This window comes from Salvia splendens, chromosome 4 (genome assembly GCF_004379255.2).
Source record: "Salvia splendens isolate huo1 chromosome 4, SspV2, whole genome shotgun sequence".
Lineage (NCBI taxonomy): Eukaryota > Viridiplantae > Streptophyta > Magnoliopsida > Lamiales > Lamiaceae > Salvia > Salvia splendens.
Window position 1 is genome coordinate 17,370,936 of NC_056035.1, and position 72,089 is coordinate 17,443,024.

The 72,089-nt window shown below is 36.5% G+C and overlaps 1 protein-coding gene, 1 non-coding gene and 1 pseudogene across 3 annotated transcripts; 1 reads left to right on the forward strand and 2 right to left on the reverse strand.

Moving 5' to 3' along the window:
* The first annotated feature begins 2,264 nt into the window (after positions 1 to 2,264).
* LOC121799239 lies at positions 2,265 to 37,730 on the forward strand (annotated as a pseudogene).
* Positions 37,731 to 38,948: 1,218 nt separating this feature from the next.
* On the reverse strand, positions 38,949 to 42,894 carry LOC121799035 (glycine-rich domain-containing protein 1-like). 2 transcript variants are annotated; one of them, XM_042198353.1, is made up of 8 exons: positions 42,570 to 42,894; positions 42,246 to 42,360; positions 41,766 to 42,155; positions 40,943 to 41,203; positions 40,238 to 40,758; positions 40,029 to 40,159; positions 39,740 to 39,900; positions 38,949 to 39,661 (listed from the first exon to the last, which is right to left on the reverse strand). In XM_042198353.1, the coding sequence occupies exons 1-8, from the start codon at positions 42,746 to 42,748 to the stop codon at positions 39,113 to 39,115; spliced, it is 2,307 nt and encodes a 768-aa protein (XP_042054287.1). In that variant the 5' UTR covers positions 42,749 to 42,894; the 3' UTR covers positions 38,949 to 39,112. The 2 variants fall into 2 exon arrangements, with proteins under 2 accessions (XP_042054287.1, XP_042054288.1); XM_042198354.1 differs by having other exon boundaries at positions 41,766 to 42,144; positions 42,570 to 42,695.
* Positions 42,895 to 51,997: 9,103 nt separating this feature from the next.
* Positions 51,998 to 52,102, reverse strand: LOC121801661. The gene has a single exon (XR_006050606.1). It is a non-coding gene; the product is annotated as a small nucleolar RNA snoR69Y (small nucleolar RNA).
* Between the last annotated feature and the right edge of the window lie 19,987 nt (positions 52,103 to 72,089).

Genomic DNA, 72,089 nt, shown 5'->3' on the forward strand with positions numbered 1-72,089 from the left:
TCTGCCAAATCCAGGAGGGAAGCCATGGAGTAAAAAGCATTTCTCAACTGGATGATTAGTTCTACCACAGTGACTGCATAGAAATTTGTTTAAAGCCCTGCCATAGGAAGATGTAATATTAGCAAAGGGAAGCTCACTGAAGACTGGAGCACGAGCAGGAGCATCAATTGATCTCTGTCTCTCTTCCTGGATAACTAAGGAGAAAACCTTAGATAGAGAAGGAAGAGGAATCATAGAGAGGATGTGAGATCTGAGTTGAGAGAAAGAGGAATTTAAACCGATTAGAAATTGCATAGTGCAATTGTTTCCTGATGCTGATTCCACTTCCAAGCGCTATCACAAGTGCATCTAGCACAAGTACACCATGATATAGGCTGAGAGTTCTTGTATTCATCCCAAATGATGCGGAGGTTGGTGAAATATGTGTTGACATCAGATGAACCTTGAGTTAGAGTCATGAGCTGCTGGCGAAGCTGGTAGATTCGAGCTGAATCACTCGTGGAGAATCTCTCCTTCAGATCGAACCAGATAGCATAAGCATCATCAATGTACATGATGCTCGAGCCAATTTGTGGAGATACCGAGTTGCGTAGCCACGAAACAACCATGCTATTGCAACGAATCCATGGTTGATAGAGTAGATCATCACGAGCTGGACGAAGGATCGATCCATCAACAAACACAAGTTTGTTCTTGGCGAGAAGAGCGGTGCTGAAGGATCTGCTCCAAGCGACATAATTTGAACCAGTAAGTTGTTGTTGAACGAGCATAATTCCTGGATTATCGCTCGGATGAAGGAAATATGGACTGGAGGTATCCTCTGCAGGCAACAAAGGAGCACGATTGTGATTCGCCATCGTGAGAGAGAGGATGAACTGGAGGAGAAGCTGGAGAGAGATCTGGAGATAACTAGGATTGGAGGAGTAAGGTTGAGTAGATCAGAGAAGAAAAGGATCGGAAATTTGAAGATGTGAAGATATGAAGGTTTGAAGATTTGAAGATATGAAGAAAAGGAGGCGGAAGCATTTTTGTCACTGATACCATAATAGATTTGTGGAGATGAACTCCATGAACACGAAGAAGATCGAAGAGAAGGGAGGAGATATTTTGGGAAAAAATATCAGTTTATTCATTGATTGGAAACCGAGTACAAAGGCAGCTTATATAGCTGAAACACAATTAACCACCTCACTTAACTAACTAACTAACACCAGCTGTCATTTAACTAACTCTAAACTAACAAAGCAACGAACTCTTCATCTTGTTCCACGGCTGTGTTCACGTGTGGATGAGGTGCATGGACGCTTACATGAAGCTGCATGGTTGAGATAACTGTGATATCGTTGATATCTCTCATCATATCAATTCTCTAGTATTGCAAACTAAGTGTAAAACAATATTATTACTTTATGTAACTTTTGAGTTTTTGTTATTTTTTATTTCATTTCATTATGTTTTATTTAATAAATTATCCAGGTAATAATTTGTAAAAAAATAATATTGGAATTTATAATAAAATACTGATTTGCGAGCACAAAAGTGCTAGCAAACGAGTCGAAATTCCAAGCCGCAAATTTGCTAGCACAATGGCGGCACTCGCAAATTTGCGAGTACAATATAGCTAGGCCGGACTTTGCCTTATTTCTAGCACAAACGTGCTCGAAAATGAACTTTTCCTCGCAAATGTCCTCACGAGTTTGCTACGAACTTTTGCTAGCAAATGACCGCATTTTTTGTAGTGATATTCCGCTTTAACAACGATAATAATGTCAAGATTGTGCCAAACATTGATTATTTTTCACTCTTTCTCGATAAAATTTTACCTCACTATTCAATTATATTTATTGAATATTAGCATGAATGCATGATCGACAAAGCCATGCATCAATCAAATGTACGTAAACTTACACAATTATAATTGTTTGGTATAAATGAAATTTTTCTTGAAATTCATGAACTATTAAGCCTAAAAATAAATAAAGTAACTAGGAAATGCTGCTCCCGATGGTGTAACGGAAAACTCCATAAATAAAACCAATGGATACTTTGTCCGAACTCAAAATCAAGATTCCCATCCGACGATGGTATCATTTTACACAATACATAAGTACTATCATTAATTATATATACAATGTTGGCAATATATTAATCACCGAAAACAAATCTATCCAATCAAAAGCTCCACCACACAAGTCTAACTAATGAGTTATATATGAGTTTGGATCCAACATTATCCAAAGCAAACACCACTATTGCTATGAAGATAATAACTAATCTCACCTTCTCCGATAAAATCTTCAACAGCAGAGTTGTATTGTATGCAATCCCCTTCTTGACAGTGATCTGGTACTCATGCCTCCTCTCACGAAAACGAAAACACCCTCTACCCCCGACCTGCACTCTCACTTCACCCATCTGACCGCATCCTACGGCCCCATCTTCTCCCTGAAACTCGGCAGAACTCTGAGCGTGGTGATCACTTCCCGCCCGCGAGGTGCTGAACCAGCACGACGTCGCTTTCGCCAACCACCCCGTCCCTGCTGTGGTGATGTCGACCGAGTACGGCGGCCGCCACATAGTCTTCACGCCGCACGGCCCCGAGTGGAGGATGCTGAGGAAGGCCTGCGTGCGCGACATGCTCGGAAAGGCCACGCTGGACGCGTTCTACAGCTACCGGAGGCACGAGGTCAGGAGCATCGTCAGCCGCTTGCACGTTCTCAAGGGTGCTCCGGTGAACGTTGGCGAGATGATGTTTTCGGGGGTGCTTAAAGTGATTATGAGAATGTTGTGGGGAAGGACGGTAAAGGGGGAGTTTAGGGAGGTTGTGGGGGAGATCACGGAGCTTCTTGGGAAGCCTAATGTGTCTGATTTCTTCCCTGGCCTTGCTTGGATGGATTTGCAGGGTTTGAGCAAGCAATATAAGAAGGTGAGTATGAAGCTTGAGGTTTTGTTTGACAAGATTATTCAAGAGGAAATTATGGCAAGGAGGGCTGATATAATTAATGGAGGTGATCTTGGTAAAGCAACCAACTTTTTGCAAGTGCTGCTGCGCCTGAAAGAAGGTGGTGATACTGAGATTCCTCTCACCATGGTGCATATCAAAGCATTGCTTCTTGTAAGTTTGATTAATTTGTTTTTTAAAGCTATATCTTCAATGAATATATATATATAGGATAGTGATCAAGATATAACTAATCTTAAGTGTATAACTAGAGAACAAATCTCAGCCACACATCTTAATGGAACAAATATTATTTATTTTAATAATACAAAATAGGCCAAGGGTATTTTTGGAAGGTACATTATCAAATTTAAATCAGCGATCAAATTACGTGATTTGATCCCAACAGAGAGGAGTGGGGATTCCGGCGGTCAGCTCTGCCCCAGCGGTCACAGATTAGAGCAGAGGTGGTGGAGCGAGACGGCGTTAGCGGAGTGGACGTAGCTGTCGCAATTGAGGCACAGGGCGGCGCCGTCGGACTTGCAGTAAACCATCGCCATGAGTCGTGGCTGAAGGAGAGTATTTCGAATCTGGAGAAGGCGTTGGCTGAGGAGAGGGCTGCTAGCATGGATGCGCAACTGAAGTCGCTGGCAGATATGGCAAAGGCAGAGCATGAGTTGAACGAATTGAGGGAGCGACTGAGCCAAGCTTCTCATCGCAGCTGGGAGCTTCAAGAACAGATCAATCGCAAGCCTAATTGTGTTATATTGTAATGTGATCTTCGTTCAATCAACACTGGAGGATGGACCTTAAATGAATTGAATTATTGTTGTTCAATTCAATGTAACATGTAAAATCGAGAAACATTGAAAGATTGGTTGTTGAGAATATATCAGTAGTTGGGTACTTGGGTTTATTGACATATTAGGTTAAACACAACATTTTGATGATAGTAATTGATAAGTATAAACCTTTCCAATGTGTTTTTGGATTATTTTGTTTTCTAGGATCAGAAATATAAATCCAATTATGGATTTTTGCTCTGCCACATGAATGAGTATAAAAATTTGTACTTCACTCTTGTTTACAAAACACATCACTCTTATTGTGATTTTACTTCACTCTTGTTTACAAAACACATCACTCTTATTGTGATTTTGTTAACAAAACACATCACTCTTATTCTGATTTTACTTCACTCTTGTTAACAAAACACATCACTCTTATTCTGATTTTACTTCACTCTTGTTTACAAAATACATCACTCTTATTCTGATTTTACTTCACTCTTGTTAACAAAACACATCACTCTTATTCTGATTTTACTTCACTCTTGTTTACAAAACACATCACTCTTAGCATGATTTTACTTCACTTTTGTTTACAAAACACATCACTATTTGAATGATTTTACTTCACTCTTGTTTACAAAACACATCACTCTTATTGTGATTTACTTCACTCTTATTAACAAAACGCATCACTCTTATTCTGATTTTACTTCACTCTTGTTAACAAAACACATCACTCTTATTCTGATTTTACTTCACTCTTGTTTACAAAACACATCACTCTTATTCTGATTTTACTTCACTCTTGTTAACAAAACACATCACTCTTATTCTGATTTTACTTCACTCTTGTTCACAAAACACATCACTCTTAGCATGATTTTACTTCACTTTTGTTTACAAAACACATCACTATTCGAATGATTTTACTTCACTCTTGTTTACAAAACACATCACTCTTATTGTGATTTTACTTCACTCTTGTTAACAAAACACATCACTCTTATTCTGATTTTACTTCACTCTTGTTAACAAAACACATCACTCTTATTCTGATTTTACTTCACTTTTGTTTACAAAACACATCACTCTTATTGTGATTTTACTTCACTCTTGTTTACAAAACACATCACTCTTATTGTGATTTTGTTAGGGTTTTGTATACTAGAAATCACCTTTCGAGTGATTGGATACTGTAAAACTCTAATGGTTATTTTCCAATAAATGCAACAGATTATTTTTGTCATAATGTTGTTATGTTTTACATTTAATGGTTGTTTATTGCATATTTAAATGCATGAGCAAACGTAACAAAGTCTAAGTCTTTGTTTTAGTAGACCGGTTGTGGGCGTCGTCCAATTTAAGGTAACACGGTCAGTTCTAAACAAAGAAAAATAAGAATTTCACAACCTAGATAGGCCTAGACTACCTATCGCGAAAGGTTGCAATGTCAGTCCGATTATTTCTAAACCTTATTGAAATAAGATGACGTTGGTGTGGTATAGCACTGAATGGATCTAACAGCAAGACGAGTCTTTATGCTATCTACTGAAAGACGAGGTCTTGAGAATTAATTTCTTAATCAATGTATGTTAGCATTGAGCATACGATATTGAGTATCCACTACTTTGACTTACCAAAGGTGCGGGTTTTTTGTAACCCAACGATCCAGGTATATTAGGTAGTGGTGATCATTATCTAGAGGTGCTAGGATTGCTATTATGTTGAAACGTGCGCGAGGAGAGTCTCGTTTGATAACATCCACAAGAGGAGCTCGAAACGAGGTTTTATTATTCGGAACCTAGCTAGTTGGAGTTTGATTACTCTATGAATAATAAATAAGAGTTTCTTGCTAAGTCCACTCTTGGAATTCGAAATATGTTAATTAATTAAGTCTATAGCAGACATTAATTAATTAATGGATGTTTCCATCTTAAGCGCGGGAAATAAATCAAATACAATTAAAGGAAACCCGGAATACTTGTAATTTCGGATTTGGAAGGCAGTGCAATATTACTTCTGTAGTGGCTGCTCGTAATATTCCAATATAAGCTTATATTAAATTCTGGGTTCAATTTGATTAGTAAAAAGCTAATTGGGTGAGGCCTGTTCCAGATTCTTCCTTAGATCCCTGACTGAGCCTAATATGTGACTTATATAAATAGGAGAATAAAGGAGACAGAAAACACAACAATTATTTTACAAAATTTTCGTCCCCCCCTCTTGAGAGAGTTTTCAAAAATTGTGCTCCCTCCGTGAGCTGAGTTCTGTCTTCCATTATTCGAGTCCTAGTACGTTGGTGAGATTTGCCTACACAAATATCAGCGTATAGTCCGGGACACCAGTCAGAAGATCCGAGGTCTTGTATTGAAGATCTTCACGTGGAGACGGAGCAAGCCATCATCGATTCTTGATTGAATCAACGAGGTAAATTGGCTAATTCCGTAGTAAGCATGTTTTAGGAATTTTATGTGCTAAAGCATGTTTTAATTCAAGTTATGAGCATGATACATGTGATAATTACGCGAATAGATTTTGTCTAAATAATCTGCTAAATAGATCAAATTCATGTGATTCGTTTTGAACGCACGCTTCCGCTGCCAGCCCCTTCAGGTTTTACTTCACTCTTGTTTACAAAAGTGATTGTTGGAATGAATTTGATATTCCTTCTTCTTCTTGGCAGATTTTCGCTTCTTCGTACCAGGTGTTTTTTTATGTTTTTCATGTTTTTTTATGAATAGCTAAAGTGACTTCAATTACAATATGGTTAAGCGTATCAACAATACTATTACGATATTAATTAAAAACTAATTTGTACACAGCTTTAGCAGAAACCAAAATCAAATGGATCAGCTGAAGCCAAGTCCGCTCAATTCAAGGCCGCTGACGCCGATCAACTTCATCGAGCGAGCCGCCACCGTCTACGCCGACTGCACCTCCATCGTCTACGGCTCCACCACCTACAGCTCGAACCGCCACTCAATCGCGGCGGATCTCGACGGAACGCTCCTGATCTCCCGCTCCTCCTTCCCTTACTTCATGCTCGTGGCGATCGAGGTCAGCAGCCTCCTCCGCAGCCTCATCCTCCTACTCGCCTTCCCTCTCATCGCCGTTTCTCAATGAATTTCTTAATGAATTCAATTTTGCACCTAACATGATTTTGGATTTAATTCGATCTGCAATGACAATAATACCCCTGACTTGTTATTATGGAGTAAATTTGTGATTGAGGGAGCTAATATCTCATTAAATTCAAAAATTAATATTAGCCCTTGATTTTTTTGATCTTGTGGCTATTATTTGTTCTCTAGTTATATGGTTAAGAGGTGTTTGCCATAGATCATGACCCTATATATATATGTATATATATATATATATATATATATAGTTGTATTCAAATCCTTTTCCCCTTACTAATCCTTTCTCCTTCTTAATCTCATGCGTTGATTTATGATGATCCAATGGTTTAAATATTTGGCTGAATTTATCAAATTGAATCAATTTTTTACGTCAAAAGGGCAAAATAGAGAATCACTATTGGAGTTAGTTATGGAATGGTCCATGATTTCCTCCGATTGAGGATCTCTCCAGTTTTTCAACAAATTTTCTTCACATTTCGTTTTATTCTTTCTCCATAAGTCCGCGATTTATCGTCTCCATCAGTACGCGATTTATTTTGCTTCGATCACACGGAGATAAATTCGTTTTTCACAGCTTCATCGTCTCCATCATGTTGCGATTTATTTTGCTTCGATCACACGACGATAAATTCGTTTTTCACAGCTTCATCGTATCTGAATCAAACGCATACTGATTTTGATTTTCCACCATATTTCGATTATCAATGGAAGAAGGTAATTTACGCCCATGTTTGTTGATTTGGATGTTTTCAAGTTTTTTCCACAAATTTTCAATTTTCCATATTTCGACTTCGATTATCAATTTTCCACAAATTTTCTTCAGATTTCGTTCCATTCCTTCTCCATCAGTCCACGTTTTATTTTGTAAATGGTCCATGATTTCCTCCGTTGAGGATCTCTGCGGGTTTTCAACAAATTTTCTTCAGATTTCGTTTCATTCCTTCTCCATCAGTCTACGTTTTATTTTGTAAATTATTTTCAGATCAGTCGCCGATCCGAAACGTTGTTTAGCAGGAAATTCGTCTTGGGTTGCAGCGATTCAGCCACCAGACTCTTGCGCCGAGGAAATCGTCGTGGATCGTCCGATTGTCGTCGAGCGATAAAACAATGTCGTTTGATTTTTGGCCGACGGATAGGTTGGTGAAATCGGAGTCCTCGAGCGACGGGAGGAAGGTGAGGTAGAGCGAAACACAGTGGTAGAAGAGGTTGCGCAGGTGAGTTGAATAGTTCAACTCGGGGACTTTGAAGTGCTGGTGAACGTGAACTCGGTCGTCGATCCACATAATGTACATATTGTATAGTATAATGCGTAGTTTAGTTTCTGTAATGCATTATTTGTGATATGTAATGAACATTTATACTGACGCGTTTAATTTAAGTTGTGTCGTGTTTCGATGTTTGGCGCACGTTTCTTGTTTTCCCTAAGGGTTTAACAAGCCTAGGGGCTAGGGTATAGTATGTTCTAAGTCTAAAAAATGTTTTCCAAATACACGAGCTGCAGTAATTCGTCTGGGGTTGCACATAATGTATATTTTGTATAGTATAATGCGTATTTTAGATTCTATAATGCATTATTTGTGATATGTAATGAACATTTATCCTGACCCGTTTAATTTAAGTTGTGCCGTGTGTCGTTGTTTGGCGAACGTTTCTTGTTTTCCCTAAGGGTTTGACAAGCCTAGAGGCTAGGGTGTAGTATGTTCTAAGTCTAAAAAACGTTGTCCAAATACACGAGCTGGAGTAATTCGTCTGGGGTTGCACATGCATAACGCGCGGGTATATTTTAAAACAGATATACATTATGTACATATTGTGTAGTATAATGCGTAGTTTAGTTTCTGTAATGCATTGTTTGTGGTATGTAATGAACATTTATCCTTACCCGTTTAATTTAGGTTTTGCCGTGGTTCGATGTTTTACGCACGTTTCTTGTTTTCCCTAAGGGTTTAACAAGCCTAGGGGCTAGGGTGTAGTATGTTTTAAGTCTAAAAAACGTTGTCCAAATACACGAGCTGCAGTAATTTGTCTGGGGTTGCACATGCATAACGCGTAGGTATTTTTTAAAACAGATATATTATGTACATATTATGTAGTGTAATGCATAGTTTTAGTTTCTGTAATGCATTATTTGTGATATGTAATGAACATTTATCCTGCCCCGTTTCATTTAAGGTGTGTCGTGTTTCGATGTTTGGCGCACGTTTCTTGTTTTCCCTAAGGGTTTAACAAGCCTAGGGGCTAGGGTCTAGTACGTACAACAGCAACCACGTGATGCATAAAACAAGATAAATAATGCATTCAAATAGCCAAATAATGTACAGAATCACTCAAGTAATGAACATATAAATATTGCATTCATTCTTAGACTCATGTACAACAGCAATCTAATGATGCATAAAACATGATAAATAATGCATAGAAATAGCTAAATAATGTACAAATATTGCATTCATTGTTAGACTCATGTACAAGTTCCGTGCCGGCTTCCTTCTGCCGAGGAGTTAAACTCTTTATACAATTCAGAAACTCGGTAGGGGTTCGTCGAAAATACAGATGGTCGACGTTCCTACCCCTTGGTTTCCTATCCTCCATCTCTTTCAGAGCTGTACTAGTCCCGGCCTCTGATACTCGCTCCCGGAATTTCTGGGCAATTCCTACTGGCAGTATATCATCGACCTCCTCGTCGATGTCCAATCTTAGCTACTTTGATGCTGTATAACATACAGAATAATAACATATAATTAGTTACATAATGTACAAACTGAATAAAATAATGTGGACAATTATACTGCATTCACTTATACACTATTGTACAGAAGCATCAAAATAATGCCTAAAAACTGATACATAATGCATTTTAATAATCAAATAATGTTCAGAATAAATCAACAAATGCACCATGAATATTGCAATCACCCATTGTCTCATGTCCAACAACAGTCACATAAAGCATAAACCATGATAAATAATGCACTAAAATAACTAAATAATATACATATCCGGTCAAGTAATGAACATACAAATATTCCATTCACTCTTTGACCCATGTACAACAGCAGTCACATGATGCATAAAACAGGATAAAAAATGCATTCAAATAGCCAAATAATGAACAGAATCACTCAAGTAATGAACATATAAAAATATTCCATTCACTCTTAGACTCATGTACAACAGCAGTCAAATGATGCATAAAACAAGATAAATAATACATAGAAATAGCTACATAATGTACAGATTCAGGCTAGTTATGAACATAAAAAATATTCCATTCACTCTTTAACTCATGTACAACAGTAGACACTAGATGCATGAAACATGTATATAATGCATAGAAATAGTTAAAAAAATGCACAACATCAACCTAATAATGCATAACATTAACCCAGTAATGTACATTTAGAAAATAAACATTCAGCCTTCGCTCATACTACAATAATGTACCACACCAACCAAATAATGCAACAATACAACAGAAATAATGGACTCAGATTGCAAGAACAAGACCTCAATCATCAAACAGTAGTTATTATACTGCAAATTTTGAAATATGCCAAAACAGGGTCCTGCAATAATCTGGTCAATAATGTCTCACATCAAACAAATAATGCATGCACTCAAACAGGCAAACAATGCACTTTGCAAATCAGGTAATAAACATACAAATAGTCCATTGACTCTTTGACCTTATACAACAACAGCAACATGCATCATGAAACATGAAATATAATGCATACCAACAGCAGTCACTTGATGGTTCTACCAGCGAACATAATGCATTCATATAGGCAAATAATGCAGAGATTATATCAGGTAATGACCAAACAAATATTCCATGTACTCTTTGACAATATAAAACATCAGTGACATGATGCATGATACATGATATATAATGCATAAAAATAGGCAATTAATGAGCAGACTCATTGAATTAATGAGCATAAAACTATTGCATTCACTACTTAACTAATGACCAACGACAGTTGGTTGAAGGTTGTACCAGTGAATATAATGCATTCATATAGGCATATAATGCAGAGATTACAACAAGTAATGCACATACACATATTCCATTAAATCTTCGACAATTATAAACAGCAGTTACATGAAGCATGATACATGATACTGTAATGCATATAAATACTGATATAATGTGCAGATCCATTAGAGTAATGAAGACACTAATATTGCATTCACTCATAGACTAATTTCCAGCAGCAGACACATAATGGCTACTTAAGGGTTATTAATGCACACAATTAGGTAAATAATGTACAAACGCGATTAAAAAATGTGCATATGAAGTTTGATATAACACAATACATCAAGCACAGAATCAGTCCAACAGTCTGTACAAACGCGATTAAAAAATGCGCATATGAAATTTGATATAAACCCAATACATCAAGCACAGAATCAGTCCAACAGTCCATGTATTCAAAATGCAAATGAAATTGTTTGCTCACCCTCCTTCTGCGATTGTTGTGAAATTGACGGACGTCCTCTTTTAGAAATTTTAAATCTGCGAAAGACACCAAATAAACATAACCCTATAAGATTTCATCTACAAAATCCCTCACTACAACTGAATGGTGAAAAACGGTTGAATCGTCGTGTGGGTGGTGTGTTATGATGGGAAAATCAGGGATAACGCTTGATGGAACTCAGAAAGTAAACCAGTAAATTAAAGTTCGAAAAACCCTACCTTCTCGTCGACCCGCAGAAGAAACTTGCACAAAACCGGAAGGGTTGTTGGACAGTAAATCCGACATCGATTGAAGTTAAGAGAAAACGGCGGAACCTTGAGAAAAAGCGGCTAGGGTTTTGAAAGGGGATGGAAATTGGGGGGAAGAAGCGGGTAGAGAGATTGATTCGTTAATACGTTTGGCGTGAATGATGTGTAGAGTATATGGAAGGTCGTGGGTATATCCCGCTTAAATCTCGCACATGCCGTTTTCGGGAGTTTTTGAGTGTATAAATTTACTAATTCACCCCCATGATGCACGAAATGCACCAAATAATGAACCTACGGGATCATATCTAGGCTTATAATCCGGAGCGTCCATCAATCTAATCCAACGCTCTATATTGAGAAGGAACTTAAATCTAAGGGGAGAAAAGGAGATTAACACTACCCTATATATATATATATATGTATATATATATATATGGGTGCTGTTAGGTTGAGATTATTTAGCTAAATTGAGAAATGAGATGCAATCTCAACCACTAATCCACAAGATTAATGAAATGTCAACAACTATCACATTATGTCAACACGGGGGTATAAGTGTCATTTCATTAATCAAATGGTGGAAAAAAATAAAATTAGATTTGAAATCATTTTCTAAAACCCTCTCTAATATATATCGCCACCATCAATCGTCTTCGCCGATCATCAATCAAGCCAGAGACGACGACATCTCCAGACAGCCCTCTCGCTCTCTCGTGGTTTAACGTCGCCGCTGTTCATCGCGCTTCGCCGCTCCTGCTGCACGAAGCTCCGAACAGCCTTCGCTTCTCACATTGTCGCTTCACCGGAAGCTTAATTATTGGTTCGAGTATGGATTTGGAGGTATTAGGATTTGTATTATCAATTGTGTTGGATGTGAACTGATTTTCAGTGAGAGAAATCGCTACCTATGTTTTCGCTGCTGTTTTTCGCATTTGTCGCCAGAGCTCTGTGTAGAATCCAGAAAGTCGAGGAATCAGCTATTTTGAGGTTCAACTTCGCTTCGCTGCTTTTATCAAAATGCTTGAACATTTGGGGAAAAATCTGAAAATACTGATTTCTGTTCATTTCAATGCTGAATTTTGCTTTTATCTCGCGATTTCAGCAGAGATCTCGCATTTTTTAATTTAATTCGATTTATGCTTTTTTTTTTGTTGATTAGCGATGGTAGAATCGGAAGAGATGGAAATGAACAATGCTACTGGAAAAAACGGAAGAAAACAAGCATCTTCTTCCAGTTAAGGATTTGTTTAAATTTTTAAGATTATTGACATTTCATACAATAGCTATTGACATAGTTATGATAATATACTTGTGTTTTCTATAAACTGCATATACTTGTCATTGAGATTATATTGTATACTGTTGACATAGTGTATGCTTGTTTGGATTGTTGTTGACATTATAAACTTTAACAATTGATATAATAGTAATAAGATAATTGTGCTTGCTTTAAACAGGATATACTTGTTATTGACATAGTGTATACTTATTAGAATCGTTGTTGACATAATCAAATTGACATTTAGCCTCTGCTGATAGGGAGGTGCTGGTTTTGGGGCTGGCGCCGTCTTCCGAGTACACATTTTTGGTGTATGCTTCTCCAGTTGGAAACTATTTCAAGGTTGTGTTTACGTTTTCAATTTTAATTCGATTGAATCAAGGGGATATTAAGGAGTTTGTGGATAAGGTTTAATTGTTGTGATTTGTAGGAAGAGACTGTGCCGATCAACTTGTACGTTGAGGATGAGTTCCATCGCGCTGGCCGCGGTGGTTCTGGAGGTGTGAAGAGCGTCACGAATTATGCGCCGGTATGTAAGTGTTGCATCTTTTTGCCAACTGTTTGATGAAAGTTCTAAATGAAGTTGGCTACTGAAAGTTCGTCAAAGTGTTTTTATTTTTTTATTTTTATGATTTTGATATCAATTAATTTCGCCCTGCTTGTAAAAACATGTTTCTTAGTATCAATTATCGGAATAATGTTTTTGATGCACAACTAAATTTAACAAATTTACAAAGTTCATTTGATATTTAATAGTAGTAAATAAATTATAGGTGAGGTCATGAACTGCTAGTAATCATGGAGAGCAAGAACTACCAAGCAAACCACTATGCCACTCAGGGCGATGTGCAGACGTTGCTCCAGCGCCTGCATCAAGAGCTTTACAATCTCAAGTTTCTAATAGTGGATCGCGCACGCTTTGCCCGATAAGGAGAACGACAGTCGGATTCTTCTCACCACTAGGCTTCGGGAGGTCTCTGATAAAATTTCTAAAACATCTAGTTTACTTCATGAGATGCAGCCGCTCGGGCTGGAGCACAGCTGGCAGTTGCTCTGTTATCTTACATTCGGCGATATGCTAAAAAATGATAATGATGATGTTACATTGCCCTGCCCTCCTCACTTGAAGGAAATTGGAAGATCGATCGCCGAGAAATGTAAAGGTCTTCCTCTGTCACTGGTTGTGGTTGGTGGTCTTCTCATTCAGGAGACAGAAAAGATACCGCTGATGCTGCTGCAATGGGGGAGGGTTCCTACTTGGAGATCTTGGCTATAGAGCTACCTTTACTTGCCCGCTAGACTTCAAGGTTGTTTCCTATACCTGGGTGCATTCCCGGAAGATTGTGAGATACGTGCCTCTAAACTCATCGAACCTTGGGTTGGTGAAGGCTTCTTCCTAAAACCTGCACTACCCACACAAACCATGGACAACTATTGTGGTTTCTGACTTTTGAACTTAGCAGTATGTAATATATATGAAATGTCAATCAGTTCAACAACTTGTATTGAAATGTCAACAACACAAAAACAATTCTTATAATTAAAGAAGAACAACTACTTTCTCTTAATTTTTTTTATTTGAAACAAGTTCTGGTATCATGATCATGCAATACATGTCAATAGCTTTCGTATCAAATGTCAACAACTTATATAAAAATATCAACAGCTTGTATATCAAATGTCAACAGCTTGTCAACAACTTGTATATAGCGTCAACAACTCAAAAACAATTCTTGTAATTAAAAAATAACAACTATTTTATCTTAATTTTTTTATTTGACCCAATTTCTGGCATCATGATCATACAACACATGTCAATAGCCTGCATATCAAATGTCAACAACTTATAGCAAAATGTCAACAGCTTGTCAACAACTTGTATATAGTGTCAACAACTCAAAAACAATTCTTGTAATTAAAAAATAACAACTATTTTATCTTAATTTTTTTATTTGACACAAGTTCTGGCATTATGATCATACAACACATGTCAATAGTCTGCCCTGCATACCAAATGTCAACAACTTATAGCAAAATGTCAACAGCTTGTCAACAACTTGTATATATTGTCAACAACTTAAAAACAATTCTTGTAATTAAAAAATAACAACTATTTTATCTTAATTTTTTTATTTGACACAAGTTCTGGCATTATGATCATACAACACATGTCAATAGGCTTTATATCAAATGTAAACAACTTATAATAAAATGTCAACAGCTTGTCTACAACTTGTATATAGTGTCAACAACTCAAAAACAATTCTTGTAATTAAAAAATAACAACTCATTAACTGAAAAATAACACTTATAATTCACATATCAATATCGAGAATATCAATGTCAACAACCGTATTAAAATGTCAACAACTAAAAAATAACACTTATAATTCGCATTTCAATATCGAGAATATCAAATGTCAAGAACTCGTATTAAAATGTCAACAACTAAAAAATAACACTTATAATTCACATATCAATACCGAGAATATCAAATGTCAACAACTCGTATTAAAATGTCAACAACTGAAAAATAACACTTGTAATTCACATATCAATACCGAGAATATCAAATGTCAACAACTCGTATTAAAATGTCAACAACTGAAAAATAACACTTATAATTCACATATCAATACCGAGAATATCAAATGTCAACAGCTCGTATTAAAATGTCAACAACTAAAAAATAACACTTATAATTCACATATCAATACCGAGAATATCAAATGTCAACAACTCGTATTAAAATTTCAACAACTAAAAAAAACACTTATAATTCACATATCAATAGCGAGAATATCAAATGTCAACAGCTCGTATTAAAATGTCAACAACTAAAAAACAACACTTGTAATTCACATATCAATAGCGAGAATATCAAATGTCAACAACTCGTATTAAAATGTCAATAACTAAAAAATAACACATCAAACGCATCTCTCAAATCCTCATCCCTTCCATCCGTTGCTGCGGTGTCTCCGTCGCCGCCACCATCCACATCTGAAATCAATTTCGGCTGGAGATCGACGGAGTTCATGAATGAATCGGTAAAATCGGGGAATGCTAACCTGAAAATTGGAAGAGAAATATTGACGTCAGGCTCCGCGCTCACCACGAATCGCTCCATCTCGTCACCGACATACACCGACAGGTGCCCCTCCTGAATGCCGCCGGAGGAGGAGCGCTTCCGCAGCGACTCCGATCTGAGCAGCCACTACTGCGACGAGTCGCCTACTTTGGATAATCTTCTCATGAGCTTCCTTGGTAGACGGTGGCGGAAACGCCTTCCATTGGCTAATTGGTTGAAAATTTGGTGTAGGCGTTGCTTTAATGGAGGAAATTTGGGAATGAAATTGGAGGAAAATTGGGAATGGAATTGGTGTGCTGGAAACCACGCGTGTTTCATTTGTTTCTAACTTAAATTACCATTATACCCTTTCATAATAAATTAATTTAAAAATATTTTTTGTGTGGCAAAATCTGGACCACTCATTTAATAAAAATGAGTGGCTGAGATTGCATCTCATTTCTCAATTAGCTTAAAAAATCTCAATTGATCATGGACCTATATATATATATATATATATATATATATATATATATATATATATATATATATATATCCGTGATCAACTAAGATTTTTTAGGCTAATTGAGAAATGAGATGCAACATCAGCCACTCATTTTTATTAAATGAGTGGTCCAGATTTTGCCACACAAAAAATATTTTTAGATTAATTTATTATGAAAGGGTATAATGGTCATTTCGTGGTTTAGTTTAGGGTTCTTCAGCCTTCAATCGCGATTTAGGTGAGATTGGCGATTTCTGTGAGATCTCTCTGATTCAATTGATTCGAAAATTAGAACACGGATGATTTCAACGATCTCTGATTCGACGATTCCTCAGTATATCAATTTTTGAAAAAAAAACGACTAATTCGACGGAGTTTGGTTGAATCTGAAGTTTTTAGGTTGATTTTATCGACTTTGATTCTGTTTTTATGCTTTATTTGTTGATGCCCAGTCGAATTTGTTCCTAATCAGTTTTTTTTTGCTTTTTCATCTTTAGCTTCGAGTTCAATTCGTAATCAATACCTAAGGTGTTATCTGATGGATTCTTCATCTTATTCCGAGTCGACGTCGACGAATGGTGAAGGTAATTTGGATTGGTTTTCATTAACTTGACTTTTTTGTACTTTGTTGGTGAATTATACTCTGTTGACATAAATGCACAACTGTTGATATTTGAATTGATGTTCTGTTGACATAAATGCAAATATGTTGGCATGATGTATGTTACCTGTTAAATATTCTATATAGTTATACTCTTTGTTGACATTTTGTTGACATACAAAATTATTGTATGCAAAATGCACTCTCCCCTGGCTGAAGAGCCCCTGCTGTGGTGTTTGTTGGTGAAGGAAGGTGTTATGGGTAGGGTTGACAGTCCATGATAGGATGTCTAAGATGTTGGTGTTGGTGTGTTGCTGCTGCGTATTTTGAGATTTTGATTCTGGTGTGGGTCAGTTAAGATATGCTAGTTGACATTATGTTCTGGTTTGAATTGATGTTCTGTTGACATAAATGCAAATATGTTGACATGATGTATGTTACCTGTTAAATATTCTATGTGGCTATACTCTTTGTTGACATTTTGTTGACATACAAAATAGTTGTATGCAAAATGTACCCTCCCCTGGCTGAAGAACCCCTGCTGTGGTGTTTGTTGGTGGAGGAAGGGGTTATGGGTAGGGTTGAGAATCCATGATAGGATGTCTGATATGTTGGTGCTACTTATTTTGAGATTTTGATTCTGGATTCTGGTGTGGGTCAGTTAAGATATGCTAGTTGACATATTTTCCCATTTTGTTGTAGGATCTGTTATTCCAATTTGCAACGCTGAGTTGAGGCCTTATGAAGGTCAAAAATTTTCTTCACTTGAGGAGGGAATTTCCTTTTATGAAAAGTATGCTCAAGAGGCTTGTTTTGATTATCGAAGATTTGGAAATAGGTCTAGTGGTGGTGTTATTACTTTTCAGTATGTTGTTTGCAACAGACAAGGTTTTCATACAGTTGATCTGTTGGATGTCGATGTAAGTATATATGAGGATGTGAACGTGTCATATGATGATGAAGTAACTTCAAAGAAGAAACGCAGACGTGGCACAAAAAGGTGTGGATGTGGAGCAAGGATCATTTTCAAGTTTTTTTTTTCTGATTGTTGTGTTAAATATTATCTTGTGCATCAATTCATTGAGGAACACAATCATGCTATGGTTGACAAAGATCATAAGCGATTTATGAAAGGAAATCGCAGTATGAATGATGTTCATCACAAGTTTGTTGAAGATTGCACCAAAGCTAACATCGGTCCTACTTCAACTTTCAACTTATTAAAGGAGTTTTTGGGTGGTTATGATGTTGTTGGGTGTACGTTGAATGGTGTTAGGAATTGTTCTCGTGATATTAAAGAGAAACTGAAAGAAGTGGCTGTTCAAATGATCCTAAATCAGATGCAAGAGAAGAAGAGAATTTGTGAAGGCTTTTTTTACAAATATCAATTATCACATGATGATAATAAGTTAGTGAGTTTATTTTGGTCTGATGCTGAGTCTCGGAAACATTACCATATTCGACAAACATGTAGTTTATTTATTATACTTGGTAATTGACATACATACTAGTTAGTTGACTTAGCAGTTGACATAGTAGTCAACATAGGATATATCTGTAGTTGACATTGGTTATTATTAAAAATTTGTTGATGTTTTGTGTTGATCTATTTGTTCAATAGGTATCGTATGGTGTTTGGTCCATTTACCGGGAAAGACAATCACGGGTGTCCTATTGCATTTGGAGCTGGTTTAGTATCCAGTGAGAATTGTGATGCATTCTCATGGCTTTTCACTGTGTTTGTTGAATGCATGAGTGTTGCTCCAAGGATCATAATCACAGACCAAGATTGGGGAATGAGACTTGCAATTGAGAAGGTATTATCTGGTACAAGGCATTGTTTGTGCATGTGGCATATTATGAGCAAGTTGTTTGAGAAAATACCTAAATCTTTTTCTGATAGAGAAAAGTTTAGTAAGGAGTTTAAGGCTTGTGTTTGGTCAGAATTGTTAGATCCAGATGAGTTTGACATATTATGGACTGGTATTGTTGAAAAATATGGTGTGGAAGATCAAAATGGTTTAAGGACATGTTTACTATTAGACATTTGTGGATCTCAGCCTACTTTAGAGATGTTCCTATGGGTTCTTTAATGAGAACAACATCTTTTTCAGAATCTGAAAACAGTTTTTTTAAGAGGTACTCGAAACCGTTGTTTAATTTTGCTGACTTCACTCTTCAGTATAATAATGCCATTGATGCTCAAAGGAATCAAACTGAAAGGCTTGACTATTATGATTCTATAATCTCTCCAAAATATGCCACTGATTTAGCATTTGAGAAGCAATTGGCATCTGTATACACGGATAGGATGTTTAGAGTGGTACAAGAATTGATTTCTGAGGCTGATAAGAGTTGTCGGATGATTAGCATGTCCACTTTGGAGAACATCGAGGTCTTTAAAGTTTCTGATGCTAGAAACAAGACCTTCACAGTTACACATGAGATAGAGACTGAGTCATTTGATTGTGAGTGTAAACTATTTGAAAGGTGTGGTTATCTATGCAGCCACTTTTTCTTCGTCCTTTTCTTCGTCCTCAGAAACAAAGATGTCAACAATATTCCAGAGAAGTATGTTGGTAACCGGTGGCCGAAAATTGAATTATTGAAGGCAGTTCATGGTCTCACGAGTGATGAAAGTGCGTCTGTGTGAACTGTTTCCTATAGATATTTCAGTTTATTTGTCATATGTTGCTCAAACAGGACGACGACATTCTCTGTATCTAACAAAAACACTCATGTTTAGTATATTTCAATTTTGTGTTGACATAAACTATGTAGGCTGTTGACATGTTACAGATTTAGTGTTCACATAACTAAAAAATAACACATCAAACGCATCTCTCAAATCCTCATCCCTTCCATCCGTTGCTGCGGTGTCTCCGTCGCCGCCACCATCCACATCTGAAATCAATTTCGGCTGGAGATCGACGGAGTTCATGAATGAATCGGTAAAATCGGGGAATGCTAACCTGAAAATTGGAAGAGAAATATTGACGTCAGGCTCCGCGCTCACCACGAATCGCTCCATCTCGTCACCGACATACACCGACAGGTGCCCCTCCTGAATGCCGCCGGAGGAGGAGCGCTTCCGCAGCGACTCCGATCTGAGCAGCCACTACTGCGACGAGTCGCCTACTTTGGATAATCTTCTCATGAGCTTCCTTGGTAGACGGTGGCGGAAACGCCTTCCATTGGCTAATTGGTTGAAAATTTGGTGCAGGCGTTGCTTTAATGGAGGAAATTTGGGAATGAAATTGGAGGAAAATTGGGAATGGAATTGGAGTGCTGGAAACCACGCGTGTTTCATTTGTTTCTAACTTAAATTACCATTATACCCTTTCATAATAAATTAATTTAAAAATATTTTTTGTGTGGCAAAATCTGGACCACTCATTTAATAAAAATGAGTGGCTGAGATTGCATCTCATTTCTCAATTAGCTTAAAAAATCTCAATTGATCATGGACCTATATATATATATATATATATATCCGTGATCAACTGAGATTTTTTAGGCTAATTGAGAAATGAGATGCAACATCAGCCACTCATTTTTATTAAATGAGTGGTCCAGATTTTGCCACACAAAAAATATTTTTAGATTAATTTATTATGAAAGGGTTATAATGGTCATTTCGTGGTTTAGTTTAGGGTTCTTCAGCCTTCAATCGCGATTTAGGTGAGATTGGCGATTTCTGTGAGATCTCTCTGATTCAATTGATTCGAAAATTAGAACACGGATGATTTCAACGATCTCTGATTCGACGATTCCTCAGTATATCAATTTTTGAAAAAAAAAACGACTAATTCGACGGAGTTTGGTTGAATCTGAAGTTTTTAGGTTGATTTTATCGACTTTGATTCTGTTTTTATGCTTTATTTGTTGATGCCCAGTCGAATTTGTTCCTAATCAGTTTTTTTTTTGCTTTTTCATCTTTAGCTTCGAGTTCAATTCGTAATCAATACCTAAGGTGTTATCTGATGGATTCTTCATCTTATTCCGAGTCGACGTCGACGAATGGTTAAGGTAATTTGGATTGGTTTTCATTAACATGACTTTTTTATACTTTGTTGGTGAATTATACTCTGTTGACATAAATGCACAACTGTTGATATTTGAATTGATGTTCTGTTGACATAAATGCAAATATGTTGGCATGATGTATGTTACCTGTTAAATATTCTATATAGTTATACTCTTTGTTGACATTTTGTTGACATACAAAATTATTGTATGCAAAATGCACTCTCCCCTGGCTGAAGAGCCCCTGCTGTGGTGTTTGTTGGTGAAGGAAGGTGTTATGAGTAGGGTTGACAGTCCATGATAGGATGTCTAAGATGTTGGTGTTGGTGTGTTGCTGCTGCGTATTTTGAGATTTTGATTCTGGTGTGGGTCAGTTAAGATATGCTAGTTGACATTATGTTCTGGTTTGAATTGATGTTCTGTTGACATAAATGCAAATATGTTGACATGATGTATGTCATTCTAGTTGACATTATGTTCTGGTCAGTTAAGATATGCTAGTTGACATTAAGATATGCTAGTTGACATTATGTTCTGGAAAGTGTCGTAAAGTGACTGATCATAATGCCAGGAGTTGTGGCAGAAAGTAGACATAATTGTTCTTTTTTAATAAACAGAGTTGTTTTTTTAGTTTTAACATATGCTACAAGTTATTGACATTTTCTTATTTGTTGTTGATATTTGATTTTGCACTCTGACTTTTGGCACTGGAATCTCCCATAACGGAACAACATTCTGTTGTCAGTGCAATAAAATTCATGTTAGTCACAATTAAAATTATGTCAAATATATATACTAGCCATGTCAGCAACTAATATAATTATGTCAACTATAGTGCATCTCGTGTCAACAGCACATACAAGTCATGTCAACTACGGTACATATCGTGTCAACTACATGTACAAGCCATGTCAACTATGTTACATACTATGTCAACTACACATTGAACGATGTCAACTACAATTATAAGTCATGTCAACAACAATCATAAGAAAAAATAGTTGTTGACATTTAATTCTAGTTGTTGACATTTAATAAGAAAAAATAGATGTTGACATTTAATTCTAGTTGTTGACATTTGATAAGAAAAAATAGTTGTTGACATTTAATTCTAGTTGTTGACATTTGATATATTACTATAGACTGCATGGTTTAAAAATCAGTTTGAGATAATTGTTTTGCATATCCATCTAAAAAACATGATAAGATCAAATATCCAAACCACTTTTTATTCAAAATCAGAATAAAACTGTTGTTTACTTCTTGCTTCTACAGCTAAACCATTCCTTGAACTTGTTCTGTAACTCAGGCAATCTGTGCTTGTTTGTTGTCATCCAGTCGTCAGCGACGCGTACTATATCCATACACTTCTTGTTGCTCCCTGATGTAAGCATCGCTTCGCAATATCTTCCTCTGAGTATCTGTAGAATCTTTGTGCCACGTGGAAAAAAGCCAATATTTCATTCCCATCCCTTTCTGCCAAAGTAAGTTTCCATGTGTCTCATCCAATATATACCACTGTCTTCTTTATTGGTGCTTGTGGCCCAATCTAAAAGAACAACTCTGTATGGAGACTTCTTTATATTTTATGATAGCTCTTATATGTTCTTCTCTTTGAAGTATGCCTCAAACATATCTTTCTGCAAATATATATAAAAACTAAACTAAACTATTTATACAAAGCATTTCGACAAGATGCATCAATTATGTCAACAAAATGTAAACATAATGTCAATTTTATTGAAAAAAGCATACCAGTATTCCAACATCAAGGTTATACTTTTCCAATGGATCCTTGTCTCTAGGTTGTTTGACACTATCTATTATCTCAATTCTATTGATCTTCATCCAAAATACCACAAGGTAGTAATAGCCACTTGTAAAAACTGGGAAGAAGAACTGTATACCATGAGAGAAAATATTAGAGAAAAGAATTTGACAACACCTGTCCAAATTTATGTTGTTGACATTGTGAGATCTCTGTACAAAAATAAATTTGTTACCAAATCAATTTTTCTCCAATCGAAATCTTGTATTCTACTAGTCTCTTGATCAATTCGTGACAGAAAGTTGTTCTTGGATTGTAATGGATTCCAATGAGGCTCCCGATTTGTTATATTCAAATACTGCATTCAACATTTTTTGTGAGTGAAATATGTCATTCAAATAGTTTTCATATAAATTTAGATTACTCACGCATGGGGATGTTGTTAGAAACAGGCATGGAGGTGACGTTTCTGCCCTTTCTTTTTCTCTGAAGTTCAGGTATGTTGCCCATACATCAATTACACCTATACTGATTTCTGTATGGAGTTTCAGAGATGAAAACACTCATTTGCTTGCCCAAACAAAGCCATTAGTGTAAGCACATGTATCACTGAAATGAAGGCGTGCAGACAACATTTAAACATCATTCATAAATTATGTCAACTGCATAGAAATTTAAAAGTTATTCAAAGAATTAAATTATGCATACTCATTTGTTCCTTCAGTTTCTACTATGTAGTAGTAGATATCTCTTTCATCCGGGTTCAGGGTTGGTTTCATATGCACAACTCGTATTTCAAATGGTGAGCGTAGCACTGGGCTAGGACTCATTTCAGCACGAATCTGTCTCTCTAGCTTCAGCCAGTGGAATCTCAGAGATTGGAACAGGGTTCTGTAGTCAATGTATTTAATGTTACTTACAATTACAAATCATGTCAACTATATTATACTAACCATATCAATAACTAATATAATTATGTCAACTACGATACATATCGTGTCAACTGCACATACAAGTTATGTCAACTACTCTACATGCTTTGTCAACTACACATACAAACCATTTTAACAACTATTACAAGCAATGTCAACAACAATTCAGTCATTTTTTAAAAAATAATAAGGTTAATTTTACTTATTTTACCTGGTAGACAATCATTCTTCTCTCTGTGTTTTCAGAAGTTTTTTCTTTTTCCTCATGCATCTTCTCTTTCCCTTTATATCCTTGTTTTTGCACGTTCCATTCAGAAGGTGTGTCATCCATTGTTTCATCATATACTCAACAATTGAGCATGCAGCTGCATCCTCCCTGTCTTCCTGAAACTCCATATATACAATTTGTATTTACTACTGAAACTCCATGCTATACCATGTCAATTATATAGTTATCTATGTCAACTACGATATCCACAATGTCAATAACTTATATAAAATCTATAAAATTTATATACAAAGCTTCTAGAGTTTAAGATAATCATTATAAATTGTACCTGTTCATTTATGATATCAACAATGGTGTTTGTGGCCTTAATTGTTTCTTCATTGTTGCTGATTTCACAGTCACCATATACTTTTGATAATATGTGCAAGCCATCTTGTGTTCTTAACTCTCTATCAGCTTCAACTTCTTCTTGAATTTCCAACTCACTTCCCTTGTTCTCAGATCCTATTAGTGATGCCAGTGTGTTGTCATGCTCTGAAGCATTGACTTCTTATTGTTGGAGAGATGGGGATGTTGTCCGTGGAGATCCTAGTATGGTTGTCGAGATAGGAGAGTTTGATTCGTTATGGTCATCACAAATCATGTTCTCCTTTCTTTGTTCGTCTTCTTCAACAGACTGTCTGACCACTTCAGGATCACCAACTGGTGAGGTAGGTAAGTTATCTTTGTTTCTTTGTTCTACAGCCTGTTCAAAAATTAGTTCAACAATGTTACTTTCTAAACTGTAGGAATAATCCAATGTCAACTAAGAGAAACATATATCAACAAAATGATGTATTAATATCATTATAGGTTGTTTATGTACTTACTTTATCAGAGAAATCTCCCAATCTGAAAGGTGAAAATTCATTCAAATCTTCAATTTGTTCATTTGCTTTTGCAGCATTCCGTATTGAAACAAACACAGCTTTCCAGTTATCAATAGCAACATCGTTGTCTATATTATATGACTGCGACAAATGGAGAAAAGTGTCACTCACAGAGGCAACTGGAGACTTTTGGCTTCCAATTTCACTTCTAGCAATATCACAAATAAATCCGAATAAATCATTATTCTTGATCTGTGATGAAGCTTCTTTGAGGACTCTCACAAGGTTGGTCCTGCCATCATTTATCTGCTTGATGTATTTTACTAAATTGGCCACCATATGTGATGGGAGTGTTGGGGTTTGGAGCCCCTTGTACAGCGGAAGTCATGCATTCACAAATAAATCAGATCTACGGATCTATTTGACCGATTATGGGATTAATTAACTATATGTTAAACACAGAATTGCATCCAAGAACGCACATAAATCATGTAAAAGGAATTAAAACCTAAAACATGAATTTCCTACGGATTAGAATTACCGATCTGATTCTCCAAAGAATCAACGATTGCTTGCGCCTTCTCCACGTGATGTTCTTCGTACTCAACCACGAACCTTCTAATCTGTATCCCGAACTCAGATAATGATCTTTGGATGGCAAAGCTTGTCAGAATCGAAAAGGGCTTGATTAGAAAGAAGACAGAATATCAGTTTTCTCAAAAACTGATTTTTCGTCCACTCCCACAGGGGAGCACGAAAATTAATGATTAATTCTCTAATAATCTCCTTTATAATCTCCTTTTATATTGAGTTATAATGGGCCAGATTAGGGAACCATGGAGGTTGGACTTGGGTCAAACCTGTTGGACTTTTACTAATTAAATTAAGCCCAATTTAATTTAAATCCAAACAGAATATTATTATCATCCACTATAGTATAATAATATTGACTGCCCGTCCAATCCCAAATTACGAGTAATTCGGGCTTTACCTCTTTAATTTATTATTTCCCGTGTTTAAGATATAAATATCCATTAATTAATTTAAGTCTGCTATTTGACTTTAATTAATTAATATCTTTTTCCAAGAGTTGTCCAGTTCAAAATCTTTATTTATTATTCTGGAATAAATTCCAACCGGTCGGGTTTCTGAATAATAAAACCTTTTTCGAACACCTCTTGAGGATATTATCAAACTGGACTCACCCAGCACACGATTCATTGCAATAACAATACTAGCACCTCTAGACATTAATCACCACTACCCAAGATATCAGGATTCTTGGATTACGAAAAATCCGCACCATTTGATAAATCAAAGTAGTGCATAATCAATATCGTATGCTCAATGTTATATCAACAATGATTAAGAAATAACAATCACCGAGACCTCGTCTTTCAGTAAATAGCAAGAAAGACTTATCTCAACTGTTAGATCCTTCAGTGCTATACCACACCAGTGTCGTTTATTTCCTAAGGTAAGGAAATATGCGGACTGACACTGCAACCTCTCACGATAGGTAGCCAAAGCCTATCTAGGTTGTGAAATTCTATTTCTCTTCTACAAAGGACCGACTGCGTCACCTTCTGTGAACGTCGTTCACGACCAGTCTACTATGCAGAAGAATTAGGCTTATTTGCTTCTTATACATTTAAATGTTTGAGATACATCTTATAAATGCACAAGCAAATATCAATGCGACAAAATTACTTCTTCTCGCCTTGGGATAGTGGATTGTAGAGTTTATTGTATACAAGCAATTCTATCCGTGCAACATGCTCGAAATATGCTTTTCAGTATATCAATTCTAACAATCTCCCACTTATACTCAAAATCATGCTTTCGAGTATACCCACTGCAAAAACTCTCCCACTTATACTCTAAGCAGGTCTCGGGCCATGATACATCGAACTACCGTACTTTTCACCTCATGTGTAAAACATGTTGCCATATAGGCTTTTTGTGAAAAGTTCTACTAGGTTGTTCTCTGATGATATCTTGGAAACCATAACGTGTTGCTGAACACTTAATCCTTAATTAGTTTCATACTTCATCTATATGTGATTGCTTAGCTTTATCAGATCGTGTTTCCCTCGAGTTAGACATATGACTAGAGTAATTATAACAAAATATAATACTCATACACATACTCAGAATCACGGTCAAAGCTATTAGGAAGTTACTGAGATTAACAACTCCTAACGTTAACACATAGTCAGAGGATAACTCGATCATCAATCAATTATAAAATCGAGTCGATGTAACCTAAAGGACATAACATGGATGTCTGGTAAACTAGAGTATACCGTTTAGTCTTCTTCAAGTACTATAGTATATTCTTTACCCAATCCAATGTCCTTGGCCATGGTTAAAATGATATCATGCTTCTATGCCAACGGCAAAGCTAATATCTAACTTAATACACATCATAGCATATATGAGACTTCCAATTACGGAACTTGTCTCATTCTTCTTGATCTCATTCAATGTCGAAAAACACTTGACTAGAGACAAAATAATTCCATCTAGAAAAAGAAAAACCTTTTCTTAGAATTTTCAATGCTAAAGTGTTTAAGTATTGTGTAGATGTAGGATTCTTTAAGAAAACATACATTCTTTTTCTAGCAATCTAATGACACAGATGCTTAGAATGTAACTAGATATCTTAAATCCATCATCCTTAAACTGGGTAGACGACCAGTTTCCTACGCTAGATAACCCTCTTAGTTGTTTATCAACTTTTATAGGTGTTATCATCGTAGAGTACCAAGAATACCAAATATAGTGCACTTTCAACTTTCTTGCCCTGTATTACATAATCATTAAGATGTTCCATGCAGATGATCTCCTCAAGACTTCTACTTAAAGAAAATTATCTTGACAATCATAGTACATACATCCTAATTTATGTAGGCTACAATAGACAATATACAGATCGACTTAGGCAAAAATGGCAGACGAGAATATAATTCTCTCTGGGTATAACCCTTTGCCATTATTCTAGCCTTTTGAGATCCATGCTTACACTTGCAGGTACACTAGCTCCCACTGACTGAAATAGTCTATGGGTAGTATCGTAAGTCTTGCAAACATTCCTGTCTATTTAAGATTGTTATTCATAATCTATCATCTTATCAAGAATGATTATCTGAAAAAGTCATTGCGTCCTTGTAGTTACAGGGATTATGTCCAAGTTGATCTAAGACTGAGTCTTAAGACTCTTTTAGACCCATGAACTTATTATGTTCGCAAAGAACGCTCCCACTACGACACGACTCTCACAATCTTAGGTACAAACGTTGATTTCCTTAGTGCATAAGTATCTAATGGTACGACTTCTTGGTTAAGATGGAAAATAGATATTCTCGTTATCTTGAGAATTATCATGCTTGTTAGGCTTGTAGTTCTTCACATAATCTTCATCAAAGAATCTAGTATTCGTGTAAACAAACACATATCTTGCCGTGAAGATTATAGAACCTGTACCTTTTCTATCGTTTGGGACAACCTTAAAACATACCTCAGTACACAACTCCAATTACTTGGATACCTTTTCCAAAACATGTGTTGGAATAACTCCACGCCTTGAGATGTGTTGGACTAAACTTACCTCTAGTCCACAACTCGTGTGTTGTAGAAGGTACTGATGTTATTGTAGTTTCTTTAAGGTATAACTCGTTGTTTCCAACGTATATCCCATCAATGATAAGATGTTATTGAGTAAAACTGTTCACTTATCGAACTTATCTTCGAGAGACTTCGATATCTTCTTATATGACTATCCCATTCTTTAGAAGAATGCTTGGAGTAGTCAACTAGGATTTAACTCCCACTACTGATCTTAACTCATTTGCTCGTCTCCTATGGTGTAAACCATTGAGACTTACTAGTCTTTCTATGTTGCATAGTATTCTGAATCATTTGAACCACCAAAGGATTCTAACTTATAGTGCATCAACCAGACTTACTTGACCTTCAAGCTATATAACAAACAAGTTGTTAAAATCTCGATAGTCACTTGAGTTAGACAAAATCATTTTGAACAATTACTAAGTACTTTCTTGGCCTTATGATTAAGTACCATAAATACTTTATCATTCATTGTTTAAGAAGTTGAACTGTGGTGTTAAAGTCAATCTTTTTGCAATTATATTGTTTAGATACTATGATGTACTCCCTCCGTCCCGTGCTACTCGCACGTTTGCTTTTCGGCTCGTCACAAAGTCCTTACACTATTTATAATTTAAGTTAGAATTAATGCATTTAATTAATATGTTAGTTTAAGTTAAGAGCTCTTTTATTAAGTGATGTCTCATTACACCTAAAATTCTTTTTTAATTACACAAAAAAATCAATCCCAAATTTACGGCCTAAAATGAAAAGTGCGAGTAGCATGGGACGGAGGGAGTATAATTTATTTTTCTATGGTACTATGATAGATATTCGATCCACATTTCTCAATAATGCAAGCATTATCAAATGACATCGAACATCATTTAATCATTAACACGTTTAGAAACTGAAACTGAATTCTTTCCAAACTAAACTGTACCAATAAAACAAAGTCTTATACATCAAAACAAAACAATAAAGTGAGCATAAAAATAGCTCCCACTGCAACAACTGCCCAACTGGATCTAGATCTCTCTTTTAGAAATTGCATTGTTATCTAAGTCATTGTCCTTCTGTAGAAGAGGTCAATCCGACTCACAATGCGTCTTCTCTTTTGCCTTTTCACCCAATTTTTCGTGCCTTTATAGCTTTCATTGATGACAATTCAGCTCTTCCCTCTTTCCATTGCTAGTCTTCTGTTCGATTGAACTAAGACATAGGAAAGATGCAGCCTTGATGAATTCGTCAGCTATCATGTTATCTTCCTCCAAAAGTAATAGAGTGAATACAATGCTGAAAGTTTCCAACTCTTCAGTAACAACCTTCTTGTACTCACTTCCTATTACATTTGGCGATGAACTGAGTGCAGAAACTATTTGAGTAACTGAATCAGAAGATTCATCAAAACTTTCTATCTCTTTTGGATGTTCCAATAGAATCTGGACAACGTCCTCATTGGATATTCCTTTATCATCGGTATAAACCAAGACTTATCTCACTACTTAAAAGAAAGTAGTTTGACATTCTTCCTCAAAGAACTTATCGAGTACATGCATAAAATGCATTCTCAAACTTTCTTTGTAGAATTTTGTCGAGGAAATGGAGGACATGAATTAGTGAGTACAAACTTTAAGTTTTCAGCAATGAGAATCTTATCCATTTAATATTTCCAGTCTACATAATTTTGGCCTTCGAGTTTGATTTCTTTAAGGTTCGCAGACATTATTAAGAATTTGGCTGAGAAGAAATAAAACTATTTATCACATACTATGCTTAATACATAATCGCAAACAACCACAAAACAATTTATGTATCTCGCAACCGTGAAAACCAAAATAAGTACGCCTCTAGGGAGGTCATACAAATTCGGATTCCAACAATTTCCTGGTCACAATACCGACGGATAGTCCAGAGACCACTAAGGTGGCATGGCCGCCAAATATTGCCTAAGCATTTACCATAAATATTTGCATCTAGGAATTTCATTTCTGTTTTGATACTCCTTCTAGGGAAGGTCGTACGTCACTAACAAAATTCCATAGCTATCTTATAAATATGCTTAAACATACGAACTTGCAATTTCGTAGGATTATGGCTCCCACTAGGGTGGGTCGCGATAATATTAGAAACTTGCTTCCAGTTTAAACAATTTACCATTAAGAAGTCTAATCTTATGAACTTGCTATTTCGTAGGATTATTGCTCCCACTAAGGTGAGTCGCGATAATATTAGAAACTGCTTCATATATAGACCAATTTATGGAGACCATATACAACGCACTGTTGTAATTGTCGCTTAGTCATTTTAAACATGATTTTTGCATAATTATCACATAAGTAGATAAGACAGATAAGCCACTTAAAACATATTAACATCAAATAAGTAGATAAATCCATTTAATTCATGGTGATTAATCACACTGGATAATTATTGAAATTATTTAATAAATCTAGGGAGATTTATTTAAATAATTATTTCCTTATCTAATCCAAAATAGGAATTTCGGATTTGATACGATTTATTTGGATAATGGCTATCCAAATTAATTTAGGATTTATCTAGATAGAATGGAATCTATCTAAATCCTCTTAGGATTATTCTAGATTTTACATGGATAAAATCAAATCCTAATATTCAAGATAAAACTGACATTGGATTATCATTATCTAAATCATACCAGGATATTTCACGATAAAAACAAGTTTCTCCAAATCCATAAGACGAAGATAAAATCCAATCATTCTAAGATTTAAACAATCTTAGATTATTTAGAATATCTATTAGGATTCATACTAGATAAAATTAATTTTATCAAAATCCAATTAGGATTATCTTGTATTATCTTTATCCAAATTTATCTAGGATATTTTCTAAATAGAAATAAATCTATTTATATCCATAAAATTAGGATAAACTAGAATTAATAATAATTAATTCATCTAGGATTTAACTTGATAGAACTAAATCTATCTTAAATCCAAATGATAATTACAATACTGGATTAACAATTATCTAAATCTTCTAAGATATATTCTAGATAGATATAAATCTATCAATATCTATAAGATTGAGATACATTTAATTGTCTAAATCTACTAGGATATTTTCTAAATAGAATTAGTTCTATAAATATCCACAAGATAAAGATAAACATGGATTTTAATTATCCAAATCTACTAAGATATATTCTAGATAGATATAGATTTATCAATATCTACAAGATATGGATAAACTTAATTAATATTTATCTTAGTCAATCAAGGATTCAACAAGATAAAATAAAATCTATCTAAATCCATATGACAGAAATAAATTTAATTATTCATCCAAATTTATATAGGATTTCTCTAGATATAATTAAATATCTCTAAATCCATAAAATAATGACAAAATTAAAATTTAATTGATTATTTATATAGTCTATCTAGGATTTATTCACATAGAATTAAATCTATATAAACCCATAAGACAAAATAAAAGTGATTATAATTATCCTAATTTATCTAGGATTTGTCTAGATAGAATTTAATCTATCTAAATCCATAAAATAAGGATAAAAATTCAATTAATCCATAATATAAATAAAAATAAAAATTTAGATAATCCACTTAAGATATATTCAAATTTTATTCAAAATTAATCTTGAATTTATCCAAAATTAGTTCCTAGGTTTTAGGAAACATAACTAATTTTGAAATTTTCTCCAAATTAGTTTCTAGGATTGGGGAAACCCTAACTAATTTGGAAAGCTGCGCTGCCACACGAGCCCGGAAACGCCACCAACAAGCTCCCACTCGTCTCGCGAGCTTGCCGAGCCTGACGTCTCCGACGCTACTGCATCGACGTCGCTCCAGCCGCTGCTGCCCGGAACTCCGCTGCCATCGCGCTTGCAGATCGCCGCTGCAATCGTGCAGCTGCGTCGCTGCTCTCGCTGCAGCGTTCGGGCTGTCATGACTGCACCTGCTGTGCCACGTCGCGCAAACTGCCCAGCCCGTAGGCTTGGGCTGCCGACGCAGCCTGGCCAGCCTGCCGTCGATCGAACTGCTGCCTTGCTGCTGCAGCGTCACTGCAGTTGCCGCCTGATTACCGCTGCTGCGTCGTCGTCGCTACTGCGACGTCGTCGTCTCTGCAGCCACCGGCGCTGCGCTGCGTGATGCCGTCGCAGCGTCGCCGCACCCGCCGCTGCCCACTCGCCGCCGCTGATGTCCGTGCTGTTTCTCAATTCGCATGAGTACCTAGCCTGATCGTGGTTTAATCCCACGTCGCAAACTCCATGTACGTCGATTTGAAAAACAAAAAACAATCAATTTGATTCTTGATGGAATAACAAGAATTGGGAAATTCTTTTCATTGATGGTTGAAGTCAAAGGTTGCGGCGCAAGAAATTGGTTCCATCAATCAAATTGTTGTCGTGGCGAGAAATTCTTGCCGATATTTGCATTCTTCGTTATCGTTGATATATTTCGCCATCGAATAAAATTAACAACAACTACGCCACGAAGAAAATCATGCATCCAAACAATTCACATGAAATTAATCCACATAATCAGAGCAAAAAAATTGGCTCTGATACCAATTGCTGGGGTTTGGAGCCTCTTGCACAGCGGAAGTCATGCATTCACAAATAAATCAGATCTACGGATCTATTTGACCGATTATGGGATTAATTAACTACATGTTAAACACATAATTGCATCCAAGAACGCACATAAATCATGTAAAAGGAATTAAAACCTAAAACATGAATTTCCTACGGATTAGAATTACTGATCTGATTCTCCAAAGAATCGACGATTGCTTGCGCCTTCTCCACGTGATTTTCTTCGTACTCAACCACGAACCTTCTAATCTGTATCCCGAACTCAGATAATGACCTTTGGGTGGGCAAAGCTTGTCAGAATCGAAAAGGGCTTGATTAGAAAGAAGACAGAATATCAGTTTTCTCAAAAACCGATTTTTCGTCCACTCCCACAGGGGAGCACGAAAATTAATGATTAATTCTCTAATAATCTCCTTTATAATCTCCTTTTATATTGAGTTATAATGGGCCAGATTAGGGATCCATGGAGGTTGGACTTGGGCAAAACCTGTTGGACTTTTACTAATTAAATTGAGCCCCAATTTAATTTAAATCCAAACAGAATATTATTATCATCCACTATAGTATAATAATATTGACTGCCCGTCCAATCCCAAATTACGAGTAATTCGGGCTTTACCTCTTTAATTTATTATTTCCCGTGTTTAAGATATAAATATCCATTAATTAATTTAAGCCTGCTATTTGACTTTAATTAATTAATATCTTTTTCCAAGAGTTGTCTAGTTCAAAATCTTTATTTATTATTCTGGAATAAATTCCAACCGGCCGGGTTTCTGAATAATAAAACATTTTTCGAACACCTCTTGAGGATATTATCAAACTGGACTCACCCAGCACACGATTCATTGCAATAACAATACTAGCACCTCTAGACATTAATCACCACTACCCAAGATATCAGGATTCTTGGATTACGAAAAATCCGCACCATTTGATAAATCAAAGTAGTACATAATCAATATTGTATGCTCAATGTTATAGATTAAGAAATAACAATCACCGAGACCTCGTCTTTCAGTAAATAGCAAGAAAGACTTATCTCAACCGTTAGATCCTTCAGTGCTATACCACACCAGTGTCGTTTATTTCCTAAGGTAAGGAAACATGCGGACTGACACTGCAACCTTTCACGATAGGTAGCCAAAGCCTATCTAGGTTGTGAAATTCTATTTCTCTTCTACAAAGGACCGACTGCGTCACCTTCTGTGAACGTCGTTCACGACCAGTCTACTATGCAGAAGAATTAGGCTTATTTGCTTCTTATACATTTAAATGTTTGAGATACATCTTATAAATGCACAAGCAAACATCAATGCGACAAAATTACTTCTTCTCGCCTTGGGATAAAAGTGGATTGTAGAGTTTATTGTATACAAGCAATTCTATCCGTGCAACATGCTCGAAATATGCTTTTCAGTATACCAATTCTAACAGGGAGTATGTTCTGAGAAGAAGATCCAACTCCACTTTCATTTACATCAAGGCTTTTTTCTTCATTCCCTTGCTGCTGCTCCTCCTATATGAAATCTTTTGGGAGTAGGTTCTGGGAAGACCCAACCGCACAGTCATCAGGAATCTGTTGTTGAGGCATTTGCTCCTCCTCCTCATCCTCCTGCTTCTCCTCCTCCTCCAGAGTACAGACATATCTCTTCTTTATACGTCCTAAACAAAAAAACTCCTTCACTGGTCTCTTTATCTTCTCTAGCCTGAAGATGCTCACTTTTCCATCCTTTCATTAATGGAAATGTGCGAGGAACATGACGCTTGTCTTGTGTAACTCTGTCTAAGTAGCAGAGCTGCATATGTTAAAAAATGCATGTCAATTACTGGTGTGTAGTGTCAACTGAATACACAAGCCACTTAAATAACTAATTCAACTTATGTCAATCATAGTACAAGCTATATCAACTACACATACAAGTCATTTCAATAAGTAATGTAATGCAAAATGTAAAACATACCATGAGGAAGGGAAGTGGTCCTGCAAAGGCGTTCTTCTCCGTCTTCAACCAATTTCCCAGAGCAAACTTGAGTACAGAGATTGTATATGAACACCGGTTGATATTTCTCACGTTATCCAAACCATCAACTATCTCTCCAATCTTAGATTTTATCATTCCACATGTTGAAGGCTCAATCAATGTGGATTCTAATAGGACCAAGAACAATCTCTTGAATTGTGGTCCTCCTTCATGATCTGCTAACATAAGTTGTTCAACAGCTTTATGGTTCACGTTTCCTGGTTTTGTATCACATTGTTCTGCTAACTCCCTCATGAAAGGTGCATTACTTTTCCACTTCTCTCTGCAGTAAGTAATGTCACATCTTGGAAATCCATATACAAGCTCAACATCCTCTTCTGTGATATGAATTTTTTTCCCATTATAAAGCTTTATCTTACACTTTTCTTCATCAAAGCTCTTCAACAAAGAAAATGCTAATATACTAGGAATGTACTCAATTCTGTAATGCAAGACACTCTCAAAACCCATCTCCTTCACAGAATTAATCTGTGCCTCATTCAATTGGCTTATTGCAACAACAAAAAACAAAGGCTTCCTTTTCACTAGAAGCCTTTGAGATACCTTTTCAGCAATCTGACTCTATTTTTCATCCTCTATACTTTTCTTTTGTTTTTTCTCAACAATCATTAACTCTTTCTGAGATACCGAGGTACTCCTTTTTGGCTTTGATTGTTTTCTGGTTTAAAATGAAACACAATAAATCTATATCAATAATAAGTTCGGGCATTAAGTATACTATGTTAATAAATCCAAAATGAAACACAATAAATCTATATCAATAACTCTTTCTGGTTCAATCTACAGCCATCCTAACAGCCATTCAAACAAACCCTTAACTGGTTATTATAGCTATGTCTATAGCTATGTCAATAGGTATTGTATGAAATGATCCTTAACTATGTCAATAACTATTATAGCTATGTCAATAGCCATGTCAAACAAATCATATACTCTGTTGAAACAAGCATATACTCTATGTCAATAACTATTGTATGAAATGAAACACAATAAATCTATATCAATAACTCTTTCTGGTTCAATATACAGTCATCCTAGCAGATATTCAAACAAGCATATACTGTTATTATAGCTATGTCAATAGCTATTGTATGAAATGTCAATAATCTTAAAAATTTAAACAAATCCTTAACTGGAAGGTGATGCTTCCAATTGCGATTCTACCATGGCTAATCAACAAAAAAATTCAGCAGAAATCAAATTCATAAGAAAACAAATTCAGATTTGTTTTAATACACTAAAATCGAAGCAATATACTTAAAATTTGAATCAATTGCTGAACCTGAAGAAGTCGGAACCACCGCTGATGTGGAACGCCGATTCTCTTGATCGGTGCTTCAACCGATTCAGCTACAATCGGCGCTTCAACTGATTCAGCTACAATCGGCGCTTCAGCCTATTCTCTTCGAATTTGGTCTTCAATCGTCATTGTAGAAATTTATGTTTGAAGGTTTACGATTTGAATTTTGAAGATCAGCAAATTTGTGTTTGCACAATTGTATGAATTATATGAAGATCAGAAGATATTTTAGCGAGAGTTTTAGAGAGGGTTTTAGAAAATGATTTCAAATCTAATTTTATTTTTTTTCGCCATTTGATTAATGAAATGACACTTTTACCCTCATGTTGACATAATGTGATAGCTGTTGACATTTAGTTAATCTTGTTGATTAGTGGCTGATATTGCATCTCATTTCTCAATTTAGCTAAATAATCTCAGCCTAACATGACCCTATATATATGCATAGAGGGTCTTATTAAGTGGACAACTATCTTAAACTAATAACTATGTCCACAACTTACGTTATGGATGCTAACACGAAGACATTTAATGTTAACTAAATGTAGTTGACATACTTATGTCTTTTGTTGACATGTAAATATAGATGTCAATAAAAGACATGGTTGTTGACATGATTGTCAGTTATCAATTGAAGAAAGTTGTCAACTGATCATATCCCTATATATATATATAATAGGATATGGTCGTGGGAGGCACAGACACGACCTCCAGCACGGTGGAGTTTGCTATGGCAGAGATGATGAAGAAGCCCAAGGTGATGCACAAGGCGCAACGGGAGGTGGATGCCGTGGTAGGCAAGAATCGGGCGGTGGAGGAATCCGACACCAACAAATTGCCATACCTAAACACGGTGATGAAGGAGGTTCTGTGGTTGCATCCGGCGCTTCCACTCATGGTGCCACGTTGCCCGAGTAAGCCCTGCATCGTTGCGGGGTACATAGTCCCAAAAGGCGCCCACACGTTTGTGAACGTGTGGGCGATACATAGGGACCCCGAAAATTGGACTAGTCCAAATGAATTCATCCCCGAGAGGTTCTTGAATGGCGAGGGTGATTTTAGTAATGACTTCAGATACTTGCCTTTCGGAGAAGCTGCGCTGGAGTGGCAATGGCAGAGAGGGTTGTTATGTATGCTCTAGCTTCACTTGTGCATAGTTTTAGGTGGGAAGTGTGTGAGGGGGAGAGTTTGGATCTTTCAGAAAAGTTTGGGATAGTGTTGAAAAAGATGGTGCCTCTTGTTGTTGTCCCTTTGCCAAGATTATCGCATCATCAGGCTTATGAGTAGGTTTACTGGTAATTAATAATCTTTGTAATTTCAAGATTTGTTGTTTGAGTAGATAATGTTGTGTTTCATTTTCATCAATTATTTGGCATCAAGATAATGTTGCCCCTTGTAACCTTGTTGCTGTTTGAGGAGATAATATTGTGTTTCATAGATCAAATAATGGAAATATAGAAATATACTCCCTCCGTTTCATTATAATAGGAGTCACATTTGGTGTGAGCACAGATTTTAAGAAATGTAAAAAATAATGGTTTGTAAAACTTAGTTAGAATATTAGATCAATTTTTTATAATGTTTTTTTATAATAGAATATGAGTGAAGTGACTTAATGTAATGTGAGACTTATTTACCATTTGTGGTAAAAATGTGAAATGTGACTCTTATTGTAGGACAAAGTGAGTATTAATTAAGTATAGTGTATTGACATCCCTAATTGACATATATTGCGGGGTGATACTACGTTTCACAATTCTGATAAATGAAGTTTGAAACTAAAGTAATTTAAATTATTTAATACTCGTAGTACAAAATAACTTAAATATAGTATTCCTTCCGTCCCACTCAAGATGGACACATTCTTGAGTGGCACAGGATTTTAGGAAGTGTTGTTAGGTGGAATAAATTAGATAGAGAAAATGTAGTTGAATATTTTAATGAGGATAGAGGATGTTATATCTAAAATTGGAAAGTTGTCATCTTGATTGGGATAAATAAAAAAGGAAAGATGGTCGTCTTGAATGGAACGGAGGGAGTACGAGTACTTCTCATTGATAATAGTCCAATTATAATTTTAAATATGGTTGATATAATCATATATATGCATACTCATGCATGCATTGATGGAGTAACTGATATTGAACCGACATTTTATTTTATGAATATAGTTTGAGATTAAATCAAAATTGATTTTATACATTTTATTTTATGAATATAGTTTGAGATTAAATCAAAATTGATTTTATATTGTTATTTAGTACTTACTCACTCTGTTTTCTAAAATTAGGAACTTACCGACATTTTATTTTATGAATATAGTTTGAGATTAAATCAAAATTGATTTTATATTGTTATTTAGTACTTACTCCCTCCGTTTCCTAAAATTCGTTTCCTAAAATTAGGAACTTTTGAAACAACGCATAGTACAAAATTAGAAGAAGGATCTCACCTCATCAAGAGAAAAAATGTTTTCTAAGATGAAAAATTTCTATTTTTAGGAAATGAATAAAAATGTAAAGATTTTTATTAAGTATTTAGAAAATGAATGACCTGCTATCAGTTTGGCCATTTGAGATAGATATATTCGGTACCTTAAACATACATAAATCTGATAATGATGATCATTAGGCAGATCAGCTTCTCTACAAGAGAATTATTTCAACATCTCAAGGAATTATTCCACTCCTATACAAATTATCTCCACCTTCTGCCTGTGAATAGTTTGAAGATGCTGGAGCAACCCCTTGATGATCCCTTGCTTGAGATGCCATATTCACCTTTGCATTCCAATACCAAGGCTGAAGTTTCGAACACGAAACCAACGGTGAACACGAAGACGGATGCAGCATCACCGACCCCCAATCCCTCTCTCCAACCTCAGCTTCTCCTATCCTTCTCCGCACCAGCAGCCTCCCGACATCTTCCCTCTTCATCTCTGATATGCTCCGGAGTATAGCCATGCCTAAGAGAAGCACGAGGACTGCATCTTCCTCGGGCTGCACCTCCACCACAAGAAGTTTCCAGTTGAGAAGAGCAGTGGCTTTCCCGGATGGGATCTCCTCCGAGTACCTAACCACGGTCACGTACTCACCTTCCTCTGACCGAACATCTTGTTCCATTTGTTCATTCTTCGTGTCTGCCTTCGCTTCTTCTTGTGTTTCTTGGCCGGACTTCTTGACTTCGTATTGCATATGTCTACCTTGCAACAGCTTTACCTGCAATTGTTATCGTTGGATCACGTTGTATCATGTATCTATGAGCGCTTTTCTAGTAGTGCGGGGTTCTGATCTTACCATTGGTTCAGAAGACGTCTCGCTTTGCAGATCAAATCTCAATCCTGAGACAGATTTTGATGAATCCCATTGTATCACAAGTTCAATTCCGGATGAGAGTTTCCATGAAGCTTGGAGCTCTTCTTTCGGAGCTTTTGGTGTAGCCGTACCAACCAATTTCTCTGCTCTAGATGGTACCACGAAAACAGACACATAAAAATTGATAAACACGAGCAATACAGATAGGCAACGGTCATTTTGTCAAAGAATGTTTGAACTGTTATTGAAGCCTTGAAGAACGAGTGCATACCAGGTGATCTACCGATTGAACCAGAGCCGATAACATAAGACCAAGAGCCCTCGAATATTTGTATAATGCGATCTTCCCATTTCACAGCCTTAGGAGCTTCGCCACCTCTTCGGTAAAACCCCCCTCCGACTCTGTTGTGCAAATGTAAGATATCAATATCCAATTCATTGTAACATACGTTTTTCAACGAACATGCATGCATATCCTACCTCATTCGAATAACAAAACACTCTCTACCTCCATGATCCAGAACAGTACGAGACAACCATCTCCCCTCCTGCGGTCGGTACTGATTCATCTTCAGAATTACATCCGATATCATCGCACCTGAATCATCTGTCACCCGGTCAGGCACGCATTTCAGGAAGTAAGGTGCTTGCACAGGTGGAGTTATTGAAGTAACGACCCTTGCTCTGTCATCGATTCCTTTCTCTGATGCGAGAGAGGGTGCACGTAGCAAGTCATTCCAAGAAAACAATTTGCTATCTAGCAGAGTGCTGCCTCTAGAACAGAAGCCTCCATGGTGACGCAGATCAAGTATTAGTCCTTTGGTCCCGAATTCACAGTAGAGATGCCACGCCTTCTGCCAGGTTTCTGGCATGAAATGTGATATTGGTTTGTCCATTTTCAGCTCCCTGTGACACTTTGCAGTTCGAAGACGAAGGAAATCCCGAGAAGGGTTTCTTTTCACTTGCTTGGTGTTTGAGATTAGTTTTACTGCTATGCACACCTGCAATCACCGATGATTTGTTTAAGCATTTATATTCATTCACTAATTCACTAATCTCATAAATTAGTTTAAAATCTGCTTTATTCAAGCTAGCTTTGGCAAAGATGATTAGTTTAAAGCAACTTTTGCTTCCTAATAAACAACGTTGGCAAATTGAAATGGATAGAACTAATAATGAACAAACCTCGAACAAGAACCTCGGCACCAAAGACTTGTATTTTGTGTTGACATCAGTATTTGTTACATCCCAGTAAAAAGGGGGTTCAACAATAGGCCTTGTGATGGCTGCACCACCTGCTTTTTCGTATGGCTGATCAAAAGTTTTCTCCCACAACATCTTTGTTTCTTCCATGTCTTCTTCTTTCATAGCGTCCCCTACCCCGACTATCTTCCACACATCTCCCTCCAACTCCTTAAAGTCTACTGCATATACCGTTGGATAGCTCTAGTAAATCCAAGTAAAATATATCTTCCATCATTATATTTCTCAAGAATAACCATAACACATATATCTTCATACACATTGCGCAATGTATAGAAAGGAAAACATGACAATTAGGCAACGAAAAACAACACAAGATGAGAATGAGATGCCATTCAAAAGTTTGGATTGCAATTTCAGTTTCTAGTCACACGACACGCCAAAAAATCTCTGTCTATCCAAGTACTTAGTTTGTTATATAGTTTTCTCGTAGAATTATGTAACACATAATAAAAGCCATGCAGTCTACAAAGTTTCCCTATTATTCCTACAACACAAAGCGAATCACGCATATGTGGAAAGACAACAAAACAGAGAGGCAACATGGGCAAAATGCTACTCCCTGAATAAGCTCCATGTGCTTCTCCCTTATTAACATTAAAAGACTCAACCTTGCAGCAATGAATCTATGCCATCAATATCACATTCAAAAAAGCATTTCTATATCCATAGCAACTACACAAAGTAATGGCTTTCTACTCTACTTAGCTCCAAAATGAACAAATATCAAGTTGAAGAAAGGAACCTGATGAGTAAGCCACATTAGGTAAACATCTGAGGTGGGCACAATGCAAGAACATTCATCACCAAACCTATGAACCATGTAGATAAAACCTCTGTATCTCTGCCTGGCTGCCACTAAATACACCATCTCACTATGGTAGGGCTCGGCATACATCCTACAAAGACTACTACATCTTGACACTTGATCCAACAAATCCTCACTGATAGAAGAGGAGTAATTTTCAACATTGTCATCGCCATCGGCCTCGTTTTCGAAGGGCTCCGAATGGAACTTGTGCTCCCAGATTTTCCTGCATCTCTCCAATGCATAATCCTCATTTTCCTCATCAAAAATATTTGGTTTTCCTATGAGTTTTGAGAATCTTGAGTGGCAGTAATCTCTGTAGTTGGCCTAACACAGTTTACATCAATTACCTATTAAAAAAATTATCTTTTTCGCAAAAGGGGAAAAAATTGTAGCTAGTGAATCAACATTAATTACCCAATTAAGCGTGTGGCAGAACCAAACCCATTCAACATCAAGAGGTGGAAGAAGCATTGGAGGCTTCGAGCCCGTTGTGAGATCAGCAATTAATGGCATCCATATCTCATCGTACCTGCAAGAAAAAAACAAGAATCGCATCAACTCCAACCCCTAAAAGTCCACAATAAATGAAGAGAAAATCAAGAATGCTAAAAATTCAATCTTCTTCACAAAACTGGCCTTCCAATAGCTTCCAAAATATTAGTAGTATTTTTATATTAAAGTAACATAATTAACACCTAAAAATCCACAAAAACGAAGAGAAACATCAAGAAAACTGGCCTTCTAACAGCTTCCAAAATGGTGGGTTTGTGATTATGCCAGGGAGAATCGGAGACCGATCTAAAAAGGGCGATATTTCTTCTAGCAGCAGCAACAAGATCGACGGTGAAGTGAACAGTTTCCCCCTCTGATATCTCACTGAGAGTTCTCATCGAAGCAGCGCCCTCTGAAGCTGACATTTTTTTAATCACGAGCTTCAGACAGGAGTTGAAATAATGGAGTCCGAGGTTATTTAAGTTTTGATTCGTGAGAGACTTGAGTCGAGGAACATTTTTTTATTAGTGCTATTATTAATAGTGGCATGGGTAGCTGTTGGAGTGGGTGATGTCGACGGCAGGATTAAAGTAGTTGATACATGGTGTAGGGACCGGATCCCCTGTTATGGTGAAAACACAGCAGGGCAGCTGTGCCAATAATAAGATGCCGTTTTGTTCAACTTTCACAAATTTTATTATTCAAACATGATTCAGTACTAACTAATTCATAAATAAATGATTTATATTGAAACAATTAATTAGTATTCAAATATTCCACCGTCCATACAGCAGCCTCCTCCTCATCAAATAAAACAATTCTTTAATAATTTGCTACATACTACTCCTTCCGTTCCATAATAATGGAGGTGCTTCTTTTCGCCACGAAAATTATGTTAGGTGAATTAAGTAAAATGAGAATAAAGTGAAAAATGAAAAAGGTAAAGAGATGAACAGAGAATAAAGCAAGAGAGAGTAAAGTAGATGTAAAAAAATGTGATACTTTTACTTAAAAAGGTAAATGACTCTATTACTATGGAACGTACCAAAATAGTAAAATAACTTTATTATGAGTATTGTTTTTCCATAAGGAATGTTTATTAACTTTCAATTATAGCTAATCGTATTATTAAATATATTAACTTTCAATTATAGCTAACCGTATGATTATATGATGTATTATAATTGATAACTCTGCTACATATTAGCTATAACTATAAATTTAAATAATAATTTATTGATATTATATTAATTTGTCATAATATTAAATAGTTAAGTGGAGTAAAATTTAAAGGATCCTGATGCAACTGAATTAAAAAAATTGAAATTCTAATTAGTAAAATAAACATTCCGTAGGTATTTAGCAAATTATTAAAGAACTGTTTTATTTCATGAGGAGGAGGCTGCAGGTATGGACGGTTGAATATTTGCATACTAATTAATTGTTTCAATATAAATCACTTATTTATGGATTACATAGTACTGAATCAAGTTTGAATAATAAAGTTTGTGAAAGTTGAACAAAACGACGTCGTATTATTGGCATAGCTGCCCCTGTTGTGTTTTCACCACAGCATGGGATCCACTCCCAGAGAACTATGTTGGGAAACTAATGGTTTTCTTTAAATCCAATGGTTTCCTCAAATCCAATGGTTTTCTCTATCATCAAAATTTGTGTAATGGATTTAAAAGAGAACAATATAAAAAGGATATTGGTTTCTAAAATTATAAATTTTGGTAAAAAGAGGTGGAATCGATTACTAATTTTTTTAAGTTATTAACTCTATTAATTTATAATGCAGTGTATTATAAATGTCAACACATTAACGTTAAAATGTTAACACATAATTTTGTAGCCATTATTGTTTATATTTTAAGTTGCTAACTCTGTTAACTCATCGCAATATATTAAAAATAAATATAAACAGATAACAAAATAATGGCAACAAAAAATGTCAACACAGTTTCAACACAACATCAGTTGTTGACATTTTTTGTTGTTATTTTGTCATCTGTTGGCATTCTAACGGTCCAGATTATAATTTGGAATTTAATACAATATTTAGATTTTGCATTTGATCACATCTCATTAAATTAATTTGGTTTTCTACGTAACTTTTTATCCTACTTTTTTTAGCTTAAAAGTGATTTAAAGCAGTAGAAAGGTTAATAATGCTCGAGGTCAAAGGTCTCGGGTTCGAGTCCTCTGTGACGCGGCCTTTAAATTTTTGTTCATTTAACCATAAAAAAAGGTTATTTAAAATATTTAAAATGTATCACGGTTGCCAACGTAAAATAAGATTTTGATAAAAATATCTTATTTGAGTTAGTTTGGAAAATATCAAATAAAGTACTAGGGATGTCAATTTAGCCCGCAACCCGTGGGTTGGCCCGAATAGCCGGCCAAATTTATAGGGTTAGGGCTGAAAATTTCCAACCCGATAAAATTACAACCCGATTAACCCGCACCTAATTAACCCGCAACCCGTTAGGACCAAACCCGAAAACCCGATAAAATTTCTATTTTTCTATTTGTTTGACTCTAATTCGACACTTCATTGATTATTTTATAATATAGATTACTGAAAAAATAACTTTCCATTTTATATATTAAATATATAAATTATATATTATGTTTTTATTAATATAATAATAGATAAATGAATTAGAAACTTCAAATTCACTAAAAATATATTTAAATTTCTAAACATGCTTTAAAATTTCTTGATGTTTATGTTTTATTTTGCATAAATCTCAAATATTAGTATTTGATCATGTTTATGTTTGAGTTTAAGCATATATCTCAAATTTATCATAATTAAATATTTTACATTTTATAAATATAACTAATTTTCATCATTATTTATTGGATTGATCGCATGTTAATTTTATCGGTAGCAACCCGATGGGATAGCCCAGAACACGAGCTTTTAGGGTTAGGGTTGAACTTTTATAACCCGGAAAAATCACAACCCGATTAGCCTGCACCCAATTGACCCGCAACCCGAATAGGGTTGGCTCGAAACCCGGTGGGCTGGCCCGATTCACATCCCTATAAAGTACTCCCTCCGTTCTAAGGAAGATGACCCCTTCCTTGGGCGGCACAGGATTTTATGTACTTTTATTTTTTTTGTTGGGTGGAGAGAGGGAATAAAGTAGAGATAAAGAGATTTCCATTTTTAGTAATGAGTCATCTTGAGTGGGACAAACTAAAAAAGAAAGTGGGTTATCTTCAATAAGAAAGAGGGAGTACAGAGTTTGTGATATTCTAGATCAATTTTAATTTGGCCAAAGTTTATGATCTTAGGGACCAATATCCCTTTAAAAAATTACAATATTTAATTGTTAGAATTATGTTGTGAAAGTAAATTTAATATTTTAATGTCAATCTTGTTATTTTTCTCAAAACTCTTATACGTGTATAGATATAAATGAGGATTTTATTTCCTAAGTTTGATGTACGCTTAAATTTTTCCTTTATATTCAGACTAATACGTTCGAATTTAAAATATTGTCGATAAATTATATTATAATTTATTAGTTTAGGTTGATTAATATTTTCTCTGTTCCATTCTAAGTGAATTATTTTTCTTTTTGGGTGTCCCATTTTAAAAAGACACATTTCTAAAATAGAAACATCAATCTCTCTATTTTTTGCATCTCTTTTATTTTACTCTATGCACTTAACTTACAAAATAACACTTTCTAAAATCTTGTGAGTTGTGATGAATAGTAATACTCTACTTAGAATGAGACGGAATGAGTAAATTTTTGTTGAAAATAAGAATTGAAGGTGTAATTGGGACATGAACTTTGTAATAAGGTTATATAGGAACATTTGATTAGGTTTTAATTTTCACACTTTCTATTGGAGAGCATGTATACATTACGACATTATCAAAATTTCAAATGTAAATCTGATTTCACTTTCAAGCATTTATAATATTTAAGATATATTCATTCGTTAAAATTCGTAGTCTGTTCACCACCGCTTATCATTTTGGGGTCTTATTGCAACTCTAAATTAATAACAAGGTTAATCATTCAATCGAAAAAAAAATGTGCACTGTGCACTAATTGTATGTCGTTGTAGTATATATATATATACATATGATGAGGGTCCTCTCTCTTTTTGAACAAGAAATAGTTTAAGTTATCTTTGCCACTAATATTGATGAGTAGTGATTCCATGTGGACAACAACTATGTGGCCAGAATACGTAGTATAAGACTATAAGCCAAACGCCAAATTAGGTGAAGCCATGATTATGACATGACAATACGTATATTATGGTACTGCAAACTTTTGTACTTATCTTTTTCCATGGTGCTTTTTGACCCACCAAATTATAATTTACATACTGATATAACGAGTTATCTAAAATAAGAAATTGTTATATAGCAACTTATGCATAGTATGGATTCCGAGAATTCATACAACATGGTCATGTTTCGTATGCATGTCATAAATTTTGATCATTTCATATCTCATGCATATCAAACATGTTTGTGCATTACCTCGACACTGCGTGTGCAAGTATGGTATGAATGATATAATCTTTTGAAAGACATACCCTGCGCAGTGGCTCGCCACGTATGGTCCCCCATGAATTATACAATTTAGTACTATTGATTAAACATATATTTAAACAATTTCTATCAATAGCTCAGATATATGGTCTCATGGTTCTGCCTTCTCATATATAGCCCAGAGTTTTAATCCCATCAGTGTTGTTGATTGTTGAATGCCTTATTGTTAGAATTTATCGTTGTCTTTGTTTCATAACTAGTACTAGCACAATTTAAAAATACAAAGTAACATTCTTTGTTATCTAATAATAAAAATTATTTTTTTAGGTTCGTAAGTGTAAATATATATGTATATATTAACTCGAATTTAAAGATCTGTTCAATATTTTTCAATTTTCTTTATGTGTTTATCATTTACATTGATTTAATCTATGATGAAAATTGATTAGAAAAATTAAGCGTACTATACTCAAATATTTCTCCCATATTATCCATGTTTCTCTCGCAAATGACGATAACAATAATTTGAGCCCCCCAATGTGAAAACCATGGCTTTGCCACTGACCATGCGTACCACAATTAATGTCAAGGTAATGGTGTGCATGGTGGAGTTTGCAACAGTGGATGCTGATCTGGGCTGGTGGCTACTATATAGAGCAGGTTCCAGCTGCAGGTGAGATACTGGAATGATGGTCGGACTAGAACTTTTGTAACAAACACTCGGAAGTATGGGAAGGTAAGGTAATCAAAGGACTCAAGGAATTGCAGTGGAAGAACCCAGGAATTGTGTCATATCTTCTCTCAAAGTTTAGGAACAACTGGGATTTCTTCTGTTTATACTCCAGCTGGATCTAATGTGTCATATCTGGCCTTTAATATGCTCTAGGTTAGGAGACTTAGCCATGGGACAAGGACGACTTGCCCTTCAGGTCTTCCTTCAATTGTTGTATCAATGACTAGCCAGTCCAACTTTTCTTAATTCCTCCCCTTGCATTTTCTCATCTTGCCTTCTATAAATCCATATGCTCTACATCAATGTTTTAAAAACTGGACCGGACCGGCCGGTTCAACCGGTTCAACCGCGAATCGGTAGGTTGTCCGGTCCGGTTAGCACTATAAAACCAGTGACATATTCAACCGCTATGAACCGTCGAAACCGGCCGGTCGGACCGGTCTGGCCGGGAACCGGTAACCGGTTCAAATGCTTTTCAAAATTTTATTCTAAAATTTTGGCCTTGATAGGGGTCGAACTCAAGACCTCCCGGTGAACTTACCAATAATTCTACCACTACACCACAAGGACTTCTTGGTAGTAATATGAATATAAATTATTTTCATATGTTAAACACGAAATATTTTATCTATATAAACTAATAATTCGTGTTTAATACGTATATATGTATATTAAGAATATGTGATTAATTATATTAAAATTTTACTACTATTTGATTATATACTAGGAGTATTTACTAAATATATGTTTTTAATTTATGTTTATTCATATATCTTTGTGTATAATATTAATTTGCCGCATTACTTTTTTAAAATAATACTATGAACTTATTTATTTTTATACATAAATATTAAATTTTTATTTACAATAACTTACTACTAGTATAATTTATATATTTAATTATATTTGTTGATAAAAAATAATAAAATTCTATCATTCACTAAAAATATATTCTTTTTAATTTTATATTCTTTTAAGATAATTCATTTTAATTTTATATATTCTTTTAAGAAATTGTTAATTTTAATATATTTCTTATATTTTAATTATACTTTTACAATCACTAATGTTTTATAATATAGGAGTTTATAATTATACATAAAGTTTAATACTAGTTTTTAATATTGTGTATTATAATTTATTATTGTATTTAAACTGAACGTCATTAAATATTCTAATATACTACTACAAGACTTGTTTTCTATAATAATACTATTAAATGTATAATACTATAATATTTATTGATAAAACATTTGATTAAATTTTATTATTTACTACTAAATAAATAAATATATATATAAACAGTATTCCGGTTCAACCAATGGTTCGACTAGTGAACCGGTTGAACCAGTGAACCAGTAATGACGCCGGTTCGCTTGCCGGTCCGGTTTTTAAAACATTGCTCTACATAGAAGCAAAACGACAACTTTCTTGTGCTTTTCTTTTTAACCTTATACGGGCCTAGACTTTTACTTTATTATGCAAGTAAGTTGATATTCTCTTCATATAATTATTTGGTTTATTTTATTATTAATTGTTTAGTTGTTATGATTTGATTTACTTTCGATAATGGTTAGTATTTTATTGATTATGGTTAGAATTTGATTTATTTCCTAGGTTATGGGATATTTTTTTGTATCAAGCATATTATAAATACGTGTGATATCTTTTATTATCATAGAAATGAAGAATTAAAAGATTTTAATCTCATTCTCTTCTCTATGCGTGAAAAGACCCCTAGCACTTCAATTATGGTTGTTTTCTTTTCTCTCGACAAATACAAGTTAATCTATCCCTTATATATTTCCTCATGCCTCTTTCTATCAAATAATTCCACTGATAGACTATCCCTATCATAACCTCAAGTGGAAAAAATCACATTATTATTTACTATGATCTTGTAAATTTTGGCGTTGAACTTAGACCACCCATTCAAGAAAGCCAGAGTTATGAAAACGTTGGGTGATTCGTAATTGTTTTGCATGAAAAAGGGAGAGGATCAATATTTTCTCATATTCTTCAACATTCTCTCGACTCTAGTAGTCTATTTATTGTTTTTCATTATGTGCTTCAGATTTGTGTGTCTACTTTCCAGATTTGGATCCCCTGTTGTGGCTTACACAACAATTTTTTAAAAATAAAAAAATTAATATTTTATATATTATTTTAATATTATAATATATTATTAAAAATTGGACAGTACGTAGCAGCAGCCCCTGTTGTGGTTGGGGCCACAACAGGTGATCCAAACCCCTACTTTCCTCACTAATGGAGCATATATTTTGAACGTTGATTGTGATCACTACTTCAACAACAGTAAAGCTTATAAAGAAGTCATGCCCTTCATGATGGATTCTAGACCTGTCAAAATAGATATCGGGAATTGGATACCCGATATCTGAACCCGAAACTCGATTTTTCGGGTTTTGGGATCGGGTTCGGGTATAGGTTTTTGGGATTATTGGGTATCGGGTAACCCGATACCCGATCGGGTGTACACAAATCACCCGATTTTTTTATTTTCTTTTAAATTTAATAAATTATGTATTTATTTTATTATTTAAAAAATTCATATGTACTCCCGAAATCCTTCACTCTTAAGTTTTATTTTTAATAATTTGTAGTAGTTTTTTTTATCTTAAACTCAAACTACTTCAAGTTTGTATCAAATTCGAACTACAAGTTTGTATTTCTAAAATTTTGTAGTTAATTTTCTTTAAAAAATAATTAAAAAATATATAAAAAAAATTAACAATCGGAAATGGATACCCGATTTTTCGGGACTAGATACCCGAGTCGGGTATCAAGGTATCCGAAATCATTTTTGGATCAAGTATCGGATATTAGATTTCTGGATATTCGGGATCGGGTACCCGAAATTTTCAGAATGGATTCTGCGTACAGAAGTAAGACTTGCTATGTTCAGTTTTCAAAGCATAGATATAGCTTGTTATCAATTAATTTATTTTTCCTATAAAAATAGGATACAAATAATGATTATTAACTACAATTACACCTCTTAAATATTCCAAAAATATATATTCAAATCTTTCTCACAAAATTTATTTATCAATTAATCATCCATCAAAGACACAGCACCATTTAAATCTCCCCCAGTTAGATACTTCCCATCTCTCCATTTTCTCTTTGAAACTCTCTCTCTCGAAGGAAATAGAGTTTAAATCTCCCCCAGTTCGATACTTCCCATCTCTCCATTTTCTCTCAAAGGAAATAGAGTGGGGGAATCAAATGGTGATATGTTCAATTTGATGAACAATAGTTATTTACTTTTCTACCACAATTTGAGTACAACATTTAAATAGATTTTTTTGGGATATTTAAGAAACACACCCTATATCCACATTCCTTTTTTTATTTTAGTCCATAAATAATAATAACATCTCACATTCAACCAACTCTATTTTTTTTAATATTTAAGAAACACACCATATTTTTACCATAAATAATAATAACATCTCACATTCTACCAACTCTTTCACGCATATTTTATTTAAAATTAACATGTCAGACTCATATTCCATTTAAATTCTCACCATACTTATCATTTCTTAAAACCAGTATAACCAAGAAATATTTCTAATATACTTATCCTTTCTTAAAATCAGTATAAACAAGAAATATTTCTAATATACTTATCATTTCTTAAAATCAGTATCACCAAGAAATGAGATTCCTTAATGTCAGACAGAGTAATTGCCATTAATAATCATTATTAATATACTATTTGTATACGGAAAATAAAGTGAGTAATTGATTACAAGTTGGTTCAAACCACAAGCTCTCCGATTAGGTTTGGTAATTAAAACTATTATCTAGTTAAAAAATTCTGTAAATCTTTAATTCAGCTAGAATACGCCGCCTTGCTCAGCATCATTTTTTCTCTTTCTCTACAATTCCTCAAAACAAAGTGGAGAAAAAATGAAAAATCTGTATATCTAAGGCAATGGATAGCACACGACAGAGTTAAGGAAAATCTTAAAACAAAGAGAGCGATGGAGGGTTTCAAATGGAGACAGGGTTGGGATGGATTATCTTTAAAAGCCGGTTCAACCACGCCGAAAGAAACGCTTCACTACACAAGGAGGCGAGGGAGTAACAAAATTACATGTAACAGAATAGCCAAACTTGCGTGTCATTAAACATGGGGGGTCTCTATCACACGTATAATCAACACCGTGATAGTTTGCTTTAACCCTTTCCCCCAATGTGTAGTTAAAATCGAGTTATGCATATCCTCTGTTTCTAAATTGATGCGATCGATAGCGCAATTCGATTGAATAAGTGAATCAATATTATCAAATACTAACACATTTGGAAAAAGGGAAATGAAACAACCAACTGATGAGGTCGTATTCAAACCGGTAAAAAGTTGACAAATAATTTAGGAAGAGAAATGGAGTGGCTCAGACGAGACGTGAAAAAAGTATTGTCCCGGACCTTCATACAAAATAAAGGTCTCATAGAGCTGGGATTAGTAATCTAATCATCACTGCCAAACACCATTTCCTTTGAATATAAACAAAAAACGAGATGCTAACTTACATAATTGAAATAATCTAGATTTCAGTGTATGAGAATACCTATTCCAAACCTAAAGAAGGTGGAGAAGAGAAAGGCTGCGCTCTGTGGGGGTGAATGGATAGAAATGAGAGCGAGGGTTTTATAGAACCCTTTTAACAAATTAGAACTTAGAATAAACCCTAGGTCATGTCAAATTTTATTTGGGCTGCAATGGGCTGGCCCAATTTATACACAGCTGGACTATGTCTCCTCGAGTCTAAGCTGGGAATTAGTTTATTTTTCAGTGTGCGCATATCAGATTTAATTAACTTTTATAATCCATTTTTATGGTAGTTACTTATAATATAATGCTACATAAGAAATACTATTCAAACACTAATGGGAGAAATTATTGCACAATGTGAATAAAAAAAGTATTATGTGTGAAGATGTAAATAGCTGTCACGTCGATCACCTTGAACCTTCTCTTGGATCGCAATTCACATTATAGATTGATTAAATTCATGGAGTAATATAAACTGAACAAACAAAATTTTCTTCTATATTATAGATTGAATAGATGAGAACAAATTATTTTATCACGTGATTTACTTTTGTTGTTATATTGGATTAAATTCAAATAGAAGAATAAATCATTTGTCTTCAGTAAATAAAATTTTGTCAATTTTGTCTTAATTTACCAATAGTTCATTTCTATTTTTAAAAATTGACTTGCCACACATTACACACTAATGATGTGAGTTTTATTATCGACACACTATCACTACTTTTTTAACTTTCTCTCTTTCACTCGCCTGTTTTTACTAATTTCAAACTAAAATATGTGTCTTTCCCAAAGTCTATTTATAGGGATGAGAAGGAGTGGGTATATAAACTGAACAAACAAGTTCTTCTTATACGTTGTACACTAAATGGTAGTGTCATAATTACAGAAGATTTTTAGTTGGATCCTTATAAGTTAAGATTCACAATCTACATAAATGTAGGCAATGTACCATGAATATTTGTAGGGTCAATTCTAAAGTAGTACTTAACTTTTTATATTTGATAACGAATTACACTAGGTGTGGTATAACATCAGATTGGATCACAATGAGACAAATATTCCTATGCTGGTTAAATAAGGTACGATGTCTCGATGATTATTTACTTCCAAGTTTATAAAATTATCATTGCACATACGATATTGGTTATGTGTATTTTGATATGTTTTTAGTAACCCGGAAATGGAATGTTGTCATGTTGGGAAGTGTCAATCAATATAAAAAAATGTCTACTATTATTACTTTATAGGTCCGTGTTTGGATATTCATAGCAATTTTTGAAATTTAATTAAGATTTTAATTAGAAAATATGAATATACAAATGAATTTTCTATATGAAATGAATATTATGATGAAGCTCAAATAAGGAGAATAATATGTCTAACGGTATATGCACCCACTGCAATGATTATAAGTGTATCTCAAACGAAGAAAAAAAACGTTGATGATCCAGGATCATAAACGAAAATGAGTTGTAGCCACATCCAAACTGTAAAATAAATTATACATAAGTAGAAAACTTCATTTATTTAGTGCTGACTGAATGAAATTACACGATGAATTATCTCCTTTGCTCAAAATAATTGTGCTTCCAAGAATTCTCAAGTTTTAGGTCTAAGCTCAATCCCTTCAACAACAATGCCCCCCTTGAGATGCACACCATTTGTTTCTCTAAACCAAATGTTCACCACTTCTTCTTCCTTCCTCCCATTACTATGGAACTCTCCAAGTTCCACCTCCAACCATTTGTCGCCACGTGGATGAATCATGTTATCTTCCCCTCCATTTAAGAGCATCCACAATGGGACGGATGTCCCAGCGGACAATCCCGACGGACTTTCTAAAAACACCTCATGTCACGTCATAAGGACATCTCACTGCACTGCCACGTCATAAGGACATCCCACTACACAATGGCGGACATCCCGACGGACATTCACAAAAAACAATAAAAAATCGGCACGTCTGCCGAGACGTCCGTCGTGTCAACACAATGGCGGACGTCCCGACGGACATCCCGGAAAGCCGCGGAACTCCGGTGTCCACAGCGGACGTCTGTATGCATGCTGCCTAATGGCGGACATTCCGCGCGGACGTCCGGCACGCCGGTCCGACGTCCGTCGGGACATCCGCTATTGTGGATGCTCTAAGCCCTTTGGTCCATGCCTATGATTTTTATCGAGATGAATTGTTCTATTTGTTTTGTAATTTCCGATTTCAACCGAAGACTCGGATGGAAGCACATCCAATCCAAAAGCGCGATTCACCAATTGAAGAATGACGTGTAAAAATCATGGATTAAATATGCCCGGTCAATGGATTTTGACCAAATAATAAATATGACGAGACATTTAATTTTGTGAAATTAAATAATATAGCGTCGATCTACATTTTACGTAGATAAATGTAGTATATTCATTTTCTCAAATCCGATTTCCGGTGAGTGAGAAATAGTGGATTAAAGTTGGGCATAATTAGCTTTTGATTAAAGCTTGGAGTTTGAGCTTAGGGAGTAATTAACTAGTGTTAATTATCCCACATAGGAGAAGTAACACATATTTTAATGTGTTTAAATTAAGTGACTTTATGTTACTTAATAATTATAGTGGACCAAGATGGGTGAAAGAGCCGACACGCGCGCGCCGCCTCTGCCCGCCCGCCCGCCCGCCTGAGCTCGAGCCCGTGCCCGTGCCCGTGCCCGTGCTCGTGCTCGTGCTCTTGCTCATGGGCCGCGGGCTCCGGGCCCGGGCCCGATCCCGATCTCGATCTTGGACTTGGATCTTGGATCTTGGATCTTGGCAATTGGTCTTTGGGCTTGGTGCTTGGCCCAAACTAATCTTTTTAGACCACCGCCGAGTCAGCAAACCGAGAGCACTACCGGGGCGTATCTCGTCTTGCGGGAAGAGGCCTCCTCGACTCGGCTAATTCACAGTTTAGTTGTTTGATTTTCCGTTGTAAATTTAAGTTCAGTTTCTCCTTTTGTATTCTTTCTTTTGGGTTGTATTACGCCTGGTTGTATCTCTTGTAATCCCCAGAAACCAACAATCGCAAGACGAGATATAACTTGTTTTGAAGGAATTTGGACTCTAAACTGAACCTAAAAACTTTCGAAACATTTAACACATTTGCTGGAGATGTCGACTGAATCCAACACCGCTGCTGCCACCACCACCGCCGCCATTTCCTCCACCATGGCGACCACTGGACCTGTCAACACTTCATCGATTCCATCGATGATGCCAACCCCTGGGTTCTATCCATCTTCATCAACAACCCCTTGGGTGTATGTTAACGCCCATGGGCTCACTGGCGGATCCACCTCGAGTGGAACAGTTGGTTCCACTTTTAGTGGTTCCTTCGGATCCTTTGATGGATCGAGTGCTGGGGCCTTCGGGTCTCATACAGGTGCTGGGGCCTTCGGGTCTCACACGGGTGCTGGTTCCTTCGGGACCAACACGGGTATTAGCTCCTCCGGGACCAATATGAACATGACGGGCTCTATGCCCAACATGAATGGTGGGGGCACTATGCCCAACCACGTTGTTGACTCCTTCGGGGGCAACGGAATTGGTTCCTTCCATGGACCAAGTGCGGCACCTTTGGCACCAAGAATGATGCCACCTGCCGAGAAGCCACCAAAGTTTGGAGGATCTGACTTCAAGCGGTGGTACCAGAAGATGTTGTTCTACTTGACAACATTGGGCGTCGCCAACTTCCTCACGGAAAACGAGCCACCCGCGCCAAGCGACCAAGAGACTAGGCTCAAAGTCATGGCGGACTATGAAGCTTGGAGAAAGGGGGATTATCTATGTAAAAATTTTATTTTAAGTGCATTAGATGATAGCCTCTACAATGTATACTCTAATGTAACCACATCTAAACATATGTGGGAAAACCTAGAAAAGAAGTATAGCATAGATAATGCTGCAGAGACTGAACAAGTTGTAGCTTCCAAATTTATGGACTACAAGATGGTCGATTCTCGACCTGTCATGGAGCAAGTCCAAGAGCTCCAAATGATCATCCACGCACTAGTGGCTGAAGGGATGACCTTGCCCGATAAATTCCTAAGGTGCACGATCATTGACAAGCTTCCTCCCAGTTGGAAGGACTTCAAGAGCTATCTCAAGCACAAGCGAAAGCAGATGACCCTTGAAGACTTGATCGTGAAGTTGCGCATTGAGGGTGATGTGCGCAAAAGCGACCAAAAGGCTAAAGGATTCACCCCAAATGAAGCCAAAGCCAATCTGTTGGAGCGAGGCAGTCCCTCCAACAAACGCCCTCGCCCAAACCGTCCAAATGACAAAGGGAAGGGAAAGCAGCCTTCAAAGAAGTTTGAAGGTGACTGCTACAAATGTGGCAAACCAGGCCACTTTGCAAAGGACTGCCGCAGTAAGAAAAAGAAGCCGGCTGCCCACGTCGTTGAGAAGGAGTTCAAGGACTGGGACGAGAATGACCTCATTGCTGTGGTCACTGAAGAAGTTAACCTTGTTGATAACAAGGGTGGCTGGTACATCGACACCGGAGCTACTGCTCATGTCTGCTCAGATAGGAGCAAGTTTGCCTCCTACACGGCTGTTGAAGGGAGGAAAATCAACATGGGGAATCAAGCATCGTCCGAAATCCTCAGTGTTGGCAACGTGATTCTCATGATGACGTCTGGCGTCACAATCACTTTGAAGGATGTGTTGCATGTCCCGAACATCTGCAAGAACCTAGTGTCAGGATCAATACTAGTTAATAAGGGGTTTAAACTTGTATTTGAGTCTGATAGGTTTGCTTTGTATAAGTTTGGAAAATCCCTCGGAAAAGGTTATGTAACCGATGGGCTTTTCAAGCTTAGTGTGGCAACTCGCAGTGTTGCAAAGCCATTGGCGAATAATAATAAAGCATCTACTTCCTCTTATTTGACTGAGTCTTCAAATTTATGGCATTGTAGATTGGGACATGTAAATTCAAAAGCCATTAAAAGATTAGTGAATTTAGATTTACTAAAGGCTAATGAAGTGGATACCCAAGATAAATGTGAAATTTGTCTTGAAGCAAAAATGACTAAGTTGTCGTTTCACTCAGTTGAACGAAGCACAAAACCCCTTGAATTAATTCACACGGATGTATGTGATTTAAAGATGGAGCAAACTAGAGGTGGTAAAAAGTACTTTATCACTTTCATAGATGATTGCACAAGGTATTGCTACATTTATCTTTTAAGAAGTAAAGATGAAGCAATAGAAGCGTTCAAAAATTATAAGAACGAAGTTGAGAATCAACTTGGTTGTAAAATCAAAACGATTCGAAGCGATAGAGGAGGCGAATATGTAGCCCTGTTTGAGGAGTTATGCAACGCAAGGGGTATAATTCATCAAACAACTGCTCCATATTCACCGCAATCTAACAGTGTTGCAGAACGCAAAAATCGAACTATAAAAGAGATGATGAATGCACTGCTTCTGACTTCAGGATTACCACATAACATGTGGGGGGAAGCTGTTTTGACAACCAACTATATCTTGAATAAAATCCCTCTCAAAGGAAAAGATGTTACTCCTTATGAGTTGTGGAAGGGAAGGAAGTCATCCTACAAATACCTCAAAGTGTGGGGGTGTTTGGCAAAAGTGATGGTTCCTCCACCCAAAGAAGTTACAATCGGACCTAAAACGGTTGATTGCATCTTCATTGGATATGCACTTAACAGTAGTGCATATCGATTTGTTGTTCACAAGTCTGAAATATCGACTATCACAGTAGGAACAACAATTGAGTCGAGGAATGTTGTATTTCTCGAAAATACATTTCCTTGCAAAGACAAGGAAAAAGTCTCAACCAATTATGAGACAAGAATTGAAGAAGCCACTAGTTCTAAACCAGTGGAAGAAGAAGCCACTAGTTCTAAATCAGCGGATGAGGAACCTGAATCGCGCAAGCGTGCAAGGCCCAATCCAAAAGATACAGTACTAAGACGTGGTAATAGAGTCAGAACACCAAAAACATTTGGTCCTGACTACATTGCTTTCATGTTGGATGAAGAACCAACATCGATAAAAGTAGCCTTTGCTGGCCCAGACGAGCTGCATTGGAGAGAAGCTGTTCAAAGCGAAATTGATTCAATTTTGCTAAACCACACTTGGGTGTTGGTAGATCTACCTGAAGGTGCGAAACCTCTAGGTTGCAAATGGGTACTTAAAAGGAAATTTAAGGCCGATGGAACAGTGGATAAGTATAAAGCCCAATTAGTAGTAAAGGGTTTTAAACAAAAGGAAGGGCATGACTTCTTCGATACTTATTCACCCGTAACAAGGATTACATCTATCCGAGTGCTTCTCGCTATTGCTGCATTGCACAATCTTGAGATTCATCAAATGGATGTAAAGACCGCGTTTCTAAATGGTGAACTAGAAGATGAAATATATATGGAACAACCCGAAGGGTTTGTAGTACCTGGACAAGAGAAAAAGGTATGCAAGCTCGTAAAGTCCTTATATGGATTAAAACAAGCGTCATTGCAATGGCACTTAAAGTTTGATAATGTGATGTTATCAAATGGGTTTAAAATCAACGAGTGCGACAAATGTGTCTACATCAAGAGCACTAATAACGGCCATGTTATAGTGTGTCTATACGTTGACGATATGTTAATCTTGGGTAGCAACACTCAAGTAATTAACGATACAAAGGCCATGTTAAAGAGAAACTTTGACATGAAAGACATGGGTCTAGCCGATGTAATTCTTGGAATGAAGATTCTAAGAACGTCTGATGGAATCATCTTAACACAATCACATTATGTTGAGAAGATATTGAATAAATTCAAGGCCTATGATGGCGCGCCGGTTAAGACTCCAATTGAACTCGACGTTCACTTGAGCAAAAACAAAGGCGAGTCCGTTGCACAAGAAGAGTATGCACGGGTCATCGGGTGCATTATGTACTTGACTAATTGCACTCGACCTGACATTGCTTGTGTCGTGAACAAGTTGAGTCGTTACACGAGCAATCCAAGCAAAGAGCATTGGAGAGCTCTTGTGAGGGTTTTGAGATATTTGAAACATACTCAAAATCTTGGGCTACACTTCTCGAGATACCCCCCGGTACATGAAGGGTACTGTGATGCGAACTGGATATCCGATAATAGAGACTCACTTTCAACAAGTAGATACGTCTTTACTATTGGGGGTGGTGCTGTATCATGGAAATCCACAAAACAGACATGTATAGCCCGATCAACAATGGAATCGGAGTTCATTGCCTTAGATAAGGCGGGTGAGGAAGCCGAGTGGCTTAAGAACTTCCTTGAAGATATTCCATGTTGGTCTAAGCCAGTGCCACCTGTGTTGATCCACTGCGATAGCCAAGCGACTATTGGAAAGGCAAACAATGGCTTCTATAATGGTAAGTCTCGACATATACGTCGACGACATAACACCGTGAGACATTTGATCACAACAGGGGTGATTACAATTGACTATGTGAAGTCAATAGATAATATAGCGGATCCGCTAACCAAAGGGTTAAACCGTGATCAAATGAATAAGTTGCTAGAGGGAATGAGTTTGAAATCCACAAACTAAAGAATTATCATAGTGGTAACCCAACCATGATGACTGGAGATCCCAAGAACTTGGTTCAAAGAGACAACTAAACTATGAGAGTTCATGAGAAACACTCAACTATATCTATTCCCTAGAGAACAATAGAGTGTTGGAGAACTTGCCTAGTGGTAAAGGCTAAGTCTATGACTTTTAATGGTTCTTAAGGATCTCAAAGAGATGGAATTCTCAAAGAGACCAAGTATGGCAAGGTACTTGACTAAGAATCACCTATGTAAGTGCGAAGTGTGGTCGCTTCATAAAACACACTTATGAATCCAAAGTGGTGTCCAAGACCGCAATGGACAAAAAACGTGAGAACGGATGAGGTTGAGGTGTTTAAGCGTTAACACCATTGTCTCGGTACACGCCGTGGGGGATTAGTTCAAAGCATCGCGCTACTAAGCCGCATGTGTATCCGATGGTGTCGACTATGGAGGGTTCAAAGCCAACAACTACCTATCCTTATGCTTATATACCTCTTGAGGGTTGAGCTTGTGTCTGCATGCATATGCATTCGGCTATTTTCACTCATGTGGGGGATTGTAAAAATCATGGATTAAATATGCCCGGTCAATGGATTTTGACCAAATAATAAATATGACGAGACATTTAATTTTGTGAAATTAAATGATATTGCGTCGATCTACATTTTACGTAGATAAATGTAGTATATTCACTTTCTCAAATCCGATTTCCGGTGAGTGAGAAATAGTGGATTAAAGTTGGGCATAATTAGCTTTTAATTAAAGCTTGGATTTTGAGCTTAGGGGGTAATTAACTAGTGTTAATTATCCCACATAGGAGAAGTAACACATATTTTAATGTGTTTAAATTAAGTGACTTTATGTTACTTAATAATTATAGTGGACCAAGATGGGTGAAAGGGCCCACACGCCGGAGGAACGCGGAACGGAATGTTCCGCCACGCGCCGAGGCGACGTGGCGGCCTCCCATTCGACGATTGAAGCCCACTCGCTGCCCCGCGAGTGGGCTTCGTCCGGTGACGCAATAATTCATTTTTTTTAAAAAAATTCGAATTTAATAAAAAAAAATAAAAAATTTGCAACGGTAATGAGACCGTTTTTTTATATCCGTTTTTTATTTTTTTATTATTTTTATTTTATTTATTTACTCTATAAATACTCATATTTCATACTCATTTCAATCACAAACACACATCTATTCCTCTCTATTTGCGCAGAAGCAGGAGGCTGCTCGCAAGGATGTGGAGAGGGCGTTCGGGGTTCTCCAAGCGCGCTTCAACATCATCAAAGCCCCGGCTCGTACGTGGTTCATGGAAAACATGGTCGACATCATGTATACGTGCATAATCTTGCACAACATGATTGTCCAAGACGAAGGATCCGAGGCGGGAAATTGGTTCGACGACGAATCCCCCGGAAGCTCAACCGCAAGTAGTCAGCCTCGAAGTGGAGAGCATCCGTCTATACAAGAACGATTATCTATTCGTGCAAGGACACGCGACTCTAGTGCCCACACCCAACTCCAACTTGATCTAATTGAGCACATTTGGGCAAATTTTGGCGGATGAAATTATTAAAATTGTGTACTTTTATTTTTTTAGGATTTTAATTGTGTGCTTTTTATTTTTTTAAATTTAAGTTGTAATTTTTTTTAATGTTGTGTATTTTTTAATAAAGTGTGTTTGTTTTTTAATAAAGTGTGTTTTTTAATTGAATTTAGTTGGAAATAAAAATAAAAATTGAAATTGAATGAATAGTAATTTAAGGAACGGTTAAGGAACGGAGGGTTGCAGGTTCCGTTCCTTAGTTAAGGAATGGAGTAAAAAAGTACAGTGGAGCCCTCAAATAGTGGTTTAAGGAACGGTATAAGAACGGTATAGGAACAACGTTGTGGATGGCCTTATATATTAATTTAATGGAAGAATACTTGAGCAGTAGATTTGTAATACATTAAAAAGTGGAACCGATGTCGCCGCCAATTCTCTCATTTTCATCCACTCCGCCTCCTGCGCCGACCTCGCTGCTGCCTCCGCTAGCTCCGCCGCTCTCCTGATTATTCTCTGCCTTGGATCCGTCGGTGGTGGTTCCGATGATGCCTGAAACCCCAAGCATCGTGTGAAAAGGAGTTTTCTTCTCCAGCTAGCTGTTGTAGCCTTTCAATTACTGAATTATAAAATAAAAAATAAAATAAAATAAACATACTATATATATTTCATATGATGGTGAATTCTGTGGGCTTTTATGAAGATTGAGAGAGTGGTGAATTTATTTAATTTATTTCGGTGGGATCTACCTATCAATCTCACTCTATTTAAAATGGGATACAAAATTAGGGAAAAAGGGCAAAACAATTTTTTGTGTCAGGAACAGTAAAATTAGCAGCATGCAGTCCGATGTCAGAATGGCCAATGAACTGACCAAAATGTCCTTTTAGGGCTTAAGGGCAATATTGTCACAGAAAAGCATGATATGTGATTATGTTAAAGGCTAGAGTCTTGTGGCAATATTTTTTTTGTCAGAGGTCTGGAATGTAACAAATGGAAACGCCAGAGACATTTTATGTAGTTCACTCTTGTATATATATTACTACCTCCGTCCCCCAAAATTCGTCCCGGTTTGACCGGGTACGGGTTTTAAAAAATTGTTTGACTTTGTATTAAATGAAGGAGTGTAGTGGAGTTTGGGTCCCACATGATGCTTTTCTTTTATTGTTGTTTAAATGAGGTGTGATTAAAAGGTTAATGTGATTACAAAAATCTGAGATTAAAAAAGTAATGCAAAATTAATGTGATTACATAATTAATGTGATTACCTAATTAATGTGATTAAAGGATTACTGCAAAATTAATGTGGTTAAATAATTCTGTGATTAAAAAATTCCTCCCTTCCACTCTCTCCGTCACCTCCTTCGCCGACCCTCACCGCCGAAATCAACGACTCTCCGCACTGGTCGGACAATCCGCTCCTCCTGACGCTCCTCTCCACCCTCCGCCGCACCGAGATCCTATGCCACCACTGCTGCGGCGAGGCCGCCGCCCGCGGCAAGCTGCTGATACAATCCGACCTCGACATGGCGACGGGGTGGCTGTCGAAGCAAATCAACGACCTGGAGCTCCTCCTCCGCTCCGGCGTCCTCCATCACTCCACCGCCATTGTCCTCTCCCGCCCTAATTCCGCCTCCTCGAAGGAGGAGCTCACGTTTTTGTAAGAGACCTCTTCACGCGGCTCCAGATCGGAGGCCTGGAATTCAAGCTGAAGGCGTTGGATTCGCCGATGGAGGCGGCGGGGTGGTTGATGAGCTTTGAAGGCGGCGGTGGGTGGGTTCACTGCATTGAATAGGGAGGGTTTAGGGAGGCAAAAGGGTGGAGGGTGTTGAGGGAGGCAAAAGGGTGGAGAGAGAAATGAGGACCCGATTGCAAAATGGGATGGGTCAAAGTGTAAATAACAAGAATGTGGAGGAGTATAAAGATATGTCCATTTTTAGTAAGTTTGAAGTGGGACAAATTTTCAGGGACGGACCGAAATGGTAAACTTGGACGAATTTTCAGGGACGGAGGTAGTAGTAAATTTCTATCTCTAATAAGATTAGTCTAAGTTTTCACTAACAATACATTATATACTATTTTTATCTATCTTTCTTTTTTACTCCCTTCGTTTTTTTAAAAATAGCAACTATTTCCATTTTGGGCCGTTTCTAAAAATAGAAACATTAGAATCTTTCTATTTTAGGACATGAACCCCACAATCCACTAACTCTAATTTCACTACTTTTTCTCTTCATCTCTCTTACTTTGCTCATTTCTTTTCATCTCTCTTACTTTACCAATTTTTCTCACTTACCTTACCAATTGTGCATTAAAACGCATATCGTTTCAAATATTTTTATTTTTTGAATACAGAGGTAGTATTAGTCTAATTTTGCATTACAACTAATATCTTACACACCAATATATCTTTTTTTGGATGGAGATTGTATATAAATTTCCAGATGAGTTTAAGATACAAAAGAATTACTATATCAAGCTCAAATTATGACATTTTAAATTAAAAATATGACCTGTCAATACTGTAAGATACACTGTTAAAATTGTGAACTGTTGATCTAAAAATTGTTATAATTATTTCAACATTATTTACAATATTAATGGGCATCCTAATTCCTAAGTAGGGCATTAGAGCATCCTCATCCGTGCTCTTGCCAAAGAGCATGTGGGCCCGGACCCACTTTTATTACTTTTTTACTCTCTGCTCTTTAACAAGAGCACAACACCCACATTCATGCTCTTCCGCAAGAACATACTAAAGAGTCCCACCATTCTATTATTCAATTTAAATAAAAACATTTCCATAATATTAAAATGCATTAAAAATACCCGGAATACTATTACAAATTATAAAAAAATTAAAAATTACATAATTAAAATCCTAAAAATTAAAAATTACATAATTAAAATCCTAAAAATTAAAAATTACATAATCAAATTCATAAAATAAAAAAAAAACACTACTCGTGGCCGAATTTCACCCAAATGTGTTTCATTAGGTCTTCTTGTACCTCAGTGTGGGTTCAGGTATCGCGCATTGTGTTTCTTGTTTCGATCCTCTCGCCCACTGTCGTATGCACACCTCGGCGTGGAGAGACTTCGCGGTTGAGCTTCCGGCTTCATCCTCGTCGTAAAAGTTAGCCGCCCTCGGTCCTTCGTCAGCTATAATCATGTTGTGTAAGATAATACACGTATACATGATGTCGGCGATATTCTTAACGTACCACAGTTGAGACAGGGCCTTCACAATGTTGAATCGGCCTTGAAGGACCCCAAAAGCTCTTTCGACGTCTTTCAGAGCAGACTCTTGACGTTGCGCAAAAAGAACCCGTCTCGGGTCTTGCGAATTGCTGAACGTCTTCACGAAAGTCGACCACCTTGGGTAGATACCATGGGCGAGATAGTAACCCATGTGGTATGCATTTCCGTTGACGGTGAAGTCGATCGCCGGTGCTACACCATTCAAAACATCATTGAAGAGTGGTGAAGAATAGAGCACGTTTAAGTCGTTGTTGGATCCGGCAATACCGAAATATGCATGTCAAATCCATAGGCGGTAATCGGCGACCGCTTCAAGGATAAGTGTTGGGCCGCCGCCTTTGTGGCCGCTTAAGTGTTGCCCCCTACAAGCAGTCGAGCAATTCTTCCACTTCCAATGCATGCAATCAATGCTGCCAAGCATACCGGGAAAACCGTGGACTATTTCGTGAAGATGAAGCAACCGTTGACAATCATCGGTGGTGGGTGCCCGAAAAAATTCCTCACCGAAAGAAGAACGAACGCCGCCGCAAAAAATTTGAAGGCATAGGATTCCAGTTGACTCACCGACATACAAATACTCGTCGAAGAGGTCAGCTGTTTGCCCAGTAGCAAGTTGTCGGATGGCACAAGTACACTTCTGCAACGCCGAGAGACTTTGTCGACCGGTTGCTTCTCTACTTGATTGAAAGTATTCAAAACGGGAGGATAATGTGTTGACAATACGCATAAACAACCGCGTTGACATGCGAAAATGGCGCTGAAAGTAATCTTTCAGAAACCGCGGCTGGTCGGAAAAATAGTCGGCAACGAGCCTTTCGTTGACTCCCTCCCGGTCACGAGGGAAGTAGCGGTGAATTGATCTAGTTGGTCGAGGAGGAGGGGCGGGGGTAGTGGCGGCGACATGCTTCATAGGCGGCACGATATTATTCATAGTATTCTTGTTATTCGCGCTCCGCTTCCGTCATGATATCGGTGAAATCTATTTGAGAGGGTTTGAGTGAGAGAGGAAGATGTAGATGAGTTGTATGAAAAAATATGAATGAGAGATGATTTGATGTGAAAAATGGATGATAATTGTGTGTATTTATAGATGATTTTGGGAATAAAAAAATTATAAAAAAAATAAAAAAAACTCAGAAAAACGGTAATAAAACGGTCTAATTTTTGGGAATCTGAAAATATTTTTTTTATTTTTGGTATTATTTTCGATTGAAAAAAAATGAATTTCCAACGGATAATCCGTTGGCCAATAAAAACGCGCCACGTAGCCTGCTCAGCGGCGCGGACGTGTTCGATGCATCAAGTAGCGCCGTACCAGCGGCGAGAGTGCAGCAGCGGCGACAGGGGTGCCGCGTCAGCGGCACGGACGCCGTCCGTCCTAGCGAGCGCCGCTGCGAATGCTCTTAGTTGTAACATATATACATGACACCATCGACAATTGCTAAAGAAAAATAATAATGCCCCCAGAATCCCACTAATTAATGCTAAACTAGTACTATAAATCAATAAACTAAGAAACTATATATCAAGCACTTATGGTTAAGGTTAACTCAAAGACTACATATTGCATAACATTGTACATTGATACAGCGGCGGATCCAGGTGGGGTCGGGCGGGGTCGGCTCCATTAGTTCCGCCAGCCAACTAAGGCAGGGGGAGCTCCATTAGTTCCGGTCTTTGAAGTTGCCGCCGACGTTACGGTGCGCCGAAGCGGGAAAGAGAGCAGTCACGAATCTTTGTGTCATGTGTGTGCGACATAAGAAATTCATAGACAGAGAGGAGTAATTTGAATATTTGAGAAGAGGAATTTAAAAAATTGAGTTGTAGAGATTGAGAAGTGGGAAAGAAGATGATGAAAAGTACCATACTCATTGTGGGACCCAGCTTTTTGTTTGTTAAATGCATATTATAATATTTAAAATTACCATAATAGTTTGACTAATATTTATAATTCACTCAAATTAACTTTTTTATAAGCAACGAATTAACTGAGATGGCCTCTAGTATCAAATTAATACCGAGAAATTTAATTACTACTTTTTCGTATAATGGATTGATAATTATTCATACATATCTATCTTATTTATTAAAATGAATAAAAATACATGATTTCATAATATTAAAAGGCCGTGTTTGATAATTCCATAAAATTTTAATTAGTTATAAAAGGCAACATATTATTTTTATCTAATTTAAACAAATCTCAAATATCAATTTTAAATGTCGATAGATTTGTCCGTCTTACTACTCTTTATTCAAAAGATTTCTTATCGAGTTTATAATTTTGCATTAACAATGAAAGAGAAAAAGGATACGATGTTATTTAAGGCGAGTTGCTATTTCTAATCCATGTATCACGACGAAGTATTAGGCATGAAAATAAAAGTTTAGATGCTGATAATATTTGCGGATCTGATTACTTTAGTAGAATTTATAAAGACGACAGTAAAGGAGAAAGCAACGAAAATGATGTTATCTGAGTTGAGAAATACTAAAAATGTTTTTTACTACATCTGATCCCACGAATTTCATTTTCTGGATCTGCCATTGCATTGATATTGATCTCTACATTTTTCATCTTTGATATAGTATGAATTAAATAACCTTCCGCAAGATTTTAGGTAATAAAACCATTGTTAGTCTTGATTAACATTTGTCATTTGCAAATGTATTCCTATATTTGGAGTAGAAACTAGAGTTAACGTGTTAGGTCACACCGTTAGGCGATAAATATTGGGCACAACCTAATACTATTTTGTAGTGGTTCAGGATTGCTCGACATTTAATGATGATTGTTCGCCAGCCTAAAATATGTCCAAATAAACGTGCATTTGTTGTTTTATTAGACTAGCTAGCTTTCTTAATAATTTTCTCAATTTGTAACAAAATAAACAGTACATGCAAACTTATCCGATGTGGAGAAAATGAGGCGGCATGATTTAAAAGCTATTCACTCCCTCACGAAACAACATTTTACTTTAGGGCCGCAAAGGTACGGTATATCTGTTAATAAACTGGCCATAGAGATATATTGTCGAACATAATACGATCCGATAAAAATCGAAGAAAAAGAAGTATACGAAAATAGAACTACAAAATTGAGATATAAAATGAAATAATAGAGATAAATTGACCAACATATAGAAGTATTGTTACTACAATGAATTGTGTGCTGGAAAAGTCTAGTTTAATACTCCCTCCGTCCCCGAAGAATATGCACTTTAGGGACGACACGTGTTTTAATGTAAAATTGGTAAAGTAAAAGAGATGTAGAGAGAAAAAAGTAATTAAAGTATTGTTAGTGGAGAATGAGTGTCACCTCATTAGATACAAAAGACTTTCCAAAACTAAAAAGTGCATATTTTTGTGGGAAAGTCGAGCGCGGCTGTCCGCCGCTGCCCGTCGCCGGAGGCGGCTTCTTCTTCTTCGAAACAACCCCGAACGACCCCGATTCAACCCGCAAGGTACGTTTTTATTACAAAGTTGTGTTCTTTCGGGCTTTCGATTAAGTTCGGTGAGTGTTCGATAAATTCTTAGTTGTTGTATTGGTTGAAAACTTGTGGAAGGTGAATTATGAAATGATGTAGGCAATATATATACATACAACAATTCATGCTTTAGGATGGGAGAGAATTATACCTTCAACTTGGTTGGTTTTGGTGGTGAATGAACGAGAATGGTGAAAAAGGATCCTCCTCCTCTTGCCTTCGATTTCTCTCTCGGCTCCCTCTCTCAATCTTTCTTTTTTTGTGTGTGTAAGTTGTGAGGAGTTAGAGAAGAGGTAAAAGAAGAAGTGATGGGTGACTCTTGGTTTGTAGGCATTGATGGTGGAAGATAGAAGGTGAAGAAGTGGAGATTTGGAGGGTCTCCACTTTGAAGGGGGAGGGGCGTCGACTAGGAGGGAGGGAAGGAGAAGAAGAAGAAGAAAAAGGGGGGGTCTTTGGGCTTGAGTTAATTTAATTCCATGTTGTTGCCCATGTTAGAAATATTATGGTTGAGTTAGACTTTTAAATAATTAGGGCCCAAGCTATTTTTTAGGTAGACAATTGGACTCTAATTAAATTTTGCAAAGCCAAAAATAAATTCATACTTTATATTTTCGTATTTTCTTTCGATAATTAAAATTCACGGGTCTTTATTAAATTTTGTTATTTCATTCTTCACAACCAAAAAAAATTAAAGTACGTTTAACGGCACAACTTATATTTGGTGTTGTTCCAAATATAATCCTTTCAACCATTCCTCGATTTACGCACGTCGTCTTCCATAAAAAAATATTCATTTCCACGTATTTCATTCGTCTTGCTAAATATAGCAATATCGTCGTCATTCCTTCAACGAGACCTTCAACATGTCTCTCAAAGTTCATAATTAAATAAAATAAGTACGTTCCTTTTCACATTAAACACATAAAACATACTTTTTCTCAAATCACATTTATCGAGAAGCATAGTATTCGAAATAATTTTATCAATTATCTCGTTACATAAATTAGATTCGTACTTAAAAGTACGGGTGTTACATTCTACCCACATTAACAGAAATTTCGTCCCGAAATTTGCTCATCTCTAACGAACAACTTCGGGTACTTCTCTTTCATTATCACGTCCAACATCAATTGCATAAACATTCCTCATTTCAAAACATTTTACCTTCTCTCTTGTTGAGCGCGGCGAGACGGAATGTTGAGCCTTCAATGAATACTCTTTTAGTCTAGCGAAACGAGTCTAGACTAGATTGAATAAAAGACTCTCGGTCCAGAGCGGAAGGAAAAATTGCTCTGATACCATTATGTCACGACCGCACTTCCTAAGGATAGGAAGCACGGGGAATCGTGACTATTGGGGGAATTAAGAAACGGGGAAGAAGGGGGTAGCAGTCAAGGAAGTACGACATATCGATCAAAATACGAAATTTCATTTATCAACAAGGTTTCAAATCCCGAAGGTACATACGTGAATGACATAGTTTGACAATTCAAAGGAAAACAAAGAAATTCTTAAAACTTGGCATAGCGGAAGCATTTGAGAGTTAGCTACTACTATGTATGAAGACACAATAGTAACCGGAACGTTTATTGAATCCTGTCTTTGTCCAAATGCTCAACATCCTCCGCCTCCCGTCCTCGCTCAACCTGCACATAGGGAAAACATATGCAGGGGCTGAGTACTTGATGCACTCAGTGAACTCATGCCCAAAATACATTTATCGTTTATGTCAAGCCATCATTGAGTGAAACTCGGGTTTTACTTTAAAAAAGCCGAGAAACACTAAATCATTCCTTAAAATAGTGTCTGCAGACAAATATCATCATCATCCCCCATCATGTACCATATCTGAACCATCATGTGAAACGAGAATGTGGCCACAAACTTGATCACTGGACCGGCCGACCTAGAGGACGGCTCACGATCCCCATTAGTGCACTAGTCCGAGTAGGGACTCACTCCCTAGTCAGACCCGAATTCGTTAACCATCAAAGTCTAGTAGGACATTATCCTAGTAGACAGTCAGATAGGCAATTCAAAACATAAAATATGGCATGACATAACATTCAAACCACCCTTATCTCTCAATTTACATATCATTGCAAAATAAAAGAGTTTAAGTAATAGAGCCCACCTCAAAAGCTTAGAATTTCCGTAAATAGTTCTTCGTTCCGACTTCTAGCGTGCGTGCGAAACACCTTTTCGGAAAATACATAAAGTTCACATCAATTCTCGGTAACGAAGGTATTTAGAATGCATGTACTCTAATTAAAATCTTTTAATTCACTTTCTCCGTTATCGTGCATTTTTTATTATTCGGCGGCCGCCCAAGGCGTCGCGTGCGACGCCGGTCGGCCGCTTACGCCCATTCTTTCCTCCGTTGGGTCCTCGTATTTTCCATGACGTCGGAATAAATTCCCAAAAATCAATTAAGCGCATAGTTAATTTATTGCAATTATTTCTCTTCGCAATTATATTTATTTCGCACTTGGAATAAAATTATTCGCCTTTCGAAATTCTGGGATTTAATTAGTTTGGCCCAAAGATTTAATTACTTAGCCCACCTTATCCCTCCAAATTAATTGGTGAGACCCAACTACTAATTATATACCCACCTTATATCTCCAAAACAAAACAATTTCCCAACAAAAAAATATATGAGGCCCAATTCAAAAACAAACAGAAGAGGCCCAATCCTCATTCTCTCTAATTCTTTTCCTCCTTCCCTCTCTCTCAGTCACTCTCTTCGACATCTCCCTCCCTCCTTCTTCTTCTTCCTTTCTTTTTTTTTTTTAAAAAAGCCACCGGAAATCGATTCCCCAGCCACCGGAAATCGACGGGAGGTGCTGCTGCCCGTCGGAGATGCTGCCTCCCGTCAGGAGCTGCTGCCGTCCGCCGCGAGCTGCTGTCTTGCCGTCCGCCGAGAGCTGCTGTCTCGCCGTCGCCGCCTGCACCGGCGCCGCCGCTGTCTCGCCGGAAAGAGGAGACGTCGCGGGTCGTCGCCGTGGGAGGTCCAGCCTCCGGGGCGCTGTCCGCACTGGGGAAAGTCGAACGTGGCTGTCCGCCGCTGCCCGTCGCCGGCGGCGGCTTCTTCTTCTTCGAAACAACCCCGAACGACCCCGATTCAACCCGCAAGGTACGTTTTTATTACAAAGTTGTGTTCTTTCGGGCTTTCGATTAAGTTCGGTGAGTGTTCGATAAATTCTTAGTTGTTGTATTGTTTGAAAACTTGTGGAAGGTGAATTATGAAATGATGTAGGCAATATACATACATACAACAATTCATGCTTTAGGATGGGAGAGAATTATACCTTCAACTTGGTTGGTTTTGGTGGTGAATGAACGAGAATGGTGAAAAAGGATCCTCCTCCTCTTGCCTTCGATTTCTCTCTCGGCTCCCTCTCTCAATCTTTCTTTGTCGCTGAAAGTTTGTCTCATTTTTCCATTTTCGTCCGTCCCACAAAGTTTGTCTCATTTTACTTTTTACCATTTTTGGTAGTGGACCTCATATTCCATTAACCCATTCTTACTCACATTTTATTATAAAACTAATATATAAAAGTAAGATCCACATTTTACTAACTTTTTCAATTCACTTTTCATTATATTTCTTAAAATCTGTGCCGGTCAAAATAGGACAATATTTGGAGGACGGAGGGAGTAAGTCCAACCCTAAGCCCAAACTGTTCGACAACTGAATTTATGTTTGGATATACTATCTTTCTGTCCAAACAAAATAGTCTTATTTGTTAATGAAATGAATTTTAATGACTAAATTAATAAAGTAAGATATAGGAAAAAAAATAGATAAAGTAAAAAAGATATTAGAAAAAATAGATAAAATATAAGAGATGGGAGAAATGAGGATAAAGTATAAGAGAGAAACCTATTATATTAATTTAAAAATAAAATTAGTTTTTTGTGAACATTTCAAAATGTAAAATAAGACTATTTTTTATGAACCAAAATACGTGTAAACAAGTTTTGTTGTACAAACGCCATACGAGCATCTCCAATGGCGGCGTCGGCACCGACACGTTGATTTTTCGCGGA

Bases quoted from the DNA above. Each gene is read 5' to 3' on its own strand.
- LOC121799035 (XM_042198353.1), bottom strand. From the start codon at position 42,748: ATGTCAGCTTCAGAGGGCGCTGCTTCGATGAGAACTCTCAGTGAGATA. The intron at 40,160-40,237 runs GTAGGATATGCA...TTTGCACAACAG, and splicing joins TGTTTTGTTATTCGAATGAG to AGTCGGAGGGGGGTTTTACC. The intron at 39,662-39,739 runs GTAAGATCAGAA...TAACAATTGCAG, and splicing joins AGACGTCTTCTGAACCAATG to GTAAAGCTGTTGCAAGGTAG.